Consider the following 72,089-nt stretch of genomic DNA (forward strand, 5'->3'; position numbering starts at 1 on the left):
CGCTGGTGTGTGCTGTTCTAGGTATGAAGCATTAAAAACTGTTGTTTACTATGGACTCAAACTGTGGCTCAAACTGTGGGTCCGTAGTAACTGAAGGCTTGTTAGTTAGCTGTAACTTCTGATCTTCCTTCTGAGTGTGATTTCATATGATAACTGCTACAAACAGGATGTTGCTGAAGTTTCAACATTCACCAGTCTACAATCACAGCTGTGTGTTGGAATTCTTACTTTGTTAATATTTCTATTTAAAAGAGGAGGAATGATGACACAATGTAGTTACACTAAGTTAAGATAGATGCATTCATATTGTGCAATTTCTTAATAGAGTTGTATGAGGTAAAAATCAATATTAGTTTAAGTGTACGCTATATTTGGAATATTTTCACAGCTTACCTTAGTATCAGAAAAACCTTTTTCCGACAGGGAACTTAAGACATTATATCGTTCTATTCTTTCTTCAAAGCCCCCAGAAGTGGCTTTTGCTCCACTAAAAGCACAGGTTCCCCCCGGAAACCTTTAGCCGCGTGATGTTAGCAACACGTGCATCTTTCTCACCATATTCACCCCTGATGAGTTTGCATGTCTGCCATTGACAAAAACTGTATCTGTACACCGTAGAACATGGCTTTTGCTAGTCTACCGCTGCCTCGATCAGTTAGTTAGTTTGTGTTTTTGTGTGACTTTTGTGTTTTTAAAGTTCTCACAATAAAGTCACACAGTAACACAAACAAACTCACCTATAGAGGCAGCAGATGACACAGCAGCTCGGGGTGTTCTGTGAGGTAAAATTACTGTTTTTTTATAAAGGCATCGGTTCCCAGTCTGAAAGGGCAGTCTGACAGTAAGATAGAGCGGTGAAAATATTCTAAACATAGCATACACTGATATTGATTTTATTTGGTGGGTCTTCTCTGCTGCCCTCGTTCACATCAGTACATTGCTTTACTCCTGAGCCCACACTCTTTTATTTTGAACTGACAATACATCCAACTATCCCTTTTAAGGGTTTGTGCCATGTAACCCTTCTGTTTGTGTCTTTCTCACAGTGTTTTTGTCTCTGTCTTTGTCTGTACCCGTTTGTTTAGATCTGATGGTGGAGTTCATAGTCACTCATATGATGAAGGATTTCCCCATGGATTTATACTTGTGAGGACACATACACATCACACACACATTTTTCTGGCCAAGTCCACCATCCTGCTTGGTCACCACAGTTGTATGTGTTTCCTGTGCAGGCGCTGTGTGCAGATCATCCACAAACTCCTGTGCTACCAGAAGAAGTGCAGAATCCGGTTACACTACACCTGGAGAGAGCTCTGGTCAGGTAAAGATACCTCACCTTCCCTCTTGATTTGTTTTTCTGAGTATAACTCGGTAGGTAGAAACTTTTCCCAGGACACTAGGAAGCTTTAGAGGAACTCATTGTGTTTCGACTGCAGAGACCAGAGTCTGTCTTGATTAAGTTCGGGGGACATTTTCTGGGGATATTTTGACCTCGTCCCAAACAGGACCTGCTCCAGAGGTAATACTTTCTGAAAATACAGGAACTTTCGAGCTGGTGTTTGCAGGGATGACCGTCGCTGATTGGTCAAACATGCACAGCACCGTTTCCCATGTTCCACTTCATTTATAAAACAAGGAATTGCTCCAGTATCGTTTAAGGGCCATTTAGGACTAGGAGAGAAGTTAGGCTTTGCTGTCACTTTCCCAGCTCATTTTAGAAAAGACAGCATCATTTTTTGAGCGAGCTGAGAGGGCAAGAAAAAAATAAGTAAAATTTTATATGTTTTCATTGCGGCTACGTTTCTAAAGCAGAAAAAAAGAACCATCAAACACTTAACAGATGATTTACTGTGGACACAGACGCTTGCAGTTTTATTTTCTTCCTCTGCATTTTATTCAATAAATCCAACATGCACCTTTTAACACTACACAGAAGTAAATGTTTGTTTCATTATTTTTGTTTTAATGTTTTTTAGATGAAACTTGCAGGCACACTGAACTGCAGGCTGCACAGTGTGTTTACCCTGCGATTATCAGCAGCCCTCGTACCGTGTCATTTTGCCTTTTCATACGTCAGCAGATCTTAGACCGCTATGGAAACACAGACAACAATGGGCTGAAGGAACCTTTTAGTTCTACAAAAAGTAGTTCCGGGATTTAAATTACCAGGAACTTCTTGGTGGAAACGCAGCTTAAGACACTTTTTGTATTCGTTTGTTGTTCTGAGTTAACCAGGAGAGTTTCATGCTGATCCAAGCTGAAGTGCCACAACTGGGAATTACGTCACATCGTCTATGTGAACACTCGCACTGTATTAACTCTCTTAAACTCTGTTTGACTCAAAGAGTTGGTAGCATGTCTGTAGACTCTTAGTCTTGGTAATATGATGAACATTTTTAGGAAAAGGTGTTCCTATTCTAGAGTTTGTTTCATTGCGGCGTTTGATTTATTTATTACTACTTTGTTGAGCAACATTAATGGCCACATTGGTTTTATAATGATATATGTTGATACTCCGTACAGCAAGATATACTTTACATGGTTGTTGTAACTGTACCTCTCAGCTGAAAACGGATAATTCAAACTGATTGATGTGTTACATAAATTGTGTTTTGGAAGTTTTGTGACAGGACATGTTTATCATTAAATGTTTCAAATAAAGTTTTAGGACACCAAATATGTATAATTTAAATCTGAAACATTTTTGTTTTGCTTCGCATCACGTTAAGAGTTGGGTAGATAGTTAAGTGCTTTTGCAAAACAAAGCCAATTTCCCTCTGAAGACTTTGGGCCTGTTCTTTCGTAAATGTATTGCATCATTGAGATCGGATAATGAGTCTCTAAAGAAAGCACAATCCATCCTGTCGGCCTTGTTTTCATCCCGGTCAACACCCAATCGGATAACATTTCAGCTTGTAATGGCCCCATCGCACTGTGTCTCATTGGAATACAGATTCTTCTAATCGGACCAATAATCAGCTTAATTCCCTGAGTAACACTGACCCTTTTCTCCTGCCGGTGATAATAGCATAGCATGAAATAAGACAGGAGAGAAAAAATTTGCTGAATTAAAGCAATAAATGTGTTTTATCTTCTATCGGTGTGTTGTTTTACCAGCTTGTTTTGCAGCTTGTTAAAAGCTCACATTTTGGTTCTTCTTATGGGTTTTCTTTTCCTCTATTAAAGCTTGTGGAAGGACTTGATTTGATTTTGAAAGGTTTCCCCCCTCCTGTGTTTCCATTATCTACCTTAATAAAGAAGCTCACTGAGGAAAGCAGACTGCTGCCATGTGCCTCTTGCTGGTAGACGACTATCAACACTCCAGATTATTTCATTTATGTGTGCATGTCTGCCTCTGCACAGCTCTCATCAACCTGCTGAAGTTCCTGCTGTCAAACGAGACAACACTGCTGGCCAAGCACAACATCTTTCACCTGGCCTTACTGGTGAGCAACACACACACACGAACACACACACACAATCACGTCAACAGGACCTCACTCCACAATGGAAATTGGTTTCACAGGGATTTGTTTATGATCTTGTATTAAGAGGAGAGCCAGATGTTGTATCGTTGGCACTGCTTGTAGCCCAGCTGTGCGTACAGAATGGCTGAAATTGCACACAAGAGTCTGAACTATTTTTATTAGTTTGTAAGAGGAGACAAAAGAAGCCTAACAGGCTGTGTATGCACAAACCGATGCAGTATAAATATGACTTAGAAAACATATTTTTGGTTTGGTTTTTTTTTGTTTGAGAGAGAATGTATAAGTTAACCCGTGTTTGTCTCTCGATCCAGGTAGTGAACCTGTTCAACATGTTCATAACATACGGCGACACGTTCCTGCCCACCTCCAACAGCTACGACGAGCTCTACTATGAAATAGTACGAATGCACCAGGTCTTCGACAACCTCTACTGTATGGGTATGTTAGCAGAAACTGCAGTGTTGAACCTGACTTCTTGTCAGTTCTAATCCCTAAAACTGTTATTCAAATAATCTCAAATAATACTAGCCATCATAAACAATTAGTTACTAGTTTTATTCACCAATGAATTCCAGTGTTTTTATTACTCAGCAGTTAAAAAACAAACCAAAGCTTCTGGCAAATGTTAAACATTTAAGTGTTCTAGCCTTTCTTTTATTGCCCTAAACCAGTCAGATGAAATAGATGTGTTATACTGCGGCTGTATATGTGCACCTCACTCTGTTTCCATCCGTCATTCTCTGCCTTCCAGTTCTGAGAGTATCAACCAACACGGGCCAGTGGAAGGAGCCAGCCAGCAAAGTCACGCATGCCCTTGTCAATGTTAGGTAAAAGAGCACAACACACACACAAACAAACAAACAAACAAACAAACACGCTCGCAACACACAAATACTGTATTTTAAGAGGTAGAAAAGAGTCACATTGGATTGAAGGGAATTTTCACACAGAAATGTAATGAAGGAAGGTCAAAACAAAGGGAATGAAGTTAAGCCTCTGGATCTGTGATGTAGGTCGTCCATCCTCAGCCTTTTCCTTCTCCCTTCCATCCACTTCCTCCCTCAGGCCCCTCTATTCAATACTTTTTAAACCTTAATCCACCCCAACCCCTTCTCCAGTCCACACACATTCTCTACTTGGTCTCTCCTCCACCATTCTACCCTGCAATCTCTCTCTCTCCTCCTCCGTCTTCTCTGAGGAGTTGATCTTGGGAGGCCCCCTGAGGCGGCGCCCGTATACTCTCCAAGGATTCACCCACTCAACTGGGCTCCCGATGGAGCACTCCACTGCTTTTGTAGGCAGTCACGAGGGTTAGAGGGAACGCAGGGAGAAGGAAGATTGAAAGTGTAATATTTGAAGGAATAGAAGAATGAATAGAAGAGGAATAAAGAACCCACTGAGACTGTGTTGAAATCATCAAGGGACCAATTCCATTTTTCTCCCATCACTTTACTCCTCCGTACGCTGGCTTCCCACACGTAAATGACAACTGAATTACCACTACGGAGAATTCTCTGCATTTTGGTCAATTTATTTGATATATGACGTCCTCCTAAGCCAGTGTAAAGTAAGCCATTTCATCTCACAGCTGTGCTTATTGGATCAACTTAAATTTGAGCCATAAAGCAGTTTATTTCATGGAAATTAATGCTAATGCTGGAAGAGATTGCCTCTGAATTTACATCTGAAATTCCCTGGTGTGCTCACACCATATGAAGGAGGCATTGAGGTGGAGTTAAATAGGAATGAATAGAAGTTAGCTTTGGTGTTTAACAAACAGTATTTAACTCAGAACTTTGCTGGTCAAATATCTTGTTAAAATTGCTAACTGCAAACCTTCACATATTGAATATTATAATGTAATTAGTTTGCACCTAAACAAGAAGTAACCACATCTAACACATTTAAGACCCCTGTCAACACAAACCGTTGTGTACTTTGCTCTGAGGCTGTTTTTCATGGTTTCGAGTCGAACCCTTCGTTCCAATTCAAGAAAAACTAAATGCTACAGCACAGAATGATATTTTAGACTGCTACAAACTAACTCCTCTAATTCTCATTTACAGATTTTTATGTTTCTGTTGTTGGACAAAGTAACAAATATGAAATAAGGATTTGATTGCGGCTCATATATTCTGCCGGGTTGAACAGGAACACAGACTGTGAGGCCTTTTTCGCCAAACATGGCCAACGTCACTAATGCTTTCTTGGCTGAAACTGAGTTAATTCTGCCAAAATCTGGTTTTAAGTCTTCCCGAGAGAAGATTAATGCTCGTGGGTTTGGGAATGAAATGTGTAACAATCACACATCTCTGCGATTTTAGGGTGTAGTGTTGGTAATAAACTTTACATCCTTGCACATAAATGATAATGTCCACTCTGCTTTATCTCAAAACGTTTGTTGTTTTGTTGTTTGTGTTTTTGTCTTTAAGGGCCATCGTCAACCATTTTAATCCCAAGATTGAGTCGTATGCTGCTGTGAACCACATCTCCCAGCTGTCCGAAGAACAGGTAAGCACAAGGCCCTTCTCCCTTTTACACTCTGACTAAAGGTTGCATGTAAATAAAAACAAACAGCAACATCTTGGGGCCATTTTGACTGTAACTCCACTGAAACTCCACTCTTGTCCTCCTTTTTGACAACACCATATTTTGGAAAACACTCTCTACTTGAGAAGGGGTTTACTGCATTTTATTTTGAAAGATTGCCTATTCATGAGAGGTTGTGTCAGTCATGTGGCAGAGATGGATGACTCAGAAATGGGTTATTTTGATGAGACACCTAGAGGAGCAGTTGTTATATCCACACACCACTGAGCTTAAATCACATTGTGGCTGATTCATTGCACACAGTTCAGGCAGGTACGAGGACTCTGTTTAAAACAAATATGAAGTGTTTTACACTTTACACCACAGATGGTGACACACACATTTTAGCTGCTGTCACTTCTGGGAACATCGAAATGCCAACAACTTCCATAGCGTTCTCCTGAGCATATATAGTTTTTACCGTCTACTGGACTTTTAAAGGAAACATCACCTTCATCATTGAATTATTCTTATGTTAGATTTTTGTGTGTAAATTTAAAGTAGAGTAAATGTTGCAGATTCTGTAGCCCGGTGTTTTTGCCAACACATAAACACAGAGTGAGAATTGAATCATTAAGAAACTGGACTGCCTCTGAAACGCTGAGTTATTCCCTCATCATTAGTGAAAACTTGAGTCCGTAAGGAGGCTGAACCTCACTGATACGAGCGTTTTGCATTCCTCTTAAGACTTTATCATTTATGTCAAATCGGTGAAGATAGGAAAACAGCCGGTGGAGGTTTTTTTTTTTTACAAGCTGATAACAGAGTGATGGATTTGGTCATTATACTCCTCAATTACCTCTCTGCTTTTATCTGCCAGATTTATTCACAACAGAGAGGGAAGGCAGAAGTTAGCTTGCTGTCTATGAGCGGCCTGTGGTTCATATGATTTTCCATTAGTTGTCTTCATGGATCATTGTCAGCTAATTGTATGCTAATACAAAGGTTGTGTGCTTGTATTAAGAAATTTGGTTTGACCAATGCATTATATAAAGCTCATATTGCATGTGAATCTTCTTGTTGTGCATAACTGGCGAGCTATTCGCCGCCGCTCTGCACCGCTCTGCACCACCGCTCTCACCGCTCTGCACCGCTCTGCACCGCTCTCATACAGCGGTCACAGCTGATAACACCCTCACGACACTGTTATCTCTGTCAGCACTGTTAGCAACGTTAACTGCTAGACGCCGGCTCAGCTGATGCCATGTTGAGAGCTGTGTGCAGAGCTGTTAAATCAGATAAAAAGACTATTCAAAGCGTGGTCTATTGACAATCCTTTGTTCTTCACACATTGGGCAAGTGGACCAATCCGTATTGTTTTTGACTAACTTCTGTGCGTTGTGAGTGATTAAACCACAGAGCAGCACTGTAAAGGAGAATATCCACACAGAGAGAGTGCTTCAATGAGAGGCTTTCTTCATCCTGTTCAAACCATCTGACTCAACCTTTTCCCCGCTGACGCTCGTCTCAACAAAGATTATACAAACCCCTGTTGAGCAATTAATTAAAGATGAACTCAATGAACAGCTGTGATGGACATATTTTTAAATGCTATTTGTTCCATGTCTTCACTCCTAGTAACAGTACTTCATTGAAGTTGTTTATTTTGTTCTGCTCTCATGCCAGCAATGTTTTTTTTATCATTTATAAATGATAAATACTGTCCTTTTGGGAGACTTGATGGCTCATTAACTAAAACGTCCACTGTTAGTTTGTGTCCGACTGCTCTCTCCCCTCAACTCCCATCATCTCCCTAACGAATGAACAAAGCCAAAAAAGTACCTTTTTAAAAAACTGTCCTTTTGAAGCACTGTACTTTGCCAGTCTCAGTAATCATAAAATGTAGGTCGGATTTAAAAAAAAAAAAAAAAAAAAAAAAAAGGCAGGAGAGAATTGAGTGAACCACATCGAGGGCTTTCAGTTGAACAAAAGCTAAATATTTTTTCACCCTTGAGGCTGAACAAAATAATGCTCACAGCAAATGGACACAAAAGGAAAATAAATCCCCCCCCCCCCAAAACAAAACAAAACAAACAACTACAACAAAAACACTTCTTGCATCTCATGATGAACTTTAATGTAACCAAAGTAGCTCTCCAGTAGCTGGTGCACAGCTGTGGACTCAAACCTGAATGATGGGGCAGAACGGAGGCTGAGATGTTTTGAACTTTGGTCCATTGAGGGACTCGTTCAGACAAAGATTTTTGTTTTATTTGCCTCTGTACCTCTTTCCTGGTTTTTAAATGAACATTGAACCTTTGCATTTATTTTGACATACAGTGCTTGACACTCACACACACACACACAAACACACACACACAGTATCCACCTGCACTCCATCTGCCCGCAGCGTCTTCATTCCCCACAGTGACACTAGAAGATGGATGGCCTCCTGAAACACACAGCATTTAAACGAGCTGCTGTACTCCCCGCCTGTCTGTCTCTCTCATACGATACAATATTGGAGTTAAGACACACTTCAGCACACACAATGCTGCTTCTGTTCCCGCTCTTCAAGATAAATACGATGACAACTGCGTGCACACAACCATATCTGCTTAGTGAAGCAAAAAGTTGCTTAGCGGAGTCGAATGTGTGCAGCAAAAACGCTTATCATCCCCGTCTTTGATATAACAGCTTGTGGAAAACGTTACATTGTCTCTTGACTATTCCTTAATTCTCCATTAACTTTTCATCTTTTCCGTCCTTTCCTTTCGCAACCAGTGAGGGAGGATAAACCTAAAACAAACATAAGCTGAGGTTACTATTCAAACCCACCTCCTCAGAGAGAGGAGGGTGATGGAGAGCAGTGAGGGAGAAGGAGGAAGAGGGGGAGAGAGATATGGGTATGAATTTTTCATCAGCGTACCATCAAAGGTTTAAATACAAACAACAGCGGGTTTTTTTTACCTCAGCAGAGCTGTAGATTTATTAGAAGATTTAAGAATGATGATTCAGCTGTACAGCAGATATACTGACGGAGCTAAAGGAGAATATGTTCGTGCTGCGTGTGCACCAATGGAAACGTATAGTCTGACATCTGTATGTTTATCTGGATAAAAGCCGGACTTGTTTGAGAGGAGTGTGTGTTTATAGAGCTTCTCTGGGAAGGACGACAAAGTGCGGCTCATGCCTCTCATTGTGAATGTTTCATGCTGTGTGGAGCGTCGCAGGGACATTAATAAAATAATGAAAAGGGGCTGTTTCACGGCTGGATGGGGGGGAGGCCAGGGGATGAGAGTGTGGAGAATCTCTGAATAATTACATCTGATGTCACCGTCTCATATCAGCTGGACTTAACTCTCGGCATGTGTGTGTCCTGTGCACTTAATAACCACAGTACACACACTCACTCATGATGATCACTTATGAATTAATATGTTGTAATAAAGTATTAAACACGGTTCAGTGACTATTCAGGTTAAGTGTTCTTTTCATTTCTCCTCTTCTGTCGTCCTGTTAGGTGCTGGAGGTGGTTCGGTCCAACTATGACACACTAACGCTCAAACTGCAGGATGGTTTGGACCAGTTTGAGAGATACTCGGAGCAGCCCAAAGAGGCTGCTTTCTTCAAGGAGCTGGTAAGAGATACGGAGCAGTGCATTGTGGGTGTTGAGGGTTTAGAGCGGTCTACATGGGGACATGTTTTTGGGTTGTCTGTCCGTCCATCCTTCATGCCCGTCTGTACGGTCCATTCTGAACGTAAGACTCCAGGCTGAAATTATTAGAATATGGTGGTCAAAGGTCACTGTGACTGCAAAACAAGTTTTGTGCTCAATAATTCCAATTATGATTATGACAATTTAACACAAATGTCTAATAGGATAAAGTTATGAAGTGACAATATTTGAACAGACAAACAAAACTGAAACAACGCAAGGCGGTAATTCTGATTTAATGGAGCAAATTGGGTTGTTTTTTTTAACCAAGATTTTATGTCCCTAGTTTCCTAAAAGTGGTTGTTTCCTGCTGCAGCCTGACACTGATTTACTGTTTACAATAAGCAATGTCTTGTGCAAAGTTTACAGTTGAGTAAATGCCTTCTGTAATATAAGGTGATCAGAAATTAACACCACCAGAGAAAAAAGAACTGCAAATGTTATTTTTAAACTCAATAGTGTCTGCCTGCCCTCCCTGCCTTGTAAATTGAGTTATGGACAAAGTACAATTTGCACAGTTTGGTATCTCTCTGACCTTGGAATAAATGTCCCTGTGTCTCCGTCTCCAGGTGCGCTCCATCAGTTTGAATGTGAGGAAGAACGTCTCTCTGAACACGCTGAGTCAGGACGTCCTGCTTAAAGAGTTTTCCACCATCTCCTGAGACACACACACACACACACACACACACACACACACACACACACACACACACACACACACACACACACACACACACACACACACACACACTCTTCCAGCCTCCTCCTCCTTTCAGATGGACACACACAGTACATTTGTGTACGTGTGGACATAAACACATACTTACACACACACACACACACACACCAACAAGGACAGTCTTTGATTGTTCTCTTCGTGGTTCGTCTTGACTCGCCCTCCTTTGAACTGAACGATGGAGACCGAGGCGGACACATTGACAGGCTGGATGCAAAGAAAGACCTGGAAAACTCTCCGGACCTGCTCCCTCTGTGGTTGTTGTTTAATGTGTGTGGGATTAATGTGTGGTTATTTAAGGAAATGCCCGTATTGCACCGGATCCTGGTGTGCAATCTGCAGTATTGACTGGACCGTTAACTAACACATGAACGTTTGGATTTCATGAACTCAAGTATTTTTAATCCAGATGTTCATCTACGACTTTTCAGCCACTGATGATGTTTTAAGTAGTTTCTGCTCCCTTGATTTATGATTCATCTCCAGCATTATTTCAGAAGATTTAGACTTGGAGTGAAACATAACCTTCCTAACTACATCTGTAACGGAGACCTTTAGCCTTTTTGAGTTTGAATCTTACTGTAAATTCTCTTTGACATGAGCATTAACTCTTTCTTTGCGGCTGAGTGCCAGTCGTGCGAATGTTAACTTAATTCTTATGTTCAAAACAAATTTAAAAGTATTTTGTATTTACATGTTTGCTAAGGGGTAGAACATTTAGAGCTGTTATTAAGTTGAGAATGCTCTACAATGATAAAAAACCTTATTGTTGCAAACCTTTTTGCTTTTGAACAAAGCCATGACTAACATTCACTACTGCACGTCACACAAGTCATTGTCCCTGTCAATGCTCATTCAGAACAATTTAAATGCTTTTTGTTTTGACTGGAAGCAGATCTTAATTATGCAATTTCTTCAATTGAAGGGTCTTATTTCTCTCATCTCTAACTCCTGTAGGTATATTTATGTTTCTTTTTTAAATAAAGGTTGGTTTCCTATTACTCTACTAGTGCTTCCTCTTTCTTCATGACTATTTAGGCAAGAAACATCAAGAAAAACTTGCTTTTATGTCGACATTATAAAATCAAAACAAACTTTCTTTAACTTTCTATGATTATAGGCTTTGGAACAACCGACCTCATCAGCTCGACCTCCACACAAACACACACTGTCCTCTGCTGACACTGCCGACCGACTCTGAGTCTGATCTATTGGCTGTCAGTGGGAGGCTTGATTTCTTACCCCAAACAAACCCGCAAGTGAAATATGACTTTTCATTCCATGAATATGGTCTTTGATAACAAATGCTTTTTTCTTGGATGATTTCTTTAATTGTCCGATGTTGAGCATTTATGAACTGTTGAGTTACTAAAAATGAATCAAGCATCTTACACACCCCGTAGATTCAATGAGACCTTTGTTGCATGTCATACTCCTCCTTTTCCACCATATTTTTGCACTTACCTCTGTCTAATAGTGGTGAAAATGCCCCCCTCCCCCTCTTATTCACACATCCAGCAACAACATAATGACGAAAGTCCAATATACACCTTTTAGCTCCACCAACTCCTGAAACACCTGCATGTGTGTTGTCACTTAATCTGATTACAGCTCTACTCATGACTGTACTGACTGCTTGATTGACATCTCCCTCACAGCTTTTTTTTCTGGGTGAAACCTTTGAGGGAGAGATAATGTGAGAAATACAACAATTTGTACAGCTAAATATCATAATCAAATGTATCCATACGTAGTTGCAAAATCTTAATCAGTCTATACACACAAATACATCATGTGGTTGTGTGTTTAACAAAGCCCTGATCTACTAAGCTGTGTGAACAAGACTTTTAGTGTGAAAATGAGACACACACTGTCCGTTTACTCGATATGTTTGTGAGCAGCGGCAGCAGTACAGATCAATCTGCAAGTACACCGTGACTAAATATTTGAATGAATCAGTTCCACATTTATCTGAGAAGTTAATGAATGGAAGAGTAAGGTCGTGGTTGCTGAAACCGCTGATATCGCTCTGAGAAAACAGGAACTGTTCTGATCCTCTCCTCTTTGTCCTCCATCTATCAGCCTGCCCTCCTCCTCTAGTGAGACTAATTAGACGATATCTCTGATAAACTTTGGCCTTGAGCTACTTCTTAATGATGTCTGCTTCCTCAGGCTCACACAAACAAAACCCACTGAATCTTTCATTTGTCTGAAGTTACTCAAAGTAACAAGCAGAGGTCAGAATGGACTACAGGGGTGTGGACATGTGATAGATACACATTTAATATGTAAATATCTCCCATATTTCTGAAAGCTAATTTCACATTACAAGACAAGGAGCAAAGTTAATCCTGAAACGTTTCACAGATGTTTGATGGAGTGGGAGATTTCTGATTGGTTTTCTTTTTCCCAATGAAGAAAGTCACTGGGTTGTAGTGGTATATAAATGCGTCATCAGCATATTGGTAGCATAAAAGAGTTTACTGTTGTCAGTCACCGACAGTCTTTAAAGTTAAACTGTTAATGACGCAGGCAGCAACCTCCAGGTCAGAAAACTGAAGCCAATTCCTTCAAGTACCTTTAATTTGCATTCTTAAATAGCCGTCAGAGGACGATTTTTGGGTTGCAAGAATAATTGTATGGACTTTTACGAGAAAATGACTCTACTTCTCGCTTGATTTATTATCTCAGTAAACATTGTAAACATGAGTTTCTGGTCTCAATCACTAGTTTCAAGTCTTCTTTAATACAGAATGATGTCTATTAGTAAATTATGCTCCCATTTAGAGTAAAATAGACCATAAAGCAGGGTAAGCTTAGGCCGTGGCTACCTTGTGATTGACAGGTTGCTACCACAGTGTTGTCTGGTCTGGGAGTTGTCTGTGTTTATGTTTTACAACTTTAACCCTTTGACAGTGGGATTTCAGTTCATGAAACTTAATTGTACCATTTTGGTCACTTAAAAAGGTCTTATTCAGTGTTCGGTTGTGCTTAGAGCCACCCTCTCGTATCCCTTCTAGTTGCAAAAAAACAAGATGGCGATGGCCAAATTGCTGAACTCCAAGCTTTAAAATCGTAGCCCACAACCAAGGGAAGACGTCATGGCGACTGCGTCCACTTCCCAAGACAGTCTTTGATATGACACCATATATGGTATTGTTTCAGTTGATGTTGTGCTTTAGTGGTGATTGTTCCCCAAAACAAAATTGGGTTCAACTGAATCTCCACAAACAGTCTGACACACAATGAATAAGAAATATTTAAAGTGGTGCTATACTGCTACAGGTCACTTTAAGAAGTCAGAATGCATCACTGCTCCAAATTTCATAAATAAATTACTGATAAATTAGAACATCTTACGGCTTTGTGAAATGTAGGTGGAGACACAAGGGATCTAAATTGTTTTTTTTTCTTCTATAAGTTTGTTGAACAAGAAAAAGGTAACAAACTAGTTTAGTTTTAGAAATGATGATCAATAAAGAAATGATTTAGAAATGCAGAGAGAGAGAAAAACGGATAAAGAAGACGATAACGCTGCTTATCATTCGAGCCTAAAATGAACATAGCAGAGACTACTTGCCTTTCATTATAACACAAAAACATTTGAGAGAGGTAAAGTTTCCACTTGAGACGATAGAAAGAAAATTCAAATGTTCACCTTTGTGTGCCCCCCACTTTCCCAGTCTGACAAGCAGAGATTTGGTCCATCGGGTGTTTGTACAGAGAGATGACAGATGTGTATAAAAAGACCAGACCACTAGGCAGACATTGTTTTTGTCTTTCGGGTATAAGTAATACGTTTAGCCTCCATTTGGTTTGGTTCCAACTGAGTAAAAGTATCTTGCAGTAAGATTTCACTGTTCAGCAGTCAACACTTAAGCACTTGAAAGCACCTACAAGGAACCATTTTCAAAGTAGCCTCTCCTGATGATTGCAGTACAATAAATTTAACAAAAAAAAAAGCACACGCCCATTAATTTGTAGTTGAAGGGTTACGACATTCAGAGCCTTTAATGCAGCAGCAGTGGGACCATAAACATTAATGATTACAACCTCACTCTTTTCCCACTTTGCCCTCTTTTTCTCTGCCTCTGCTTTTGTATTTCTGTATCTCTAACGAGCCTTATTAAAATCGTGGCGCCGAATGCAGAAGAAGATTACACTGATAAGCCTCTAATGGACATGCAAGCATCATGTTAGTACAAAGATACATTTCCAGAGATGATAATGTGCTACTGGGAATAACACTATGGCATCGAAAGTGGACGCTGAGAGTGTGTATTTGCTAGAGATCACATGGTGAAATGTATTTTTAATGTGGTGGATCTCAATCCCCCGTCTATTCCAAATCCTCTAATTTTGTTGGCTATATTGTAGATTGGGCCGTATTTCAACTCCCTGATATAATCTGTGCAGTGTGTGTGTGTGTGTGTGTGTGTGTGTGTGTGTGTGTGTGTGTGTGTGTGTGTGTGTGTGTGTGTGCTGATGACAGCTTGGACGCTCAGTCTGAGCAAACCCTCTTCCTCTTCCTGTGACAACCCATTAATGCTGCCGTGTTTTTATAACGTTTCATTTAAGCATATCAGCCTTCTCATCAAATATTCATTTAAGGGAGAGATTGCCCGTTTTGTCTCGCCCTCCCCTCCTTCCCTCCGTTATCCCCTCACCCTATTCACTTTTTTATGTGTTCTCACTTGTGTTGAATCAACTCAAACTGCCTCTTTCCAGAGGGACACGTAAGCAGAACCACATGTGGCATCTTTTTTTATGTCTAATGCTGAATATTATCTTCTGTTTAGCTCTGAACAGCCAGTGTCAGCTCACCTGTGCTTCTATTGCATCAGTGTGTGTGTGTGTGTGTGTGTGTGTGTGTGTGTGTGTGTGTGTGTGTGTGTGTGTGTGTGTGTGTGTGTGTGTGTGTGTGTGTGTGTGTGTGTGTGTGTGTGTCATCAGTCAGAGCTCATTACTGATTATCTGTCAGCTGCACTTTCCAGCCTGCAGCAATGCTAAACTTCTCTGTGAAATCCCGTGGGAGATAAACACCATCAATACTGTGAGATTTAACCGTCCCAAGGCACGCAATATATTCAAATACATCTCCACTCTTTTCTCTCTGTCTTCTTCTGTTTCCCTTCTTACCAGCTTACCGAGGATGAACCGATGGACACAGACCAGAGCAGCACGTTTCTTAGCTCCATCCAGTCTGAGATCGCCAAGTACCAGCTCCTTATTGAAGAGGAAAATCAGAAACTTAAAAAGTTTCTTTGCTTTTCAGATGCAGCACCATCGCTCTCTTTGATTCTTCTTACTTCACAAAGGGCCTCTTTTGGTGTCTTTGCTTGCCTTTTTTCTTTCCCTAAGCAGCTGGTATACGTATTTTCTCTCCTCTTCATCAGTTTTCTGAAAGACGAAATAATATTCCCTCACTTGCTGCCTGTCTTAAATGAAGCTTCAGCACACTGTTTGTCCCCCAACAAGCACTGTTTAGCTTTTCTTGGCAGAAGGAGTTTCCAATTACATTTGATGGTTAATGGCACACACAATATCACTGACTATTGTTGGTTTTATGGTTAATCTGTCCTGGGTTGTGGGGTAAAAATTGGAAAAAATCTTCTACAGTTATTCAACAGTACTTTGTTCTTCAAATAGATGGGCTATAAAAAAAGATTAGATTGGATTTTGAAGTGGGATTAAAGGGGCACTAGACTGATTTTACATGTCAAAGTCAATTTACTAAGCATGGGGAGCATTACTCCGCCTGTGAAAGAAATTAAAAAATATCTCCTGTGGCTTTGGTGGAGATTCGACTGGCCTGATTTATATGACTTCACTTGAGAAATCTCATGTTTGGCTTGGAGAGGTTTGAACAGAAAGTCTCTGTACTGGTTTTTATCCATGCTAGCACCGTGGCTCTATGGATGGCAAATTGGTCCACCACTATCAGATGGATTGTAATGAAATTTCTTACAGATATTCATGGTCCCCAGAGAATGAATCCTGACTTTGGTGATCTCACAGCCTTTCCTCTAACTCTACTAGCAGGTCAAAGTTTTCAGTTATATCTCAACATCTACTAAATGGATTGGCCTAACATTTTACACACACATTCGTGGTCCCAAGATGATTCATTCTTATGACTTTGGTGATCATCTGACTTTTCTCTAGCGCCACCGTGAGGTTGGCTTTTGTGGTTTTGAGCTAAATATCAAAATCTACTCAAGGATTCACCATGATATTTGGTTCAGGCATTCATGTTAATCTCAGAATGAATTATTATCACTATGAGGATCCCTAAACTCATTTAGTGCCATCATTAGGTCACATTTCTCATTTGTCCAATACTTTGTTTTTTGACAAAATACTTGGAAAACTAATGGCATCCACACCAGCCTCAGCTGTACTTTGTGTTTAGTGCTAATTAGCAAATGTTAGCTTGCTAACCCAACACTATATCCGTTAAACATTAACATGTCTTCATTGTCACTGTGAGCATGTTAGCATGCAGACATTAGCATTAAGCTCAAAGCACCGCTGTGCGTTGTAGCATGGATATAGACTGGCAATCTGTCTCTCACAATCAGTCCCTTCACTTACTGGACGAGATATACTAAATAGCTTAAGTGCTTCCAGTATTCAAGTTATTCCAGCGTATGGTTATCTTGAGTTTCCCATTTCACTAAAACATTTTTTTCTTTTATTGAATTTATGAAGAAAGGGAATCTTGATCAAGACTAAGGAATGCTCAGTATTTGGGGCCAATCTGGCATCCTGACTGAGTATTTCACCATGAAACCAAACAACGAACCAACCAAGACACCAACCAGTCCGTATCAATTTAGTAATCTTTTCTCTGTATCGTGAGACATTATAAGCTAAACAAATATGATAAAACTTTAATGGAATACCTAAAAGAATTTGACATTTTGCAAAAAGTTGGAGGGAAGGTATGCAATACAGATCTTAAAATATACTCAAATAAAAAAAAAAACTATTATACATGAAAAGTTATGACTCAGTTACAACCTTGCTTTAAACCTTGATGATGCCCCAGACAGGCTCAAAGTATCACATGTTACAGGGTTTAAACAGAAGTTTGTGAAGGAAAAAGAAGCTGTGGAAATCTTGAAATGTATCCCATTAATCAGCTCGTGGCCTCCTTTGTGTCCATCCAGCTTATATTGTGTATTTATGGATTTAATATTCAAATGATTTTTCCTGGAATCTTGACCTTGCAGCTGACAGCGTATTGATCCGCAGGTATTACTGCTCCACACCCGGGCCAAGGTGAGAGCATCCATCAGCGGGGCATGGATGAGCAGATATACACCCCACATCCGCCTGCCTGTCTGTCTGCCTGTCTGTCTGTCTGTCTGTCTGTCTGCCTGTCTGTCTGTCTGTCTGCCTGTCTGTCTGTCTGTCTGTCTGCCTGCCTGTCTGCCTGTCTGTCTGTCTGTCTGTCTGCCTGTCTGTCTGTCTGCCTGCCTGTCTGTCTGTCTGTCTGCCTGCCTGTCTGTCTGTCTGTCTGCCTGTCTGCCTGCCTGTCTGTCTGTCTGTCTGCCTGTCTGTCTGTCTGTCTGCCTGTCTGTCTGCCTGTCTGTCTGTCTGTCTGTCTGCCTGTCTGTCTGTCTGCTTGCCTGTCTGTCTGTCTGTCTGCTTGCCTGTCTGTCTGTCTGTCTGTCTGTCTGTCTGCTGCCTGCCTGCCTGTCTGTCTGCCTGCCTGCCTGTCTGTCTGTCTGCCTGTCTGTCTGTCTGTCTGTCCTGTCTGCCTGTCTGTCTGTCTGCCTGTCTGTCTGTCTGCCTGTCTGTCTGTAGCACGCCTCCTCCTTCTTCATCACTCCTCTTCCTCTCAGCTGTGATGTGTCTCCTCTCTCTTCCCTTCTTCTCGGACAGATGCTCCAGCTGACAGGAGACCTCTTTCTTTGGATGTTTGGACAAACTGCTGATGTGTGAGCGCACTGATGCCCTTCACGGACTTTTATTGCTTTTTGTCGTCTCTCTTTCTGCGACCAGTCTGCAGCACACACACACACACACACACACACACACACACACACAAACACACTGATGCAAACAGGCAGGAAGTCGTAGATGAGCTGCTGCTCCGACGCACGCACAGATCCTCCAGGTTGGTCTTGGTGTTCTGGTAAGAACTGAGAAACAACCATGAAGTCCAGGAGTCAGGACCAGAGTCTGTCTGACTCCAGAGAGCTGGACCGATCCTACGACCCGCTGACAGGTATCAGGCTTTCACATCTTTTTCTTTCACATATGGGACACTGAACTTGATTTGCTGAGCTTTCCAGTTCACTGTGCGCTCATGAAAGTTTACTTAGTTTTTTCTTAAGAGTAAACCGACATATACAATAGAAAATCATTTTAAATTAAAATAGTACCAGGACTTAAAAAAAAAAAGACAAACAAACAAACTCATGTTTCATCATCTGTCTGGTAGAGTCTTAAAAATAAATGTATGAAAATAACTCACACAAACAGCTGCACACTGCCTTTCCTGCAAATCAGCTGGTCAGTGTGTGTGTGTGTGTGTGTGTGTGTGTGTGTGTGTGTGTGTGTGTGTGTGTGTGAGTGTGACAATCAAGCAGCCTCATTTTTATTTCTCAGTGAATTAAGATGAATTTCTGTGTTTAAATGCAATCATTTGGACAAGAATTCCCTTAAACCCATCCTGGTCGTTGTTTCTGCATCATGCAGGTCAGGTCATCAGGGAAATATATAAATAAAATATGACGGCTGGTTCCTTGTGAAATATGTTACAAATACTTGTAAATATGAGTTTATAAAGCCCACATCTCCACATGGCTGTATCAGAGTCAGAGGGATGGAAAATGGCATTCGGGCTATTCTTTTAAATGTGTGTGGAAATATATTTTGCATAACTTGTTCTCCGTATTGATGTTTGATAATAATGCTGACATGAATAGTTGACCAATCCATTTTGACATTTTGGAAGTTGATTAAGTGTTGAAGGTATTTTTCAAGAAATACAAAGCCAAACAATTGCCTGTTTGAGCTTATTCAATCTTTAATCACTTTAATTTGAATACATTTTGGTTCTAGGAAAATTGTGAAGGACATTTTTCATTGTTTTCTGACTAAATTGATTGATAGATTGAAAAAAAAAGATTTGGCACATTGATTGATAAAGAGTAATAATCATTAGTCACAGACCTACATAATCAACCCATATTCATGTTGATCATATTAAATCGACATGTTTGTCTTCATGTAATGCTCTAAAAATGCAGCACAACTGGTGATTGTTGACATTGCAGTGGTTAATGCTCTCTCTCAAATTAAAGAGAAAACAAAGTTAAAAGCTTAATGTGATTTACAAAAAATGTGAGATCAACTTCATAATTTCACCAAAAGTCACAAAGATGAGCATCAATAGTACCCTGTGGTGGTGAAACCATGGACATGTATCAGATAAACACACTGATGAGGCCTGAAGTAGAGCGGAGAGAGAACAGAAACAATGTAAGAAAAAAAGGCTGTTTCTTGTCGTCTAAAATTATACTTGTGAGTGTGTTTGTTGTTTAATTAGATCAGTGATGCTCTTCTGTTTGTCAGTCTTTTATTTTCCTCATGAGTGCTGGCAAAGACACGTCTCTTTAGAGATCAGTAAGCACTGTTCGTTCTCTCACACTCACACTTGGTGCTCTCGTTCTTGTGACAACTTCCCAAAAATAGTATTTTCCTTTAAAAATAAATGTATGAAAATAACTCACACAAACAGCTGCACACTGCCTTTCCTATAAGTTTGCAGGATATTTCTAAACGGACAGATGGAATAAAGATGAAGCTTTATCTAATGGCTGATGGTTGTAGCTGGCACAATAGCCAGTGTGATATCCACTCAGCAGCAGGTAAACCAAACAGTGAACAGGTGCATGAACACAGAGGCTCTAAGGTGCGTTCAGGACACACAAACAAACCTTTTTATTAAAGAGTGAAGCGTAGCATGAGGCACACAACTGTGTCACTGCAGCTTTTACTGTTCAACTCTATTGTATCTGTCAAATAAGCACCAAGCAGTAATGTTAAACATATTTATGGAACAAAAAATGCATTTAAAGGATTTATCGGCTATTTCAAAGACTGGTGTTTATGTGCAGCTACTCTGCTGGGAGACAACCTCCCGGTGTTTACTTCTGACTGTGTTCATACATTATAGATACTGGATCTTTTTCATGTCATCCCTTTCTACACCACACTACATGTTACAGTGACCCTGAACCATGATGTCATACTGTTATTTTAAAGAGATAGCTTGAGATTTTGAAATACGCCTTTGTTTTCATTCTTGAAGAGGCTTAGATGTCGTATCTGCACAGTAAATACGAAGCTAGCGAGAGCAGCAAGTTAGCTTAGCTTAGCATTGCAGACTAGGAACAGGGAAACAGCAATCTGTCTCTGTCCAACAGTAACAACATTCACCAGCCAGCACCTCTAAAGCTCACTTATTAATGATTTACATCTTGTTTGTTTGATTTGTTCAAATCCCAAAGTTTAAAAATGATTAGCTGCCATAATGCAACATGTTGTTCTTACAGCAAGGCTTTTGTACGGGTCGAACAAACACAATATAATATAAGCTTTAGAGGGGCTGGTGGGTTGATTTTGTTACTGTTGGACAGAGAGAGGCTAGCTGTTTCCCCCTCTTTACAGTATTTATGCTAAGCTAAGCTAACCAGCCGCTGGTTGTAGCTTCATATAGACTGTACAGACATGGGAGTTGTATCAATCTTTTCATCCAACTCTCGACAAGAAAGCAAAATGTAAGTGTACTTACAAGTGTACTGAAAAACTATACCTTTCAGATCAATGCACTAATTTGGGGTTTTAGTATTGAATCTCTTGGCTCGGTTAATGGGATTTACAAAATAATATTTCCTTCTGTGATTTGACAGCTCCCACATATTGTTAATCATGTCACTTGCATTTATTACTAAAGAAGCCTGCTTTTTCCGTGTTTGTGTGTGTGTGTTTGTCTGTGTGCGCGGGTGTGTGCATGAGACAGGTGATTACACATTCATAGAGTTTCCTTCATGACAAATTTGTAGAGTGCACAAGGAGTTTTTTTCCCTACTCTGCCAACTATGATAATACAAATATTACATTTATATAACGTAGTTACATCGCAGATTTCAAAATGGCTGGACTGGACTGATGAAGAGTGTTAACATCAATGTTGTGTAACTAAAAAAATCAAAGCTGATGCTACGTAACCGATGGTCTGTGAGGACACATGAGGGCAGATGAAGGATAAAACCCTCTTTGACATCACTGGGGAAATCAAGATGTCAGTGGAAGAGAAAGACTGTGTCAATGTGATTGTGTGTGTATTCATGGTTTGTATGAGATGGATGTTTATAAGCTGAACCTTGTCCTTTCTAAGGATTATAGTAAGCGCAGAGGCTGTTTCCCCGGGCAACATTATGTTACAAATTGTCGTTGCGCGCTGCATGACCCTACTGAAGCTGACATGACCTCCCAAGTAAACTCAAAAACCAACTGGTGAACGAGGACTTTAAGTGTCTTTATAAGCATTTATACGTTCTTTTTTACAATTTTTTTTTATTACTATTGCGTTTCCTTCTTCACTTATTCTTTGCTCACAGATGTTTTCCTGAAGAAAAAAAAAGAGTTTGGCCCTTTGAAAGGCCATGTAGACGATGAGGTGTAGTTTATCTGTATATTTGGGAGGTTTTGAAAGACCTGTTTCTGAAAATAATGAACTAATGAGTGCATAGTTTTTTAAATCCTTCCACTGTGATTAAACTGAACTGTTATAAACTTGCCTGATTGAAACACATTGATTACTCCCACATCCAAAGTCTGAGGTTTGGGGATGTCAGCAAATAGTCTGAGTGATTATTTCTGACCTCAACGTGAACTGAAATTCAGCGATTTACGCTTTGGTCACCTAAAGTTATTCTGCTCAAGGACTTTACAAAGTTCTCAACAAACAACTTTAAATGTCTTTATTAGTATAACTTGTTGTAAAGATGTATCAAAATAGGAAAAGACTCTTCAAAGCCTAACAGCCCTCCTTTTCATCAATTGCTTCATTTCCCTCAGTGTCACTTACTTTTCTCCATTCACAGTTGCAGCTGAAATTGTTTGCACCAGTGGATAAAAGGTGTGGGTAAAAGAGTCTTTAAATGTCTTAATAGCAGCCAGAAGGCTTTATTTGTTGAAATCGATCCACAGAATTAAAGTCAGAACTGAGGAAAGGCTGCTGGAAGATCTCAGCACCTGCTGAAGTAACTGAGTCAGGGTTATTCATCGGTCCAACCAACGATCTGTTGAAAGGTTACTTACTGCTACAGGCTGCCACACAGAGTTTGAATAAACAAGTCATTTTTCATTTGTTCATATTATAACACAATGAACAGTATCAACAAAATCATTTGTATTGGCTAACAGTGATGAGCATGCATTTTTACACAACAGCTGGAATAATGCTTCAGCTGAGGCTGCATCGCCTCTCTAAGAAAAACCTCCCTGATATGCCCTTGAGCCAATCACTGAATCCCTGTGTTGCTCCAGATGTTTCTCAGGTGTGAATGAGCGAGGTTCACTGTGTGTTTCAAACTGCGCTGCTGTACATACGACTATAATTGAATCATTGTGTATCTGTTTACTTAGTGTTGAAGTTGTCACTTTGTGATGATGCAGAAGTCCGTACATATTTATGCTCACATTCGAGACTTTAGAGACAACTTCACGTGCACCTGTCTCCCCTTTTTACCTGTGTGACATTTCAGAGCAAGCAACTTATTTAACTTGAATGAAAATCTTCCATGTTGTATACATTCTTCAAGCACCGTTCAGTCACTTGTATCTGTTTTTCCATAACAGTTTTGTTTCATTGATTCATGGGCTGCCATTAGAAAATCAAGTCCACAGGTTTTCTCTCTGGATAGCAGTGGGATTATAATTGTGTCATCATTTCTACTTTAAAACATTCAACCCTTGTTCCACCTGTAGTCTCCTTCAGTTCTCATAGTTTGTTGTTTATCCTCTCTCTGACTTTCAGGCCTTAAACAGTTGAGTGTAATCTGACTGTAGTTCAACACTGCCCTCTAGTAGCAGGAAGGACACATGTAGGTCTGGAGCACAGAATGGATATAAGAAGGAGGTGCAAAATCAACATTGTTTTTGTGTGCACTTCTTTCAGCATAGTAACTCTACAGTATCTCTTCGTCCTCGTGTCAATATAAAGCCTTGGTGACTGACTTAGTATGAGAGAGACTACAAGATGCCTTCACCATTTAAAAGCACAATAGACCTTTAAACAGAACACAAAGAATTTAAGACAAAGCTTCAGAACAGACGCTTGGATTAATACGATGCTTGTGTCCAACTGTGGCAGATGTGTCAACCCTCTGGTGCTCATACCGGAGGAAAAGAGGAGGGGAGCTGCAAATGTTTTGCTCAATGATCAGTTTAATGAAGATATTTGTAATCCATTAGATAAGGATAATTGATTGATTCACATGAAGCTTTAGAGCAGGTTATCAGATGGGTACATTTATAGAGAAGTACTCGGGTTTAAGAAGTTAGAAGACAGCAAAGTCTAGAGCTCAAAGTCATCGTGGGTGTGAACATGTTGAAGGTTCTCTATACAACATTCAAACATCAATATAGCAGTGAACAACTATTTGTCATGTAAACATTTAGTGGAGTAATGAATACCTGAGCAAAGAATGAAGTCACACTCCCTCTGTGTGTGTTGTAATCTGACCTTCACTGTGCTTTGTTGACATAGTCGGGCTAGCCTTGCATGCCTTTCAGTTCATGTGTGTGCATGTGAGCGTGCCAAACTTGCTAGCTAATGGTCAGCTAATAGCCTTTGCCCTGCACTGCTCTCATATGGCGGTTACAGCTGATAACACCGGGTAAAGCCCACCCTTAGGTTCCCCCTCAGGTAAACACTGTTAGCTCTGTCAGCACTGTTAGCGCTGTCAGCACTGTTAGCGCTGTCAGCACTGTTGCCCGTGTTAGCACTGTTAGCTTTGAGACACCCCTCAGCCATCGCCATGTTGAGAGCCCTGTAGAGGCACTAGGTATAGCGTTAGTACCAATAAAGAGCTGAAAAGAGTTGATTAAGATTATTTCTTTGCGGAATTAGTTGATATTTATAATTTATGAAGTTATGGAGAAAACTGTGTACCGGACAGCCAGGCTAACACACTAAACTATGAACGTGATGAACATTATACCTGCTTTCATCGGCGTTTAAGCTTTGTCGTTGTACGGATGTTAGCTTGCTTACATTAGGATTGAGCTAAATGAAATGGAGATACGATGTCACTGTCTCTGGGTTAATTAAAGGATTAAAAATAGTTTAACTGAAAACAAAGAATAATGTTGGACATTTAGATCACACTCTCTATGACCTCTGTATCTCAGTTCTCAGACTCCAGTCATGTGTTATTTCACTCAGCCCTCACATGCTGGATGCTCTCCAAACAGCTTTGATCCGACGGGTCACACTGGTTCAAAGCCAGGTCAGCAAACTAATTTGTGTGCTGCCGACTTGCATGGAAAAGTGATTCAAAGTATTTGAGTGTAGTTTGGCCAGTGGTTTATCCATTTAACATGGTGTTCCCAATGCTGACCTCTATATCTGCCTCTAATCTCTGCTGTGATTGGTTGTTTCCAGGTAATCCTCCATCCAAACCCAATAAGAAGACCATAAAGCAGCGGTTCCTCAAACTGCTCCCCTGCTGTCGCTCCGACTCCAGCTCTTCAGTCGCTCAAAGCAAGTGTCACAGAACACACAGTTCGAAAATGAAACACTGTTATATTAGGGGGTAACTTTTTAATTTTTCTCTGCATCCGTACATGCAGGTAGTATAACTGATGATGCTGAACTGTCGGCGGTGCGTTACCGACCGGAGGGGCTCGACCTCCTCGTACAGAAGACCAACTTCAGCAAGAAAGAGCTGCAGGTCCTCTACCGGGGATTCAAAAACGTCAGTCAGAGTCCTCTGGATGTTTGATTTGTGCACTCTTATTTTTATGTTTTGAATGACCATCTATTTGAACATGGATTGTGGAGTGAAGTTTTTGTTTTATAATTTCCAAAGGAGTGTCCCAGTGGTGTGGTGAACGAAGAGACTTTTAAAACCATCTACTCGCAGTTCTTCCCTCATGGAGGTCAGTCAGATCCTCCTCATTTATCTAATAGTAAAATATCAAGAGTCCAAATAGAAACCAGTAAGAGCCTTGAAAAGGAAAGATCGTGTCTTCCATTTTTATTGTGTGGATAGTTTGCAGGTCTTTAAACCACTTTATATCCCTTTTTCAGTTCATACTCCCTACTGTAAGCTTAAACTGACAATCTACGGGGACAACAAAGGGTCAATACGATTTTGAGTGTAAAATTATGTTCAGAAAGCATTTCAAAGCCTGTGTATAATATATTACTCTTTGTCATCCTGTGAAAGAACTTAACAAATTCGAGATTTTGTGAATGTGTAGAAAATGTATGCAGTTGTAGGAAACTTTTCACACTTAAACATTGTGCCCGCTTTTACAGCCAAGAACAGGGCCAACATGTACACCTGCTAATCAAATGTGTTTTAATACTTTAAATGTCTTCAAATGTTTAAGTATCTATTTTCTCAGTTGTTGTGTGTAACTGTTGAACTACAATCCGTTCTTAAACATTTAAAACATTCATTTGTCATGTAAAGTGATTTCAAGGATTTGAATGGTCACTTTATTTTCTCTTTCCTCCAGATTCAAGTATGTACGCACATTTCCTCTTTGAAGCATTTGACACCCGCAGCAATGGCTCGGTCAGCTTTGAGGTGACTTTTCCATCCCTTCACTCTATGCATTTTATTCCTTCTTGCTCCGTTTTGGAAAAGACACAAAGACGCAAATAAATGATATATACATTGACTCAGTACTAGTTAACCTCTGATTGTTCCTGTTCTTTCTTTTAAGTCCCCGTTCCTTTTACTTTCATCTCCCTCCTCCTGACATCACTATCACTTTCCAGATCTTAGTCATGGCTCTGTTTTCTTCTTCTTCTTCTTGCTGCAGGATTTTGTTGTTAGTCTGTCCATCATCTTAAGAGGCTCCATCACTGATAAACTCAACTGGGCCTTTAATCTGTACGATCTCAACAAAGACGGCTGCATCACCAGAGAGGTACTTGAATCTGTCTTGTGTCATGTTGGCAGCTCGTGATTTGCCCTTAATTCTTCTCATCCCTTCCGTCTGTCCAGGAGATGACGGACATCATGCACTCCATCTACGACATGATGGGGAAGTATACCTACCCCTGCATGCTGGACAATGCTCCCAAGGAGCATGTGGACAACTTCTTCCAGGTAAAACACTCAAATAATCAAACCAATAAACTCCACTTCCAACAACACTGAACTCAACGTGAGTCAAAGAAAAGTTCCAATCAACAATTGGTCCCTGGAGGTATGATTGACTTTAAATTGTGTTTGTACTGTTTTATATCTCATCAGAACTACTTTGCTAAATTCTTTCACATTGATTTCATAATGTACTTGTACAAAATGTTTTGTGTGCAATTTTTTATGCAAGACAATGGGCAGTATTGCTCATTTAGAGGACAGGACATGAGCTGTAGATAGAAAACAAAGATCTAAAAACTACATTATTATTTTTTTGTTTTTGTTTTTTTTAACCACAAGTAGCGCTATGGAGCAACATTTTTATGAGCAGGCCCCAATTTCTTTTAAGTTTATCTTGCACATGCATGCGCACGAGTGTGTGGCGATGCAATACACCGTTCCTGCCGCTCCACTGATCTACAGACGTTGATGTTAACCCGCCAAGAAAACTCAACAGGGTTCCTTTAAGTTCCCCCTTTGAAACATCAGTGCTTGTGTGTTGCATTTTTCCAGAAAATGGACAAGAACAATGACGGAGTGGTCACCATCGAGGAGTTCCTGGAGACATGCCAAAAGGTCTTCTGCAACCATTTCAAAAGCACATTTAATGATAAGCAAAATTTTCCAACATTTTCCATCTGCAGCCTCCTCAGTAACTTGCCTTTGTGTCTCCATCCAGGATGAAAGCATCATGCAGTCCATGCACATGTTTGACAGTGTGATCTAAAGCTTAGTGGACACGGACATTAAATGTTTCCCTCCCGCCTGGAGTCTGCAGTCAGAGTGGACGATGACTCTGCGCCCAAACAAGAGAGGAGTAGGGTGCAAACGGCAATGTCCTGAGGATATCTACCCCAAAACCACCTCTTCTTGTGAAATGTTTTTCTTTTATTAAGATTGTATAGGAAGACATCAAAAGGTGGAATCTGGTGTTTTAAGATCTTGAGCCTCTGCAGGCCAATTTGAACAATCTACTTAATGCTCTGATGAACAGCAGAAGACGACTGTCGTGACCTCAACTTATCGTGCTTTCTCTGTTGCATGAATGAATGTGCAGACACATGGAACCAACTGAACGATGCTCAGAATGTTGTAGAGCCTCACCCACTGTTTATACTCACTGTTATACCTTGATAAAGGATGGCTCTAATGACGGGATGAAGTTTGAACCCAAGCAATAATCTTGATTGAAACATGCTATTAATTCTGTCCTCACGGTGCCCCACACTCACATATACTATAATGCTGTATATTGTGTCTGCATGATGTGTCTGCTTTGACAGGCCATTGAAATGATTAATTTAAGTGTTGATATATTTTCTATATGGACGTGGTGACAATGGCGATGATGGAGTTGAATAAAACAACACAGTTGCTATGCAAAAGTGGTAATATTACATCCATTAATTGACAATCCTTGACTTCTTTGTGTTTCAGGTTAGAATTTTTTTTTTTTTCTTTCGCAAAACGCAAAGAGTGGAGCCGGGGAGTATTAACTTCTATTAAATAAAAAAAAAGAAGCAGCGATTTTGACTTTTAGACAAAGTAGAATCACTGCAGGTGAACTAAACTCCCTCACAGCTTCTGCTTTTTTAAAATATTTATATAACATTCCACTTGGCTTCAAAAATATAATAGCACAGGATAAACTACATGTTCACCAAACTGGGGTTCAGTATAACAGCTATCAAACAAAATCATCAAACACTTTGCATTCACATGGTTTTATGTGTGAATATGTTCCGTTTGATTCATCAGATAATAAAAAGGAAGCAGTTCCAGCTGCTTCAGAGACTAAATGTGACCCTGATCAGCACATCAAGGAGCCATTCCTGTTTAGTGTATGAAGGACACAAATGGTCCAGTAGGTGTCGCCCTTGTGCTTTGAGTCATTTTATATGTCGGGTAGGAAATGTCCATCAGGTGACAGGTGTTGCTGGTCGGAATGTTTTAGTTAATTGACCGCCACGTCTGGGTTGTGTTGTTGTTACAGTGAAAAAGTTTGACAGTATGGAGATTTATGGACTGCGTGTTGAAAGAGTAATAAATATTAAAGAAGCAGGAGGTTTTTTTTTGTTTTTTTTTACGAGACAGCTGCAGCCAATGAATGAGCCTTCCTGTGCAGCCCCTCAGTGTGTGGTGCACTTATATACAATCTATCACTCAACAAGCCTGAACTATTCTTTGGAAGATGAATTTCAACAAGAGAAATGGCTAAATGTTTTCTTTAGGTATACAAAATGTACTTCAAAGACAATGTGTTATACACTATTAAGACTTGAAAGACAGGAGACTGACACATGATAACTAATGCTGGTTGGTTAGAAGACCAAAAGGAGTCTTGAAGGGCAGCAGATCAGATCCAAAACACCCAACATATGAAAAAAGGGCATTTTCATTAAGCGTGTAATTATAGCTTCCAAAAACAGGTAAATCATTTCAAACATGGACACCGTGTTGCGTTTAATATATCCTTTATTTTTATTAAACAAAATTTCAGTAAAAACTCTTATTACGTAGAAAGACAAATTTCCCTGTCAGTAGTTTGCTCCAGCTGTAGTGCCACCCCCAACAATATCATCACACCTGTTGACTTAATGATCCGTTAAAAACATCTGCAAAACCACTGTATCCATGTTGTTCTTCTTCTTCTCCTCCTGGAATTGATTACAAATACAATGTTTTCTCTAAATTCTATTCATAACAAAAGACTTCTTTGTTGATGTTCCGGTTGTGAATAACGTATAAAAGATGACCACATTCCTGAAAACAAACAACCGTGGGGGGTGTGGGGGGGGGCAGCCTTACACTGCTCCCTCAGGGGTCTGTCAAAGACCTCCATCTCCTAGTTTGCTCACTCCTACTGAATTAGTGCTGCGAAACTAACTCTTCACCGACTCCACAGTTGGGTCGCAGCGGGAGAAAGTCGACAGTATATAGTGTCAGAACTACATGGTAGACAGCAGTGACTGTTACTAAGGCGTTAAGAAAGAAACAGAGCAGTGAGCACGTGCACTGTGCACGTTTTGAGCCTCCTCTGGCAGTGTTTTCAACTATTACTCTCGTTGTTTTTTCCTCTTTTCTTTACAAAAAAAAGAAAGAAAAGAAAAGGAGGAAGCTACACGATTATCATCACAAAATAAAATCTCTTTGGCATAGAATACCCACCCAAAAGCGTAAACACACGCAGACACGCAGACACACTCGCACACATACTCACATACTCACATGCACACACACACACACACACACACGCACTCTTAAAAAGGTTCTCTAATAGAAACCTACAAGCATCGTCAAAGTTATAATCAGCAAAATTATGCTTTAAAACATAGTTGAGCCCTGTTAAGATTATGAGTCCCGTACTCAGTGATAATTGCATATATTACATCAGGCTGAGAGCAGAGGGAATAATCTCTACTGACGCTTTTATTCTCTTCTTTGTCCCAGTATGTTCCATGTCAGCTCCTCCGCTTCCTTTTCCACATCTTTGTCTCCTCAGGGTCTGTATGAAGAGGACAAAGGAAAATCTGATTTCACTATATCAACTTTCTTCTCCAAGCTCAGCTGTTCAACAGACATGGCGAATGGCTCAAACACAAACAACATATTCAGCCAACGTTCAAACTGATTTTTGATTGTGATTTCTGTATTTATGTGTTTTTTTTCCCACCCACTTCAAACCAAGATCACAGTCTCTTATGTTTTGGCAGAAGAAGATTTGCATTTCTGTATTGTTTTGAAAGGTATCAACATAAATGATAAGACTAAATGAAATACTCCTAGTGGTAAATTCTACTGAAACTCATAAGACAAAGTAATAGACTGGAAAAGATCTTGGTTTCCTATTAAGGTCAAAGAAGTTCAATTAAATTTAGTGGATGTAAATAACTTTGGTCTGACTCAAATTCTTATGTTTTTAATACCACTAATGTTGTCTACCACTTATCCTCAATCATTTGTTACTATGACAATATGAGCAACATTTTGTAATATTGCTAATTTTACAGACTTTTTTCTGGTTCTTCATTTCTTAGTTGAGTTCTTTTCTTAATGTTGCTGCAAATATATCAAAAGCAACAAATTCTAAAAAACAAAGTGATATTTTGATTAATTAATATACATGGATTTTATCTCATTTATTTTAGTTCAATCTACACTTAAAAATGTTCTTCCAAATATTTGCGCTTTTAAATTACCCGCTTTTAAAATAGGCAGGATCAACAGTATCTTGTACTTGAGTGTTAAACTGTTCATAAAGAATGCCTAAGGATATTTTGGGTTTTTTTTTGTCTTCAATATTTAATGTTAATGAGAAAATGTACAATTTTAATTTAAGACTACTGATCCTGATTGTCTGAGGTAACGTTTGCATGTACTGACCTTTAATATTCATTGTACCCTTGTCTTTCGTAGGCCATGCTGCTAGGGTAATCGTCCTGCATCATTCCTCCTTCCATGCCGTCTATGGGCATGTCACCTGCATACCCGTATCCTTGGAAACCATTATCTATCTCTGCAAGAGATCACAAGGTTTGTGGTTGGTTTTTTCCTTGTTACACACTGGACTAACAGATCTCACGACATTTAGTTTAGCCTTAGCCTAACTTAGTTATTGCTGCTGTCATGATAGTGGCATCAGCAGCACAGATGATTGTACAAGCTAGTGGAAAATCAATTAACATTTTCTTCAAGTTTTTGGCAATTTTTTTGAGTTGCAGTGACAATACAGAGAGGAGAAGTTAAGTCACTCTGAGAGGAGACAGAAGATACTAAGGCCAAACTAGGAGCAACATCAAGAAAGGAAACAAAAGGAAATTAAGAGAAATATGCAAACACAGATAAGGACACACTAGACTTTTCAATGAGGTACAGCTAATGATGTATTAATAACACAAAGAAAAAGTGAAACTATTTATTTTGCTACCAAATGACAATATTAAATGGAATCTGCATGCTGCAGTTGGGAGGCAACCTGTTAGCAGATTACAGTATTTGAACGTTGCGGTTGCTGCCTGTGGTGGACTGACCCAGTGCTGAGGAATGTGCTGCATGTGCACATTTCAGACTTAGTTACTCACCATCTTGATAGGGTCCTTCTATGGGGACGCTGTTGTGGGCCTAAAAGAGGTCACGAGAGGACAACGGTAAAGTAAAGTCAACACTTAAATATAGACAGTTTATTTATTAGTCTTTGAAATATTATTAAAGATGATATAATACGGGCCATAGAGGGCGACAGACACTCACCAGCTCCCAGGACTGGGGGTCGTGTTTGAACAGAGAGTGCGTCAGCTCCACAGACACCCGCTTCTTGTAGTCGGAGTTCTTATCCTCGGAGATGCGGAAGAGCACAGCTGCAGCGTAAGTAGCTGAGGGGGAAAGAATCGGGACACATTCAGCGACGTACAAAAACCTTCCTCTCTTTTTAACAATAATATATTACAGTGTGGGCGTACTGAAAAAGAAACAGATCCAAGTTTACAATTTAGACTAATGCACCAGAGGTCAACGGTTTAAAACTAATTTACAGCGAAATTATGATTTAAGTGCTCATCTCGATTACTGCATAAATTACGCCTTGATGCACTATGGATGAAGTGCATGAACAGAATCAGTTATAAAGCTTTGACAGCATAATGTAGCATTAACATACATCTGTGTGTGTGTGAGCCTTGTCTAATTCAGCCATGGTAATTCCACCTGTAAATGCCATATAAGACACACTCTTAAGTAGCTTAGACTGATGATTAGAACAAGTACTGACAACATTTGCTAAAAAGCCATTTTGAACATTTTTTCAAAATGACTAACAAATGGTCATGAGGAAAAATAACCAAATTTACTTTACTTAAAAGAGGAATTTGATATCAGGGGAAATAAGCTCCCTAACTTTCTTGCTGCGAGTTAGATATGAAGATCGACACCACGCTTCATCACTCATCTCCAGCCAGGCTTATGAACGGCTTTATTTCTTAAGGAAACTTAAGAAGGCAAAATTCCCGTAACAAGTTATTTTCAAACTTTCGTTTTTTGTCCAAATTAAGCTAAGCTAACCAGCTGCTGGCGTTAGCTTCATATTTATCGTACTAAAGAGAGCGGTAACGCTCCTGTCATCTAACTCCTGGCACGAAACTAACAATACCACAAAAGACAAATGTATCAGTCAGATAAAATAAGTTAAAAAAGTACATCATAATAAATAACTTATTAAAATTGTACTTAAAACTAATTATGCACATCTTAAGCATCTTTCAGTTATTCTGATACAAGCGTACCGGCTGTACATCATATCTTAGAAGTTTTATTAAAGTATTTTAATATTTCATGCAGTCAAACTTCCCACGTAGGTTTATATTCTAACACCTATAACCTATTTAATGAGTGGATTGCATTATTTTAAAATAGGCTTTTACTGTATGAGAGTACTATCTGAAATGCAGTGGAGTAAAAGTACACTGTCTCACAAAATGGACATGGTTATGCAGAGGGAAGTACCTGGAAACTGCACTTACAGTAAGTACAGCACTCGAGTAAATTGACTTTGTTCCTTTCCACCTATGACTAAATGCTTCATTACGGTAAGCTAACTGCGGTGCATTATCTGGGTGTCCTACCAATGCCCTCGTTGTTGGAGTGCAGCAGGTCCATCAGCGGAGCCGACGCTCCCTCGCTGTCGATGAGCTCTGCTGAAGGTTTGTCCAGGGCCAGCTCGCACAGGACGCCCGCGGCAACGCGCTTCACGTTGTCCACTGGAGAGTAGAGGAGCTGGAGGGAGGGAGGGAAGAAATGATTAAAAGAAACAAACAAACAAAAGGAAACAATGTGAGAGAGCTTCAGTTTCCTCTGCTACCTGAACAAACAGAGGGATGGTCTGCAGGTTGGCGATCTCTGCTCTGTTGATGGGATCTCTTGCCAGGATGTGCAGAGCTCCTGTGGAGCCCTCCACAATCTCCTCCATCCTCACGCCATCCTGAAGAGCACGACGAAGAGAAGAAATGTTACGCAGGGATACAGAAATTCATAAATAATTCACAACTACTAATTTCCACACCCCTTAAACCCACACGTAGTTAATCAGCAACCACAAGCACGTACCTGGTACGTCTGCTGGGAGGATGAGCCATGTTTCTGGGCGTCCTGGTGGGCTTTGAGCAGCAGGTTGACCAGACGGGGGATCGCTCCAGCGTCCCTCAGAGGGGCCTGGTTCTCTGGGCACAGGGCCAGGTTGCGGATCAGACCAACCACAGCCTTAAGGCAGGGAAGAGAGGAAAAAGATAATGTCATGATACTGTTCACCATTAATGGTCACCAAGTAAAACAAGAATGACTAGCAACTTAAACTATGAAAAAACTATGAATTGATCATTTTCCTCCCCCATGAAGCCTGGTCTTGTACAACATCCTGTTCCTGCTGTCATTACATTTCACGCTCTTTCAGGTTGATTGAGACTCTGGCTTTCTGCAGGACCTGCCACCCCCTCGGTCCATCTGTCTCACCATTTACCACAGTCCTTATCTTATGTTCCCTTAAAAACCACCTGCTTCGGTCAACCCCTCTCACTGAGCAATTTGACGTTGAAAATATGTTTAATTGATGCACATCATTTTAATTTGTCTCGGTTATTCAAAGTTGAAAAGTGAAAGTTTAGTAGACGCCTAGTCTTCGTCACATTATGTCTAAACAGAACCTGTGTATATATGACATTCTGTAAATGCAGGGGTTTGCAGTACTTAGGTTTTTATATTTACAGGTGTTTATGCATTTATCAAATATGTTGGCTGTTTTATATATGGTCTAAAACCGGGCTATACGTAGCCAATAAGTCCTGGTCTATTTCAGAGCTCAAGCATATAGGCAATGTTGAAATTACATCTTTTGCTCAGTGGGCTTCTTTCCTTCCTGGAGTCCTTTTCACCGTCTTTCGTAAACCCCATCTTAGTCGTAAAACACTCACTTACACTTTCTAGACTAACCTATGGGCTCACACAAGGGTCAGTCAGATTTTTGAGCTAATGAAAATGATGTTGAAGTAAAATTTCAAACACTGTGTTGCATATCACTCTTTGCAAACCAGTGAAAAACAACTGCATTAAAGTTAAGTTAATCATCGAATTCATTCTAAACTTTAAAACCGTATTGACCCACATTTGAGCCCATTCTATCCCCTCCATCCTTCCCTTCCCTCTACCTTGATGACGGGCCAGTAGTAGGGCTGGTTGAGCAGCTTGACGATGGCGGGGATGCCGTAGTGTCTCCTCACAGCGTTCTGTGCCACCTCAGCCTGCTGGTGGCGTGATGTCAGGTGGCGCAGAGCGCAGACGGCAGGCTCAGTCACATCCTCCTTCTCACTGGCTCGCAATATGGCGTGGATCAGCGCCTCTACACCGTTGCCCTGGGTGACCAGAGTTTTGTTGTGGGCATTGTTGCACGTGAGATTCGACAGGATGCCGGTGGCGCAAGTGAGCATGTTGAGATCGTCTGAGCTAAGCAGGCCCACCAGAACCTGCAGAAGGCTGTCCATACCCTCCTGGAAAAGGAAGAGAAAGATTTTTAGAAAAGTTCCTCATGTTGAAATATGCGGAATGACCAGATTTTCAAGAAGAAAAGAGTGAGCGTGGTTGTGGACACAGACCTGCTTGGTAGCAGCATCAGACAGGTTCCTGAGTGTCCACAGACAGTTCTGCATCAGACGCTGGCTGGAGCCCGTGAGGTGTTGACCCAGAGCCTGCATCCCGCCTGCAGAGAGAAGTCAGATCACTCAGCTCAACATCTCAGTAATGGTGCTGTCATGCAACACTGTGGTTGACAAGAAGCCAACAGCCACATTTCAGGTTGACACACCTGTAGGACGGCTCTGAGCACACTAAGAGAGAACATGCAGTACATACCGGCCTCTACAATGGCGAGTTTGTTGCTGGGGCACACGGAGAGGACTTTGAGCACACGGCTCGTGGTCCACAGCAGCTTCTCATAGCTGTAGTTTCTCATGATGTGAACAAGACCCTCTGGACCCCCGTTGGAAAGGATGATCAGCTGTGAGAGAGACGGACTGTGTGAGTTTACAAAGTGCAGATGGTGTGAAAATAATTTTTAAACACCTTTGTAAAAGGAATTTGTCATCGGTTTACAATGCATAAATCTTACAAAGCTGCGACCTGTCCCGGCAGATCACCACCAGTTAATCCTCAATCATTTTACCAGTCAACAAATAACCACACCCATACCCTCACTGTGTCCGCACCTGAACAACTCTGTTCACATGCCACACCCAAAACAAAAACAGGTGTACACACAAGCACGAAAGTCTCAAATTACAATACAGTACCGGTACGAAGTGTCCCAGCATTTGTGTTACATGTACTGACAAAATGCAAACAAACCTTGCTCTCCTGGTTGCCATAAGACAGCAGCTGCAGACAGTCCGTGGTGATGGCCAAGAACTTGGGGTTGCTCTTCTTCAGAAGGGGAACCATCTTCTGCAGGCCGTCGGCCAGACGAACAGCCATCTTGGCTCCTTCCTGATGCAGCAGCAGGTTGTGGAGGGTGGTGATGGCGTAGAAGAGCACAGACTCCATGGGAGAGCTGTGGGAGAGAGGCAGGTTAAGAGTGGATCACAAACTAATGGCGCAAACAGCTGCCATACATGAATGGAAATTGTCCTTACTGTTAAGATTAAAATACACCGAGGGATTCTAATTATGTCCTGTTTTTAGTCTTTCTTCAAAAGTACTTAAAATGCAAATTACTTTGACTAAAGGGTGTTTTCTAAGTCAGTGTTTAAAAGGTATTTTTTCTCTTTCATACCTACATATAAGAAAGAGTCCATTTTCCCAATAAAGGAAAACAACAGCAAGGATCAAATTAATAACTGACTGAATTCAAATAACGTCTCCTCTCCTCTTTGTCTGTACCTGAGCATGCGAACCAAAGCCGGGATGCCTCCGGACTTGAAGATGGAGAGCAGGCCCTCCCTCTGGTGGGACAGGTTGTGGAGGATGCTGGCTGTGGCCCGCGCTGTCTCCATGTCGCTGGTATTCTGCATCGCCCGCACCACCGCCGCCACCATCTGAGGGGACTGCATCAGCGCACGCCGCGACGCCTCCTTTTTGGTAAGCTGGTTGACAATCTGTGCTGCCTTGCCGACCACAACCTGATGAGAGAAGAAGAGTTCAGTTTTACTGACGCAAAATTATATATACACATGAAGGCGACCCTACTTGGTTTCAATGCTACTTCTTTAACAGAGTGTGGTATTTAAGAAGTTCAAATTCAATATGGCGGCTTCAAACTTTCCCCACATATTCCATTTACAATGACATTAAACATCGATAAATGACTCAAACTTGTAATGGATTATTCAGATTTGAACGAATAGCTACACATATTATTTTATGTGCAGCAGTACTACATTTAGTTCAATCTTATATCTAATAAGACCCTTAGATTGACCAAAATATGGCACCAATTCCAGATTGCGTGTGTGTGTGTGTGTCTGTGTCCGCTGGCATGATTGTGCGTTCGTCACCTGGTCTTCATCGTTGAGCAGTTTGGTGAGCTCAGGCACGGCGCGTGTGGCCAGCTCTGCGTCGTCCTGGTAGTTGATCAGATGGATGATCGCGGTCTTGAGCATCTGGGAGGGCTCCGCCAGCCGCTGGACGTTGGTCATCTGGGACGGGTCCGTCTGAGTCGACAGGATGGTGGTGCTCGACTCCAGCGTCTCTGGGAACATTGCAGCACGCACCCTCTGGGCTCTGGTGTAGTGTGCGTCGATGTCTACAGAGAAATGATGATGATGATGATGATGATGATGATATCACAGGCCGCATGTTATAAAAGGCAGGAACTACATTGTTTGCTCATTGGCTGGTTTGACCCAGTGCTTGTTGTCTTACCAGGCTGTTCACTTGTGACAGTGGTGGTCATGGTGTAGTGCTTGGAGGTGGTGTACTCGCCGTCGTCATCTCTGACCGTGTTCGCTCCAGACTGGATGCCCGAGTCTATGCCGTACCTGGTCTCCTGCCACTCTGCCACCTTCACCATGCCGCTGTTGGGCTCGCCCACTGCCAAGCACAAAGAGAGGCATTATGGGACGGCACAAATGTTGGACCAAAGTTGACAAGCTGCCAGTTGACCAGTGTTTTGCTTCTACGCCACGTAAAAGGAACTCTTTTACAGAAGTAACCTTTAGTTCTCAAATGTATGGCAAGATAAATACATGAAAACAATTGTTGGAAGTAGGAAAGGTAACGGTCTACTTTAAAACTACTGCGGAATGGGATGATCAATACAAAAGTGAACTTGAAAATGCAGAAGCTAAAAAAATGAAATCAACACACACTGACTGAACTACAGATGAAAAATAGCCTTATGGCTAACTGTGGTGCATATACAGTGATGTCCCTACCAAATAAACCTAAACTAACATAAAATCACTATATTTTTTAAATGGTTTGTAGCAAAAGTAAATAGAATGATAGTAAAATACATAAAAATGTTTAAAAACAGAGCTGAATTAGGAATTACTTACTTTGCATTGCCATCCTTGCCTCCAGTTATCAAAACAACAAAGGAGCAAACCTAAAAAACACAAAAAAGGTCAAGATTTACAACATGTCTTCTGCGATGATAGTGATAACTTCACAACATGAATTAATATTCCAGGGAGGAGTCTGCTCCCTACCACAAGAGCGTCATACACTTATATATGCAACCAGAGTATCACAAAATGACATCCCCCCACCCCCCACCCCTCCCAGCCGTGCACCCTGGCCTGAAAATGACAACACAGAGCAGCAGCAGAGGCTCATGGGGGAGGGAGGGCAAAGAGACAGCTGTAAGTCCGGAATGCTAGTCAGCGCAAGTGACCTTTCACCCCGGGCCTCCGCCCATACTGCCGTGGGAGCAGCCTGCTGCTGACGCATGGCAATCAGCAACCTGTCCGTCTGGTTTCGACACCACTGGGGGGAGTACGTGTGTGCGTGTGCGTGTGCAGACAGTGAGCATACATACTTCTTATTTCACACTACACCTCTTAGAAAACACCTGCAACTTGACTTGATTTTTCTTATTTCCACTACTTCGACCTACTCGCCTTCCGGGTCCCAGTAAATATGCTTCTAGTAATCTGACATCTTGGGGCGTCTTGTGTTGTTTCATTTCTGTTTTTCAGAGCTCCAGATTGCGTAACTGACATGCTACTTGTTACAACTTGTGCAAGTTTGCTCTACACCTCCTAAATCATGAGAAAAATAAATCACCTTGCTACATCTACTGAGGTATTCTCAATCCACGCATAGACGTCTTACTGCATCTCATAGTAAAACAATCATTTTTGCATTGGTCTACTGGGCTTGAATATGAATGTACTTTACCATTACCTGCATACGTTAATTATGGGTTGTACATGTGAATCCTAGATATTTAAATAATTATTCATGAAGATAATGCAAACGTGTGTTTAAAAAAACATGTCTCAAATATTAAATTGAATATTAAATTAAATGTTGCTAACTGTAACTAAATGTGATGGGCAGGTTTTTTTCTGAACACCCTTATCTCATATTCTAATATGCAACCTTAAAATGAAGACTACAATATATCCTTCAATTTTGAAAAACAACCTCTCACTGTCAGACTATGCATGGATGTTTTCCATCTCTGCAGCTTATTACACCCAGACACCACAGTAACGCTCCTCATCACTGAAAAAATAAAATAGAATTTCAGCATATGAACGACATACGACCGACACAATGCGTTCACTGTGCTGTTCTCAAGTGTTTTCAGATGTTTGACTGTTACTGACAGGATTCTTTGCAGAGCTCATTGCATGAGTGCATTGTGCTTTTTGTGTGCGTGTACTGTACATGTACACGGGGGGGTCAACAGATAAAGGATTAAACGGAGGATAAAAGCTCAAAATATTGCCATTGACATCTGCTTATAGCTCTTAACACAAATCTGTGCAATAAGCACCTAAACTTATCTTCCGTCTTTACAACTAATAAAAGAAGTCAGGGCTTAAAGTCACAATGTCAAGCTGCTGTGTCGGGAACAAAATGAGCTGTAATAAACCCCTAAATGACCAACTTTTCCTCTGCTAACATTCAAATTCACACAACACATTCATACTTGCACAACTTAATAACCAGTTAGTACGGCGGAGTTGATTGATGGCTTTGAAGGAAAGGAATTTGTTCAAAGCTGATCTACTTTGTCTCTCTGCCTTCCACGCTGGAGCTCCGACCACTCCCTCATCGCTCTGCCCTCTGGCTTTGCATAAGGATGTGTCGTGTTATGTTTCAGTCCCTCAGCCGACCCAGCCCACTTTTTCTCCCCCAGGCAGCCTACTGTGTGCGTAGTTGTGTTTGTGTATCATTGTAACTTCTGTAGCAGGTTTTGTTTTTTCATTACAGTTTGTAAGATGAAGAGAAACTGTCAACAGTGTGTGTACGGCATGTTCTTCATTAGTCTGTCCTCAGGTTCATCTCTGTGGCACCTAAATGGGCTGGTAACTCACATGCAAGTCTCCACTTGTTTTTTTTGGGCCTGAATGTTTTAATCACCCGTAGATATGCATGTGCTCACAGTACATTTACCTGAACCTGATGTTCTTGTAAAAAAGGTCCCAACACGTCCCTCTATCTCACTCTCACCTTCACATGGGAGCAGCAGCTCAGCCAGTTTCAGCTGGAGTCAGTCTGGCATGAGTTCCTGCAGGACTGGGGCCCAGAGGACTGTCTGTGCTTGCAGCTACATGCTTCCCTACAGTTACTGCACTGACTCACAGGACAAAGACTATGATTACAAATACTGTGTATTCCTACAGTTCAAACGAAAGGTGTGGCCTCTTTTTAATAATGAGGGCTGGTACGTCAACATGGTAAGCAACTCCTGACTATCTATCCATTGATCAATAAGGCAGATTTAAGTTGGATGGATAGTTGGATGGATATAAGTTCTACCTTTTACCAAAGGTAGAACTTATATCCATCTAAATGCATATTATTGACCCACTGCTGGAGTTTACAGATACAACGGATATGAAACAAAGCCCGTTTGACTTTTTGTTTGAAGCAGAACTCTAGCTTGTACACCGCATCCACACAACTTTCCTGTTCTCTGTAAATCAGGGACAGTGTTTGTGTAGTCTTTGTTTTCCTGGGCGAGGCAGCGGGTTCAGCCAACTGTTGCAATGCTGCGACACGCCCCGCGTATCTCCTAGGTTACCAAAACCCTGCTCAGGCACTGTACAGTGGGGGTTTTATCCGCTGACCCATCTGATGTTTGAAGCTATGCTCGCTTGTTTGCTGATAAGTGCTGTTCCCCTCTTGGGTTTTCTCATTAATTCGCTTTTTTTCCCCCTTCCCCACATTAACCACGACTGTGGTCTGAGCCATGAAAATCTAAAAGGAACCCATTCAAAAGATTAGATTTAAAATAACATGTCGCAATGTAAAAATTACAGCCAAGCAAAAAAAATTAAACATTAAACTTTCCTTTTCTATATAATGGTGATTGTAAAACTTAGTCGAGGCTTATCTGCTGATCCCTCCCCCATTGTTCAGTGCTGACTAAAACGCTGTTGGTTGCATTGTGTACTTCTGTCTGGACTTTGCTCTCTTCTAGTTAATGAGTGACGCATCCTTTCACTCTCACTGTACCTTGCCCCATCATCGTCTTTACCACCGTCTATCCACCTGCCCACACAAATGCCCAGGAACATGGAGGCCACACTACCTTTTTCTCAGGAAAACCATGTCTCACAATTATCACTTTCCTGCTATCTTGTGAAGCAACAGCCTCTGTGGATGACTTAATTTAGGCCACTAAAAACCTCTGCTTGGTAAAAAAACAAAACCTAACAGGAATGCGTGTCAGTGAACTGGTTGCAACAGAACAGCAGAGACGGATACTGTTCAGCACCCGATGGTGAAACGCTGGTGTCACATTCCTCACTAGTGTAGTAAATTCAGTCCCGTGTTTTCTTGCAGAGAGTTCTGTGATTTCTAACAAGCTTGCTAATGTCATGTTTAGACGTGTTTAAATCTTGTGCTGAAAAGTGCACACATGTTTCACTCTTTAAAACTCTTCTAAACTTCTCGCTGACTCACTCATACGCAGCTGAAACTAATATAAAGGCTATGGCTGCTGAGACAATGGATGAGTAAACCCCCCCCCCACCACTCACACACACAGGCATGTCAGACAGGGAGTGTCTCCCCAGCAGTGACAGGCTCTGTAGAAGGGTGTGGCAGCAGAGTGTGTGGGTGAGTGAGTGAGTGAGTGAACCGGGTGAGGCTGAATACACCTTATTGCTGAAGGGGCTAAACTGTATATTCTGAAACTTAATTCTCAGCATTAAATCATCACGATAATTAAACCTGTTGTGTCACAATATCACAATTAAACCCCCCAAAAAAAAAAAAAAAAAAAAAAAAAAAAAACATTCCAGAGCTCCAGATTTTTTGACTTGGCTGGCCTAAGCTCCTCTTTGTATCACAGCAGGAATGAATCAGGTCAGGGAAGAGGCCCAGGGGGGCTGGAGATGTACTCCGGTCGTATTCCAGAGAGGCACCTAACATACATTACAGAGTTTGCAGTGATTTGTTGTTTAGCCTCATGTCTGTTTGGCAGGCAGGGGTGTAAATAACACATCACCAAGTTTGTGCTGTGAGCTCTGCTGGGATTTTACATGCCTGCCTGAGAGGATGAAGCTTGCCAAATGAGTGTAAAGTCAGAGTTCGTAATTATGGGAAACACGCCTATTCGCATTCTTGCCAAGAGTTTAGATGACAAGATTGATACCACCCTAGTGTCTGTCAGTTAAGTATGAAACTAGAGCGAGAAGCCAGTTAGCTTAGCTTAGCATAAAGACTTGAAACAGGAGGCATAGCTATAGCTCATTTGGTTACTCAGTACGGAAACAACAGGAAGTAGTCCCAAACACATAACCTTCTGTACAACTGCAAGCAGTCCTTTTTTACAACAAACTAAGCTAAGCTAACTTCATGTTTATCGTAAAGACGTGATATTGACTTCTATCAGTTAACTCTCGGCAAGAACATTTTCAATCTATCAAAAAACAAACAGGTAACACATTTATCTTTAGTTAATGTTAATTGTAAAGTCTCATGGTTGTCAGAACTTCATCAGAACCTCGTCTGGTGCCCTGTGATTTCTAACAAGCTTGCTAATGCCATGTTTAGGCTGACATGCAAATAAAGCAGATTATGTTTCCACACATCTGTAAAGCTTTCTGCACCATCTGCACAGATCAACTATTTGACATGTCGGCTGCACATGCACATGAGCACAGCCTTTCACATGCATGTCCCCTGACATGCGACACACACTCCCCTTACTACACACCGTTTCCCAGATGACTTTAACACACCACCCTGCACTCACACAGCCCAAACCTCCTGACACAGTAAAATGGCCAGCAGAGCCAGCTGAGCCTCCGGCAGCAGTTGAAGTCGTGCTCCCTCCATCCCTTCTCCGAAGAGTCTGGGTTCAGTTGTCCCAATGGGATACAGCTTAACACCCCCACTAACCTTCCTGGTCCCCAAACCACACATCCCCTCCCCCCCACTCGTCCAACAACAGCCGCTATGGCACTGTAATGGAGGCAGCTGGGGCTAACTGGATAGTTGTTTGTTATAAATCAATAAGAGAGGATGTGAAGTGGTGCACAGCTAATGGATTTATTGTGGTGGGTGACAGGAAGTGGTGGTCAACATTATCTGACTCACCAACTGCTGGGCTGTTTGGTCAGAGAGGGGAGGTTGATGAACTTTCACAACTGTTTTCTTCACACTGTGGACGGAAAACCATGCTGACAGTCTACTGCAGGCCGTTATCACGTCATGCACCAAGTTCAGGGAGAATGCAGCTTCAAGTTCACATTGTGAGCCAGAGCATTTTGTCAATTGACTGTGACAGGCAGATGATAAAATCCAGACCTTAGCAACGCCAGCGTGCCAAGAGCCCACAGAGAAAGAACAGACAATGAGATACTGCTGGTGAGCACTTGAGCAACACACAAACTGACTCCGTCTAAATGTGGCGGATGCAGCACAGTGCACTCCCCTTCTTCGCCTCAACTGGAAACATTCCCAACAACCGAGGCAACTACAGTCAGCATGCCAATGTATAGAGTAAGCAGCAGAATGTATAATGGCCCTAGATCTAGATCTGTCAGGGGATTCACTGCAACTACTTTAACGAGTTGAATGAAACCGGTAGATGCAGTACGGTGGCTGTAAACTGGTTGTTTACTCCCTGTGGGTCCTCGCTGTGAATCAAAGGAAATGTGAGCCGTCTCGGAGGAGGTGCCTGAGCGCAGAGCGGGATCGGGTTACACAAAGCTGATAAAGAAGGAGGGAATGAGTAAAAAAAGGGGGTGTACCACTGTGTGACAATAAACCCTCATTTGAAAGGCATGCAGAGTTAACCACACTGTGTCGCATCACATTCACAAGTATGTCCAAACATTGTCTTCCATATGAGAGGAACGATAAATACCACATAATCTCCAAGATATGCATGGATTTAATTTCTTTTATTAGAAAATGTAATCCTGCATTTGAACATCTGAAACCCAGTTCCTTGAAGAAAGTGCCTTTAGCGCCTTGATTGTGTCTTTGGACAACAGTAAGACGGATGTGTCCCTCTCTGTGTTGTTTAGTTGGCGGTAGGAAGGAAGAGGATGAACTAAGTCTCTGATGCAGCACAGAGAGCCTCTGTGCTACTTTGTTTGGGGTAGGGAGGACAAGAGTAGCCGCATTGTCCCACTGACTGCTGTCATAGTGAAAAGGAAACCGGGTTTCAAGTGTCCCCGCTGGATGCGACCAAAAAGGCTGAAGCACATCAAGATGGCTCTGTGTGTTCACCGGCCAACTTTGGTGGCTGCATCCAAAACCCTGTTTAAAAGGCCTGACAGGGAGTCTTTTTTTTCTTTTTCTTTTTTCTTGAACTGCCACGCATCGGTGTGCGGCTGAGCACTGAGGCGATGTGACAGATGATTAATTTTTCAGGGAGATTAGAGGCACGAGGGAGAGGGAGGGGGATGCTTCGGAGAGAGCAGGGCAAAAGTCTGAAGGGACCTTAAAGAATACAACGCTCCGCTGGAACCGGTTCAAGTTCAGTTTGTTCTCCTTTAAGAAAACAAAACAAAAACATTAAATCTGAATATTTGACGAGTGAAAAATAGCATGATAAAAAATGCAGTGACTCATTCTGAAAATGGTCATGTCATTTGTTTTATTAACATCCGAAACGGCAACTTTTAAAAAGGAACAAAGAGGACATGAAAAAAGGAAGAGGAACAGCCCTGATTGTCTGAAACCCCCATGCATTTTTTCAGTTTATCCAGTGTTTTGTAAAATATGCACAGGCCTCAGGGTTGCACAACTTTCTCAACCCCAAGAGAGCTTAAAATCCTTTCAAAAGAAAACAACCAAAAACCGAGTTATGAGATATTCACGCAACAGCGAGTGACCATACGCACAAAAAAAATTGATGATCTTCATGTTGCACATCTAACAACTCTCTGTTTCAACCACACCCTCGCTGTCATCACGTTCCTCAAGCTCTCACAGCAGTGTAATTAAGGGACAGGGAGGAGGAGAAAAAACAGACCACAGGACTCATCAGAGTCACTATGCTGAGAAGTACAACTCAGCCAAGTCATCCAACTGTGAAAACTTTGTCTTTTGAGTCAGTGCTGGAATCTAGTTCCTCCTCCCTGCTTGCATACGCAGTCAGTAATGAAAAAGAAATGATGAAAGGTAATGTATTCATGAAGAAAACAGTGAGAGTTCAGCTATTTCCAGCATGCTGTTGGACTGATGCATGTGTGTCTCTGACAGGCATTCACTTGAAACCTGGCAGACATTCATACAGCTCCTAAGTGCGTGGGATGGGAGGAAACAGACCATTAGGTCTTTGACATTTTAAGTAAGGGACATTTCTCTTGTCCTGGTTTTATCCAACCAAGAGAACTGTGGAAGGTAAATAATTCATTTCAGTGACGGTCATGGGTAGCGTCCAGCTGGGCAGTGCCAGCCGTACTTGCTCAGCATTAAACCATTGTGCTCCGCTAGAAGCTTCTGGTTTTAGTTTATCAGTGACAGCATCGTGAATGGATGTTTTCGGACGATCCTGCCAATTATTTAATTACCGTATTCATCCTAAACAAAGAGACTCAAAAATGTTTGGCTTGCTTTAACCCCACTCTCTGGAAGTCTAGTGTTCCTGTGGCACCTGCCTGCTTTAGCTGCATAGGTTAAAGTGAAGCCACATTCTCTGGTCAGAGATAATGATCACAGTGAAGCGCTGGGTGTCCGCATCGTTTGACGACAGCATTGTATAATGAAGCTTTCCCCTTAAAGCCTGTGGAAGTTAACCCCGTGGAGGTTTTTCGATCCTGTCCTACCACAAAGACCCCTATCGTAGCTGATGGGAAACTTGATCTCCCTGCGTCCCCCTTCTCCATGGGAACAGTGAAACACAGAGGCAGGGTGCTGGTGCAAAACCCAGAGCGGGTCACACGACTGAGTGGCTGTAACTGAGCCCCTAGAAAGTACTCAGCCAGGCACTGCTGAACAGACACAGAGACGAGGCAAGAAAGGGGAATCCATAGCTAAAGAAATCCTTCTTGCTAAACAAAGAGGTTATGATACACGACATATACAGTAATCCCCGCTTTGCAAAGTGTGGACCTATTTATATTCTGAAGGATCTCCTGGCCTCTTGCTCTGCTAATGTAGGACAGTATCAGGGAATTAAGCAGGAGGGGGGATTATCACCGTGCCACCACAGCTGTAGATGCGAAATCTACAGTAAGTCGCCCCCCTCCACCCATCCACCCTCTTCCCCGAGGGCAGACAGGCACAGCTTTCCAACCAGGGTGCTGTCTGCTGCTCGGTGGAGGCAAAAAGCATCGCCATGCTGTCCTTTTCAACCTGACACACATGCAACAGCCTCAGCTGGAGGCGTTGGTCCAGGAACAAGTAGGATGCAAAAAGTTGTTTAGCTCTTTGTGATGGTGTTACTTGCTGATAATTCAAACAAGAAAACAACAGTGTGGTTTGGCGTTTAATGGTCCAAGAGAGAGGTAAGATGTTTCACTTGTAATTCCAATATGACCCCATGTTAAATTTGACTTAAACAGATAGTAAAGTTGGCGGCAAAGGGAGGACAGCGCAAATGACTTAATCTCATAAGAAGAAAGCGGATAAGACAAAAGTAATTCAAAATGGGTGCTGATTACAGTGGATTTACTCACTCACTTCAGTGGAAATGTAATAATGGGAACGTGTGCTCCTGCGGCTACTAAGCAGGATTGAAAACTTGCTGTCCTGTCAAGTCTGGAGCATGTGCTAACTAAGGTTATGACATCATGGAAGATTTGGCAACACCTGGAGACATCACTGCTGGCATGAGCAGCAGAGTGGGAGGGGATGGGCGCTATAGGAACAGCACAACACAGTTTAGGGATATGATTCATTATTCAATGGTACACATTACAGATGTGTGTTACAAGGAACTTACTCACCAAAGAATAATTAGCTCATTTTATCATTAACTGTTGTTTGAGCGCAAACATTTAAAGTTAGGGCCACAACTAACAATGTTATTTTTTTAATTGTCAATGAATCTGCGTGTCAACTTCTTAATTAACGGTTGGTTGATGAGGTTTTACAGAACTGTCTAGGTGACATCTTCAAATACTCACAAACCCAAATTGCCGATATTTTGCTCATACTCACCGGAGAAAACTTTATATCCAAGGGATTGGATCATTTTGGGCAGCTCTACTTAAAAATGACATAAATCATTAATAAATTATAAAAAAAATAAAAAAACAGCTGCTATTTAACTTTATGTGGATAATCCATAAATCACCTTGGCTCTTATTCAGTTTATATTTAGAAGTAAGCAGAACATATAATAATGCTTTGTCGTTTTCTTCCTAGTTGTCCTTAAAATGCTTTGTGGGATTATCACTGATACACATTCTATTACATTTAACTTTCTCGCTTTTTATAGAAAGATATTTTCAACAATAGCAATATGTTTGGTTGAAGCTCACCTGCCTCACACACACACACACACACACACACACACACACACACACACACACACACACACACACACACACACACACACACACACACACACACACACACACACACACACACACACACTATTGACAAGTGACGTCAAGTTGATTGGTCGATACTCGGGCCAGAAGCACCGCTGTGAATAGTCAGAAGGAGCCCTTTGTCACACTGAACAGTAGACAAATGTGTTTTAACGCAAGAAAGGAAACTTTTGGGGCCTGGAGAAACCAGCAGGCAGTGTGAGGCATGCGGAAATGACCTCCACATACAAGGCAGAGCAAACATGATCCCACATGAACATACACGCTAATATCCAAAGCAGGATACCGAACACAATGCGCAAAAATAATGGGAGGAAAAAAAAAAAAAAAAACCCACACACACCTCCGCCGGTGACAAAGACAATGTGAACGCGCACTCATCCAGTCTTACCTGTGGAGACACGGGGACGCGCGTTGGGTTATTCCAGATAAGGGCTGGTTTCGGCTGGTTTCACTTCACTTCACTTCACTTGACTTTCTCCGACGCTGCTGCTGCTGCTTCTGCTGCTGCTGCTGGCCGACAGTCCACTGAGCAAGAATGAGTAAAAGGAGCGTCACCTCACCCTGACCCCGCCCACCTCAGCCTGACCCCGCCCACCTCAGCCTGACCACGCCCATATCACACTGACCCCGCCCCCTCAGCCCGACCCCACCCTGCCACAGCCTGCTTTATTGTTGGATAGAGTATTAAGCCAGAGTGTTGTAGCTTTACTACACAGCTTTTTGAACTGTATAAGAATATTTTTAATATTTATATAAAGATCTGTATGATTCAGTATATATTATCAAAATCGGTGTCATGAAAATAACTTTTTGTTTTAACTCTTTATGTTTACTTCCATACACACAACATTATTGTAAATATAGTAAAGGAACGCTTTTTTGTAGAAAAGCTGGGAAAAGACGCTATGTGGACACAAGCCCATATGGTGCTGTGCTGGCAGATATTATATAAACTAGAGTTAAATAAAAAAGTACATACATTATACACTCAGTTGTCGATTCATTTGGCCTACATAGTTACATTACATTACATTACATTACATTACATTACAGTCATTTAGCAGACGCTTTTATCCAAAGCGACTTACAGGAAGTGTATTCAACATAGGTATTCAAGAGAACTACTAGTCACCAGAAGTCATAAGTGCATCTCCTTTCTTAAACAAGCATCTTAAAGCATAAACCAGAGCAAAAGTATAGTGCAGAGGCAAATTACTACGAAAACAATAATTGCAACAGACTAATACGAATATAATAAGTGCAACAAACTACTACGAATAGGATAAGTGCAGTAAACAAATACGAATTCAATAAGTGCAACAACTAATATGAATGCAATAAGTGCTACGAGGAAGGCTCAGGGTAGTACTTCTTGAAAAAAAAAGGGAATTAAAGTTTTCTTCTAAAAAAAATAGCCTTTGTCAGCATCGAGAATAGTGGCTTAATGTTGTAGTAAATAATAATAAAAGATAGTAACCATACTTAAAGGTTATTATATTACTACAAGAGGGACATATCATTTAAAACTTTGTCATACATGTCTTCTTTTGTTTAGTTTTTTACATGTGTAGGCTACATTTACATGCTTGTTTACAATGTAGGTTAGGAAAGGTCTATAAGAGCAAAATACAAAGTTGAGTGCAGACCTTTGACTAACAAGACCAATCGGGGAAATGTGCAGGATTACAACAGCAGAGAGGATAGTGCAAACAAGAGACATAGTAAAAAAAACAAGATCAAAACAAGTGTTATAAATAAGCAAAAAAATAATCACACAGTAAAGAATAGTTAAACAGTTAAAAAGAAGAAGAAGACCTGTATGACAAATAATAGAGAACACAGCCCAGTTCAAGGGTAAAGCAGGCTATTATGACACATTTTGAGCGGCTCATGCAGCTCATGTTACTTTTATTATGTTCTTGCTTTCATTCGTTTTGTTTTGTTCTCACTTTCTTAGAGACTACAACGACTCCGTGTATTAGCAACAGCTTCGCTCACCTGTATGACGACCTGACCACACCTTGATTACAACACGAAACCAGACGACCAGGTGAGTCACTGCCAACGGTGAACTGAAACGCTGCGCCGTCAGAGGGCGTTTGGTTTTACAGAGATACATACAAATGGAGTTTGTGTGATTCAGTCATATGTTTTACACAATCTTTTTATTTTTCTTCCGTGTCTTACGATATTTTCTTTGGAGGGTGAGAAAGGGAGACATAATAGGAGATTCTCACATGAGTAATCAGTAGATAGATGGATCCTCCTTTTTTTTTGTGCATTTTAAGCCTTTGTGTTACATGCAATAATTATTGTAAATACATTTAATAATTTAACAGTTGCTTCTGTAAAATCAGTAAAATCCCCAAATTAAAAGTGACTAGGTCTACAAGATTCTACACAGATTATTTTTGACAAATCAGACAGTTGTCCGGTCTATATAGAAAAATGCCCATTGCAATTTAATCATGAATTAAATAATTTAATCATTGACTTTTAAAAAAAATGCTTGTTTTGTCCAATCAGCAGTCAAAAAGCTCGAAATATTTAGTTTACTGTTATGGAAGAGCAAATATCAACATTTGACACTCTGGAGTCGCTGAACTGTTGCTTAAAAAATGCTGCATAAATTGTTATTAAAATGATTCAATTTAAACGTCTGTAGATATGATACTAATACTCAATTTATCAACTAATCTTTATCATCTCAAAAACCTTTCCATTTAACACGTGACTGCCGGGTTTACTTCTTTTAAAACCTTTGGTAAAAACATGCATGTGCAAGCCAGAGTACATTCATATTATAAAGCCGTGTAAGGAAACCAAAATATGCATATTGAAAGTTCATAGAGGGCCCTAAATTGAGGATAAATTGTTTTTAAGAATCACTACATCTTGTCCATTTCATCTTTAGGGGGCTGACTGTGAATTCACCTGAGAACCACTGCGACCATGTCAGTGCACAGGGAAATAAAGACATTCATAATGATAGAGTGATTGAAAATCTCTACTCGCTGCAAAAGACCTGTTTCATTGCTGATTCATTTTAGACTAGTAAAGATGGGAAAACTGTGATTTCTCCACCTATAGATACTGTGTGGTGAAATGTGTCTATGTGACACACGCAGACTGGTCGATAGACACAGATAGGTCAGGCTTTATACTGTATCCTGCCACGGGGCATGTTGTCATAGCTCTCTCCTTTGTGGCCATTGTGACAGTCATCATCTGTGCTTCCTAGAATGAAAGAGACATGGACAGCGGAGGGACATGGCATGCTGGGTTCACCGCTGGTTATATAGGCCATTATATTTGTCAGAGTGAATGCGTGGACTGACAGCCTTCTCTTCAAAAATAGCCTCAGGCCCAACCGACATTCTTGTGTTATCTTGAGTTGCTTGAATGCCTTACTGTTTATTGGACTAGTCTATGAATTGGACAGTAGCTTCATAGCTTCATACTCTCAGAGCTGTGACTCGCCCTTCCATGTTGCCTGTCTTTGACTTGTTTTGGCTTTCTCAGTTATCCCTGGTTAGTGGGCAGCAGTGACATGAATGGAGCCATTGTTCTGAACACAGCAGCCTCTTTATTTTGAAAATTAGCCAGGAATTAAAAGAGTGGGATAGATGAGGGACTTCAGCTCATGCAGACTCTGCCAAAGACACCTGGCGTTTAGGTTTCCAGCACTAAATAAATATTTAACTTTTTTTACGTTATTGAATAAAACCGTCTTTTAAATGCAGAAACATTCTCTCTCACTGAGAATACGTAAGAGGCTGCTTGCTTACACTCGTGAGCTAATGTGTCGGAAGTTCTCCTGATGTTGTCATTCTGTCTCTGTAATATGTCAGATCATAGATATATTCACAATGTCAGACAGTTTTCTGAATATCCTGTGGGCAAGGGTAAAGAAAGACGTCTGCACTGGTGTCTAGCAGCCTTGGCTCTGGTCTTGCCCTGTAAACTTCCAGCAAACAGACCATGAATCTCACCAGACGGTTGAATCTGTCTTTTTCTCCAGGGGCAGAACATGCTGATATGATGTCCCTGCTTTACAATACTCGCCTGTTTCGCTCTCTGTGGTCCTCTGCGTCTCACCCCACAGGAAATGGCCCCATTGTCCTTGGTAGAGGAAGTGGCCTGGAGCAGACCACTAGCTCACTGGATTGATGGAGACTCTGGTAAATTATTAATCATCCCTTATGCAGATACTGTAGCGTTGGCTGACTACGGAGGAATGTTTCCTAACAATGGACAGTGGAGCTGCAGTTTACCACCTGTACCGGGAGAGTTACTCTGCTATTTTGGGTATAGACACATGCTTTAGTGGCTGTACTTACTTATTTTTGTGTAAAAATGAAGCAAGGACATAAAGTAGCTCAAACAACTCGAGTCTAGGAGTCGCAGGACTTGCCAAAACTAGAAAAAAACAGAGTTTAACAGCAAATTTTTGATCTTGGAAACAACAGTTGACTTTACTTATTTGCTTTTGAACTAATCCTACAGTCTTCAGGAATTTGCTCATCTCGTTTTTTTTAAGATCCAGAATTAGATATCCTTATTGAATGATTTAATGAAGATATCCACACAAAAAACACATAATTGAGCAAGACATCTTAGAACCAGATGTTAATGACTACAATCTTTCTGTTCATTTTGACGTTTTACCACTAGAGGTAGACAGAGACCCACACAATCAGTTAACACTCAAAATCCCAACCACAATCTCCACACACACAAACTCACAGACTTTGTGGGTTAAAGCTTTAGGGGGGACATTGGTATTGGGCGAAAGAGACCGGAGGCATTTGTTGGGGTCGGATCAGATGTGCGTCAGTTTCTGTGTGTGAAAGTTTGAGGGTGCTGCAGCATGTCTGTGAACATTCTCGGGCGTGCTTGGTGGTTGGCTCTCAGGGTTAAAATAGATCAGCCTTTGGTCTAGTCACATGTGGGCGTCCTACTAGTTTAGGAAGATAAAGTCAGAGAGGCAGCTGGAAATACCCAGAGATGTTCTTTTAATGGTACTCATAACAATCACACAGATGTTAAGCTTGGAGAGCTTCTTGTTGGGTGTGGTTGGTTGAGGATCTGCTTGAGATATGTGAGTTTATCAACACTTCTATCTATTACAGGTATTGCATCTTGTAAATGTTTGCTAATTTTTGTTTATTTATCAGCAGTGCAGCCCTTCATCTGCTTATAGTGTCAAGGCATTTCTCCAGTGGCTAACATCACTTGTCACACAGGCTCGGTCAGACAGGACACTCAAAAATATCAACAGGGTGGGATTTGAGTTCTCTGGCTTAAAATACTTTGCATGTCGCCGGTTGTTAATGAAGTACCTTGCTTAATTTCCACATTAGTCCATCTGCCTCTCATATGAAAAACAAATATAAGTAAGAGAGTCAAGAAATCTCTGCAGGTGTGACTGGAAACCTGAACACCATAGCCACCATTTATTTTTAATTTTGTGGACTTAATAGACAGTCTCAGTGGTTCAGTCTCAGTCTGTGGAGGACGAAAAATGACATAAGTATAAATAAATAAATGCATAAATAATTGTATAAATAAATACAGGAATGAATAAATAAATGTATAAATACAGAAATGAATAAATAAATGAATAAATGTAAGGATATGTATTTATTTATGTCCTGTTTGATTATTAACTTTTATTTATTTATCTATAGATTCATGTATTCATTTCTATATTTTATACTTTTATTTATTTATGCTTTTATTTATTTATATCAGTATTTATTTAAGCATTTATTTATTACTGTATTTATTTCAGCATTTAATTATTTATTTATGCTTTTATTTATTTATATCAGTATTTATTTAAGCATTTATTCATTTCTATATTTATTTCAGCATTTACTTATTTATTTATACTTTTATTTATTTATGCTTTTATTTATTTATATCAGTATTTATTTAAGCATTTATTTATTACTGTATTTATTTCAGCATTTAATTATTCTTTCACTTATTTATTTCTGTATTCAAACATTTATTTATGCATTTATTTATTTAAACTTATGTCATTTTTCGTCCTCCATACCAGTCCTAATGTTGTGGTTGGAAAAAAAAACCAACGTTTTCTTAGAAGAACTTCATGTCCCATGATGCCTCGCTTTCAAAATGACCAAATGGAACACAGAGCGGACAGGACGCTGTGACAGCTGGGTTCCTTGTTCGCTGAGGGGGAACTTAAACACCGACCACGACCTTGTTTAGACACGAATGAAACAAGCATGTAAGTTGAATCTGTTCCCTTCTCACCTCCTATTGTTGTGCTTTCATACACAGTTGCATTGTTCGCCTCTAGCTTTGGAGTATGTTTCAAAAACTGTCCAAACTTGGAAAAGGGGAATTTCCATAACGGTGCAGGAGGGTGGGAGTCTTGTTGCTCCAGTTCAAGTTGTCCTACTATCCTTTACACTTACACTTACTTCTTGAAGCTATATATCTCTATATATCTATGACTGTGTGTAAGAATCAGAGGTCAGCATTCAGCCCTTTGCATGATGAGTTTTAAATATACTTTGTATTACATTGCAGCACTCTGTTTAACACAGTTACATGCATTAGTAACCTTTTGCCTATTAGAGGAGAGACAACTTCTCTGTCATAACACTGCGGTGAAGAACCAGAAGTCAAAAGCAGTCATCCCCTCCTCGGTGATCCTGCAGGATGGGGATCCTGCACCAGCAATGGTTTGTGTAAACCTCCAGCTTTACTGCAGACTCACAGAAGGTGCAGCCTCTCTACATGCATACACAGGTGGGAAATGAATGGCACCTTTGTGTGTAAACCACACATTATTCACTGTGTGAATGGGAAACACCGGCAACACAAAATGTAGCACATGATTACTCTTCATGTAGTACAGGCCAGGGGAGGAATCATTCATCTGTTTCTGTCTCTCTCTCGTTCACTCGCTTTGGTTGAGTGTCGCTTAACCTTTGCACAACTTTTCACCTATAATAGAAAAAATATAAACAAAGATATATGTTTGAAAGAACCCTGTTAAAATTGATAGCATCAGAATGTGTAAAACATTTTTGACCTATTTTATTGTTATCAATAGGACTTGGTATTGAACAATAATTATGAAATACAAATACTTTGTCTGTAGCACAACTTATTCTTTGATCAGGCAAATTCTGCTTTCATCGCATACCTTTGCCAATATTAGACTGTATTATATCAAGGAAAGCAAGTTTGTTCTTTTATTAAGATGACAATGAAATTAAATGTTTTGTTTAAAAACTTGTTTATATTCCTTAAAGAATAACTAAGGTAAAAAAGGTAGAAAAACCATTAAGGTATTGGATCCAAAACACAGATAATTTGGCCACTAGTATTAAAAAAATCTTAACTGACACACAGGCCTAATTATTAGAGGGAACAGAGTCATTCTAAGCTTGTTTTTTATACTCTCTCTCCCTCACAGTTTATTTTTCCTGAAAAAAACAAACTAAAAAGGCAGCAAAGTCTTTTGGCATAACGTATAGGGAAAGCAAGTGTACTTTTATTTGACAACAGTTTAAGACTCTGACATAAACAATGCAAAGCAGAATGGAAATTTCCTTTCAGTTCTTGGCTTGTATACTTTGCCCCTATTTTTAGCAAGCAGTGTTTATTATTGTAATCTGTCTTTGTGTTCTTGATGGTGTTTTATTCAGCTTTAACTTCAGTTTAAATCTTAGCCTCAGTAACAATCTGGTGAACTACTGCAGAGTATCTCTTTCAGTTTTTATGGGGTGATCTTTCTTGCATTTTTGTGCTTTTACTAAGGGATCGAAAAGCAAAACAATTTCACGAGCTGATTACTTTAAACGAAGAGAAAATGGCATCTTATTTTCAGTCAGTAAACTTTTTTACTTAGTTTGTCTGGTGAAGAGGTTCTTTCTTAAAGAACAGAGATCAGCACAGTTGAGGGATTTAAGCTCTTTAGTTTTTGGACAACATCTTGTGTGATGTAATTGAATATTTTGGCTATTTCCCGTGATATCATGACCGTATCAGGTTACACGTTAGATAACACAGGAGGTTGCAGTCTTGTAGCTATTTTGGAACGAGTGGAAGATCCAAAAGAAACTACAATGCCCTTTTTTGGGAAACATGAAATCCTTAAATAAGACTCAACCAAATGCAAACAATCAGACCAGAATCTATCTACAAAGGTTTTAAATGTTTTGAAATCACTTGCCCTAAATTCAACATGTTATTGTTATGTTACTCAAAGCATATGAGAAAAAAGTACAATATAGTCTCTGTTTTTTTGAATATATCTTGACAGCATTCTTTGTTTTCTTTGTGTGGTTATTGTTATCTGAACCAGTGCAGTATGATGTTAAACCAGATTTTATAAACAGTCAGCCTATGTGAGCTTCATGTAAATATGTTCTCATTAGCCCATCAGGATGTAACCTAAACTTGTCATGAAGATAAATCCCAGATAAGGATAAACACATGCAAGATCACTCCAGGTCAAAATCCCGTCAAAGAAGACATTATGATGTATTTTGATGTTATAGTTAAACAGAAGAAACAAACATCCATGAAGATGATAAGACATCCAAAGGCCTTTGTAACAAAATAGCATAGTTTTTCAGTTTAACATAGCGAGTATTTAATCACTGTGTCCGGTCTGTAAACCATTGACCAGTAGTGCTGGGAAACAGACTTGGCATTGTCACTGTGATCAAGGCTGAACTATAGGCGCATATCTAATTAAGATAGTAAAGTAGAATCTGGAGCATTGAGCTTTGCAGTCTTTGGCTGATGTGAATGACTTTTAACCATGAGGTAGTGGGACATGCCGACCTGCTGCAGTGTTGCAATAACCTGGACAAGTGCTGGCTCACAGACCTCCTGCTCTCCTTCTAAGTTCAGCCTCTGTCTGCCAGCTGTTTCACAGGCACACACCATGAACCTTAAACCAGCACGCCTTTTCTCCGTATATCCCTCCTCCTCCTCTTCCTCCTCTCTCCTTCCCCCTTCAGCCCCACCTCCACACCCCGCCTCACCGTTGCTTTCTCTCCGTCTGACAGGACACACTCGGGACAGGACAGAAGCCGGCCAGTCCAGCAGCCCAGAGAGCATTTCATTTGATGGACACACGCTACAAGGAGACAGTACAGATCCATGACATCACATGCTGAGCTTAAGACTGCAGGATCACTGTAAGTCTGTTTCACTTCTTTAATCAATTCTATGGCTTGCTAACTTGTCCAGTGTTATTAGCATGTAGCTAATGTCTGTGTGTCTGTAGCTCAGCCTGTGTTGAAGAGCCTTGATCCAGCAGCGAAGCCTTTACCCGTTTTGTTTTCCTCCACTCATGGAACTTGTCATGTCAACATTTGTGTGCAAGAAAAGAGAGAGTTCATGAGTGATTCACTGCCATGTCCTGTTTTACATTTTGCTTCAGGCTTGTCTTTTCCTACTTTTGAACCAACCCTGCTGATTACATGCCCCCGAGGCAATTACACTTTCTGTTCTGATGTGTTGAACTGTCAGATGTGACGATGTTGCTGGTGTCTATTATGTTCAGCTGAATGCCAATAAATGAATCTGAGTGGTTAGGACTAATAAAATAAGACACTGGCCTACATGTTGACCTCATACTGTAACTTTACTGCTTTACTGCTTACAGCTGTTTGTTTAATTTGATCCATTACCAGAGGAGGCTAATATGTTAAGAATAGAGAAACACAGTGATGTGAAATGTGTAAATACGCATTTTCTCCCATTAGTAAGTTTGAGTTTATCATCTTGCAACCCTCCCTAAAATGACTTTTAAAGCATAGAGCAAATATATTAGAGCCTGTGTTGCATTTCAGAGTGTCTCAAAGACACTTGACTGCAATACAGTTGAGCAAGGGTTTAATCCAGTGTGTCCTTGAGGTAGTTAATGTTCTGTGTGGTTTGGCCGCCTTTTTTCAGTTACCTATTCTACTCTGGGTTTTGGTTTCTCATGGGTGAAGTGCTGCTGAACTGTGCTGCTGAAAATTCATGAGACAAACAGATTGTATTTAAATAAAATACATTTATTTGAGGAGGATTCAAAAAGTGCTCCAGATTATCTTAAATCTTCTGCCCCCGTCTGACCTAATCTGTTGTTTTAGCAACACAATAGCACTATTTCAAGTCAAAATCCTGCTCGCCGTCAGACTAAGGACACATACAGACTTTTTTTATTGTACTAATTGAAATCAGCAGAATGAAATCATTATATCTACCTTGCTTCTTGAACTGCTAATCACATGTCCGTTATAAAGGTCATGGCAGTCAGTAACTCAGCCGGCGGGCTCTCACTATCATAATCTTTAACTGTGAGTCAGACGAGTTGTTATCTCAAAGATCTACTATGTGAGTAAGTTAGAAAATGGGTCTAATTTTTTGAACCAAAGTTTTTTGTGTCCCTTACATCTCCTGGAGCAGATTTAAAGGGCCGCATGTTGAGTGGACAGAGCAGATTGCCCTTTAGAAAGTGAGTAATTGGTATTTGGGTTTTTGCGACCACTTTCATTTCATGTTGAAATGCTGTCCGGATATAGCTCTCCCAGTTGTCAGGGTTACATTCTTGTTAACATTAAGGTCCTCTGTACACCGGCCTGTTGTCTGTTTCCCATGCTCTTCTACTCCTGTTTGTCTGTTTTATCTCTTTGCCTGATACTGTCCAGCTGTTTAACTGTCTTTCCCGATTGTTTTCTGCCCACTTATCTGAACACTATACTCTTAGTACTAGTACTGTAATCAGTCCATCAATCATGTACGAATTGTATAATTGATTTATTGTCATTTAAAAATATGATAAACATTCACCGGTTTCAGCCTCTCAACTGTGTGGCTATTTTGCTTTATATATTATTGTAAACTGAATATACCTAAATAATTAATCAATGAATATTTAAACTTGATAAACAACAGTTAAATCAGGAAATAAAATAATCATTAGTTGCTACTCTTAATCTAAGCAGCCTGTCCATTTCCCAATATTTGTTTTGTATCAGGCATCATATCCTGTGTTTTGTCCTGAGGCTTTGTGTTTGCATTGTGCTGACCTGATACATATATAAAGCGGTTATTAATAATATAACAGATATCAGCACAGATAATTAACAACATATCTGTGTCGTTTGAAAGGGATCCATATTGGGAGATGACACAAGGCTGTACTGCTGTGTATTGGAGTATAAGATCCAATTGACGTTTTTACTCCTATTTCTCAGCTATTACCTCATTCAGCTTTATGAATGGTATCACAGGATGAATAATCAGCTTTTCCTTTTGTGAAAACTTGGCAAAGAACGTATGAGTTGTTAATGTTTAGCCAAACAGTTCTCGTAATTCAGCGCTATGCAGGAGTCTGCTGCTTCAGAACAACTGTCATTTACAATAACGAATGCATGATGTCATTCATGGGATTATAATAAAAACGGCAGTGTGTAGCTGATATGTGATATCATAGAAACATTTGTGGTTATGACTTTAACCTGCCAAATACAAGATTTTTGATTTAAAAGAAGGTTTCTGGGCAGGACATTTTACGGATGAAAAATAAACTTTCAATTTTGGTGGACAAACTTAAGAATGGTGACACGGTTTAGAAACTTTGGTGTTTCTCTATTTCAATTTTTTTGTAAATTAATGGCTGACATAAATGCTGATATGATCTATCTGCAATGAGCTAAGCTAAGGGTAAATTATTATTATATTATTATCATTATAAAGCCAGTTTAATGAAACACAAAGCTATTAATTCAATATAACTTGCCATCTCCATTTTTGCCTGCCTTGTGTGGATTAAAATAGAATAAAGGATCAATGTGATATCGCATTGGTTGGCAACACGGATAGAGATGCATTACTCATTAAACATCAGGTTGCCCCATAAATGTCTCGTGATGCAGTGTGTGTGTGTGTGTGTGTGTGTGTGTGTGTGTGTGTGTGTGTGTGTGTGTGTGTGTGTGTGTGTGTGTGTGTGTGTGTGTGTGTGTGTGTGTGTGTGTGTGTGTGTGTGTGTGTGTGTGTGTGTGTGACATCGTGAACTGATGCACGTCCGCTTCTCTCTGGACTGTAATATACTGATGCACTGTTGGGTCATCTTATCCTCTTTGCCGATAAGGGTCAAATAATTCATCCAGTTTGATGATTTGATCTCGGTGTTATCAGAAGATAAGTCAGGTGACATTGATAAAAAGCATCCAAAGAACGTTGTGCTAGCTTTGTGAAGTCACACAGCATTGTAAGATGGTTATGATATATCGTGACATGAGTTATTTCTCAAAAGTAGTTTATGCTAAATCAGTACCGTAGCACAGAATATCTAAAAGCATAGAAACTCTTAGCAAAGGCCCTAAAACTCTCTACGACATAATCATGAAACGACTGCATTTATCCAGACCATATGTGCATTACTCTAGTGTCCTGAAGTCCTGTGTAGTGGGGTGCATGCTGGAGTTAAGTGAGTTAATTTGCACTCTAAGGGATATAAAGAAACTAAGCGGTCCCTGGTTACTGTTACAGATCTGTTTGAAGTCAAAGGCTGTCTCATTTTCTAGTCTCTCCACTCTCCTGTTATATTAATAACCGTGGAGAACAGATGCAGACTGCCCCTGAAAGTTATGAATACAAACATCTACTGCCTTTAGAGACGAGACAAAACAGAATGCTTTTTTGCTTTCCTTCTTATTCCCTTTAAGCCATGTCTATTATTTTGCATCACGCAGAGGCTCTCCTGTCATAATTTGGTTCTTGTGAAAGGTAATTTGAGGCATAGGTCACATGAACAAGTAAGAACCAAGGGCATGCTGCCTACCAGATAATAGTTTTGTCAATCAAAGTTCAATAAAACGGCCTGCCTTTAAACTCATTGGTTTTTTATAGATCTCTACGTCTAGTTACAGAAGAGGTAAAAAGAAAAAGCTCCTCTTGGCTAGCGTGCAGAATGAGTCTTACTACCTGCTAGTGTGCCATTGAGAACCCATGTCTCAAATGCACTCCTCCTTCAGCCCCTTCAGTGTGGGTGTCCTCTCTCACTCCCCCCTCTCACTCCCGTCACTCTCTCTCCCTCCTGTGTGCCGCTGCTCACGTACACACCCTCCTGGAAGGGCATTGTTTGCTCAGAGTACCAACGTAGAGCTTTTCAAAACGTCCTTTACCTCTGTTGAGTTCAGCTTTGGCCCAGTCCAAGGTCAAAGTTTCAGTTCAGACTTAAAGCCAGTAACATAAAACAACAGCCTTCCCAACTTTGGTTTAATACGAACTGTAGTTAATTACTTTCTCTATTAATTAAGTGTTTATTTTTTTATTCTATGTTTTGGTGTGACATTGATTCTGGTTAAAGTTCACTTTCAAGAACCCCTGATTTATTCTGTTGCTGTTTCTGAACACAGAGGTCGGTGCACTCATCTTCCCTGCAGCTCCATTATGCTTTGTGTGAATGTTACTCAGCTGGCATCCTGCCCAGCACACTAAAAAGACGAGAACACAAAGGAGGGAGAGATGGCTAATAACCATGTCCACTAGTGTCACCCCCAAGTGGCCGACAGGGTCTCGCTTGGCTGCATGGTTAACAAACCAACAATGTGTTTCACTCCCTGCTAAATTAGAACTGACAGAGTGTTAATGCGAAAAGATTGGACAGGCCTGTTTTTTTTATTTTTTCATCAACATGAGTTCATAGCTTGTAAAATTAGGCTTATTTTACACCCACAGTTTATGTAAAATGAAAGTTATTTTGTTGTGGGTATTTGTACGTGAGGACATTCACTCTCCTCACACCACACATACTGTAGATTCACAGCCAGAAATAGCCCGTCTGATGTGGGTGAATGGCTGAAGTGTGTGCAGGTGGTGGGCCTCCTCTGACATCTAGAAGAGGAAGAGAGGATTGATGAGGAAGTGTTGGCCACAAACCAAAACACTCAGCTGATTGGATGAACAGCAGAATAGAGGAGAAGACCAACAAGGAGAGAGAGAATTAAAGGGCTCTCTGGTGATGGTGATGTAGTGATACTGCCGTTGGGGGAGTCAATTCAAATCAAGTGTAATAAGATGGGTGTGTTCGGATGTGTGCACAGCTGCAGTATTCAGCTGTGTGTGTCACGTGCACATGCTGGCCCTGTACTCAGGCTAGTAGCTGTTGCTTTAATTGGGCCTAACCTTCTGCCCTCCAGCCAGCATGTTTTATTGACTGCAATAACTGGGTCGAGGTATCAAGTGTCCTTTTGTTAGCAGCCTGGATAGAGTATTAAGCCATTAATTGAGTTGAAGAGTGTTGTAGCTTTACTACACAGCTTTTTGAACTGTATAAGAATATTTTTAATATTTATATAAAGATCTGTATGATTCAGTATATATTATCAAAATCGGTGTCATGAAAATTACTTTTTGTTTTAACTCTTTATGTTTACTTCCATACACACAACATTATTGTAAATATAGTAAAGGAACGCTTTTTTGTAGAAAAGCTGGGATGGAGCGCTATCCCATATGGTGCTGTGCTGGCAGATATTATATAAACTAGAGTTAAATAAAAAAGTACATACATTATACACTCAGTTGTCGATTCATTTGGCCTACATAGTTAATCCTAATGCCCTCAAATAAAATAGTCAAGCAATTAATACTCCCTTCATGCAGGTTTTGGTCATTTTTTGAGGATGTGGCTTGTGGTTGAACTGTATTGTGTTATACAGAGAGGTCTGTTTTGTTATTTCGCTGCCCTCATTGATATAAATTGGGTGCGTTAGATTGCAATATTTTCAGCTAGGTGTAACATGCCAACTGATTTTGCAAAGATTGTAAACCTTACAACATATAAGACTCTTGTTTTCCACATATATATGTCATTGGGCAATATTTAAACACTGTGTATGGTGCATCATGTCAGAGATAATACTAAACCAGTCTTGGGTCAGCGCATACTCTATTCAGTAAGACACACATCTTCTAGCTGTAGCTAGTGGCGTTAACGGTTCAGTTCTGCGTGTGATCCACAGAGCATGTACCACCTCATTCTGTGTGTGTTTATAAAAAGAGGTGTTTCAGTTATGAGGAACCTGATCTGAGTGTAGCTTCGGGCCGTGGTAACTCTATCTTTGTGACCCTAAGACGCAGACAGAAGGCCGGGCCCTGTTTTTGCTTCTAGTGAAAAGCTCTTTGATCGAACAAAAGGTTTGATGCTTGGAGAGATCAGATCTTTTGAAAAATAAATGACTCTCAATTACTTACGTGATTAGATGTATTGGATGCTCCCAAATTTGCTGTTTAAGTAATAATGAAAATATTTAATTATGATGCTTTCTTTGCTAGTTACTGTTTTATATTACAGATATAAAGTATGTAGTATAGCTGCACAAATAAAAGAAAGGTTTGAAGAATACAGTATACACCTCGATTTCCTAATCAGATGAGTGCAGTTACTTATTATGAATTTACTAGTATATTAATAACGTTAGTGTCCTGCTGCACTTTATTAAAGACATAAATGCACTTGGTTCCTTTAACCATCTAAAGTGGTTCTACTCTCTTTGACTCACTCTCTTCCTCTTTGTTTTCACTCTCTCTTTTCATTACCTTCTCAGCCAATGAGAGCCTGATGCCCTGGAAGCCTGCGTCCTCTCCCTGAGCCACCAGGGGGCCTGAGTCCCACAGTGGGACACCCAGCTCTGGGTTTGTTCACCCTGAACCCTCCGGCCCCAGTCAAGCTGTCCCACCCTGCCTCCTCTCCCTCCCCCTCTTCTCCTCCTGCTACTGTTTCTCCTCCCTCCTGGTCCCCACAGGCCCACCTGGCCTCCCATTCAGCTTTCTCCCTCCATGAGGGGTGGGGGGAGGCATCGGGGGGCGTGGATGTGGACCCCCAGCCTCTTCATCTTGATTCACCTGAAAAGCTAAGGGACCTGGGGAAACGATGCCATGATGTGTCAACTTTAACAGGTGAGTCACAAAGGAGGAATAACTTTTTAAAGTATAATAATTTCAAAAGATAAAATATTTATTGCCTAATAAAGATGAATACTTCACTCATCAAAACGCAAATTACTTAAATATGTTGATGATGCCAAGCCCCAAAGGATAATTTAATTATATTTTGAACAGTGCACTCCTAAGTTAACAATGTAGGTTCATAGATTCATCACTAGAGGGCAGTGTGCCATCGTAGGTGACATGTCAGTCAAAGTGTGGTTGTTAAAGTGCTGTTTCCTCTCTCTGTCTTTTTTTCTTTCCTCACACATAAACCCACACACTCACAAACCTTTATACAAATGCACACATGTACAAACAAACACTCCCCACACTCAGACCTTTGTTCAAACCTGCCAGAGTTGGAGATAGTGAGCCTCCTTTCAGAGGGTCAGCCCAGCTACACCCTTCGAGCGGACAGTGTGTTTGGATACGACAATGACGACTGGCTGCACACCCCTCTGCTGCCACCAACGGTCGTGTTGGGACTCACACACGAGCAGCTTGAAGAGACTCTCAAGTACTTCTGTGAGTGCTGTTTTATGTACACATAACATACATTACATTACATTACATTACAGTCATTTAGCAGACGCTTTTATCCAAAGCGACTTACAGGAAGTGTATTCAACATAGGTATTCAACATACCGTGTAGTGTGTAGTGATGATGTTACCAGTGGTCGGCTCCTCTTCATGTTACCCTGTGAAATATTTTAGGATTTGTTGTTGTTTTGTGTAGAAAGGGTAACATTCATATTTTTCCACCTGGACCCTATTTTCCCACTTTTTTATGTCCAAGTGACTAATGGGGACAACAAGAGGTTGTAAGCTGCAGACGGCGGCTGCTAAACCCTTCACCTTCAAGGCTCAGATAGTTATTATAGGTGTCTGACAACATTGTGGAAGGGACCCTACATAGAAATAAAAATGTGTTCTTTATCTTTAGCTTTATCCGGCATGTCTCATCCACATTGTCGAAATAAGCAACATTTTCAGCCGCAACTCTGAAAGTCTTTTAGATAACGCTAAGCTACGCTTTCTGTTCTCCAACACAACAAACTCTTACAACAATGGTGTTCCATGTCACTGATCTAATTAACTCTCAGTCACAGTTCCACCAAATGTCCTCTGGTAGGTCACATGACACAGTAACAAACAGAAAAATACCCAAGTTACCCTTTGAAGTTTTTTTACAAGGGAAATGAAAGGCTTGTTTACTGATGGTGAGCTGCAGAACTGTACTTTAGTTGTTTTAGAGCTTTAAAGGTGTACATGTCCGTGTGTGTGATCTTTATATGAATTATATTCATGTTAAAAGTGAACTTCATGTCTCCTTAAGAAATTGTGATGGACATTTTTCAATATTTTCTTGACATTTGTAGACTAAATGGTCAATTAATCAAGAAATTACTCTGCAGATTAATAGATAATGAAAATAGTCTTTAGTTGCTTGTTTACTTGTTTGCTTGATCACATAATGACATCTTTTTCTTTAATAATATTCTGCCAAGAAATGAGAATGAACTCAAGGTGTGTGTGTTTGTAACGACCTGAGTGTGTGATGCCTAATCTCCCCTCACCTCTCCTCCACACACGCTGCCACATTTGTGAGTAACAGATGTCAAAAGTCACCAAGCGGATTAACTGCCGTCACTTGGCTTGGCTAAGCGGTTTCCACATGCACGCCGCACAGACGGCATATCCCAGTGGCCTCTCCGACATCATGATGACATTGAAGGCAACTCTGTTTCTGCAGCAGCCCAGAAGAGGTTTATTATTAGATGTGTAAGTTGTCTAGACTGTGCGGTGTTGGGACGCTGTGTGCATCCACACCTCAACTACTTAAAGGCTTGTTTTTATACTACCGCTTTGGCCATTAGGGATCATTTTTCATAGTTTTTAGTGAATAATTGAAAACCCTGTGATCTGCTCTCAGATAGAGAGAGCCTGACTTCAGAACAGTTTGACATTCATAACACAATGCCAGTAAATCAGCGACACAACCACTCAACACAGGTGAATGTGCAAATATCTGCCGTATGTACTTTGCAATGATATCTGAAAAGATAAGGACACCTGCTCTTGCCCATGTTAATCTCCCCCAAATCTACAGTACATTTGATAACTTTACTTCCGCTACTGCTTTGGCATTTACAGTCTCGTTTTTTCAGTAAAAAATACGGGTAACTGTGCAGGCATACTTCAACGGTTTCCCAGGAAAGATCTGCTTATCTGACTGAACTTTATTCCAAGCTATCCCTTACTCCTGATGACTTTGCCTTTTATAGTGATAGGATTTCATGAGATTGTATGGCTGCGTCCTCATAATGCTAAACAGGCTGTGCCCAGCTGGTGCCAAGCCACATGTTTGTTTAGGACAAGGACGGACTAACCTGCTCCATGCAGATTGTGCCATGTTGGAGTGTTTGCCTCTTTTTGGAAGGTGGCATATGGTGTTGTTGGTTTTTAGTGTTCTACACTCTAGCTCACAGATTCCTTCTCTGCACCATCTGTTTGTGTTTTATTCCTGTCATGCACTGCGTTTGCGTTAACCCAGTGGAGCATTTAGCAGCAGAAAAGGCAGATATTTCCCTCAGAAGCAGATGGAGACGACTCCAAATGAATGCTAATGTTGATCTGTGGAAGCTAGATGTGTAAAAAGGCAACTGGTTGCTAAATAATGTGTCCTATCAACTTTACAAGATGATAATATAACAATGTTGTGTTTGAAGCTTGGAAAATGCAGGTTTCAGGTACATTTCTGGCAGAATTAAAAAATGTTTATGCTTTGCTGTCGCTTTTTTTTTTACGTCTTCACAACTTCTCAATTTCAGTCGTTGCACTCCAGCAGATTTGTTCATTAAAATGATCTCACATAGCATGTGAAACAACATTTTAAAACCTGAAATGATAATGGTTATGAAGGGAATTAACCGTAAGTCACAATTTCATTGGAAAACACAACCAGAATTATAAGGAAGAGTTTGAGGAATGTTTTAGTCACACCTAGAATAACATTAGTGACATGCAACAACTGATCCACATAAAGGAGTGCATGTACCCGTGAATTAACTGGGACGTGCGGTGCAGAAGAGGGAGGTAACTTGTCTGGTTAAATTATTAACCTGCAGCATGTTGTGTTGCTCTTCTAGTGGAAAGTTGGCAGACTGAGGGCAGAGCATTTATGATCTTAAATAAGTAATGATTGTTTATATATTACGAGCCCTACGTGATTGTTGTGCAGTGCTGTGTTTCGCTGTGGGTCAAAACAACCTGCCGAATGACCTTTAAGGGTGTTTCCTTGGACACATATTGACCAGTGATATCAGCGCTCAGTTTGCAGAGACTTGTTCTGGTGATATGGTTCTTTATTATAACCTCACATTGTGTTACAGCAGTGGGCTGAGCGGAGTTTATCAAGATTTTATGCTAACCGTTCTTCATTGCCTGTGCTGTGTAACAAACGGCCCCTCGTGAATATGTTATAGTTATAATTAAATAAGGTTCATCTCTCAATGATCCAGGGAATATGATGTCTGGAGAAGGTTGAATCAAAGCAGATTGTTCATTTTATTACTGGGAGGTGACTCAAAGACTTTGTCCCATCTTTGCTTGTTATTATGTACAAGGTACTTGAGACTTTACTTCCTTATAACCTATGTCTCCTTGGAGCATGTTTAGTTGTGTTGTTATAGCACTGGCCTTTTAACTGCGACTGGTTGAACCATTCCCATAGAGGGTGATATGAGTTCCACGGAAACCGTTCATTTAGATGTGCCGTCCTCAAAGATTTGACTCTGCAAAGACAGAGAGCAGGGATGGGAAATCACAGATGGTGAAAGCTGCGTCTCCATTGTCTCCTGCGTGCTGCATTTGACCTGGAAAGAGTCTGTTTGGGGTTAAAAAATGTATGAGTTGGTTAATATTTGATTGTAGGAAAACAGCTGTGTCTTGGGTAGCAGCTGCACGGGCATGGGACGGACAGAGACAGGACGGTGAACATGACTGTGGATCGTTGCAGCACAAGTTCACCGGAGAATTTATTTGAAATTCCTATTTGCTGCTCATAGAAAGCAACCCTCTAATGCTCTGTATGACATACAAAATGTTATTCATATAAGTATTAGCTTAATCTATAAGTATTACACATACCATTGTTTTATTATAGGGAGAAATATATATTAATTGATGGATAAGACAAATACATACATTTTTTGTTTTATAGCCCCTTTATAAAACCCATCAAATCTCAGACTCTATTCACTCTATTGCTCCCATCAGACCCCTGTAAAGTGGGTGTGGCTCTGTCTGCACCAGTATTACGCAGAGCCCTCTCTGTATCTGGTATTACGTATGTGTGCAGAACAAGATCAGCCATTGGCAAGGGCGGAACCTACCATCTCCCTCAACTCCAGAGGGGTGGGTGGTCTTAATGCCGCATCCTTTTAAACTGCACAAGCATCCCCATCCTGATCTATTTTTTTAATTATAGCTAATGATACTTATCTTTTTGTGCTTGGACAAGGTCAGTGTGAGCAATATCAGCTTTTGTGGCTTGGGGTTTAGATTTCTCTTCCTCCTTCATCCCTCCTCCTCTTCCTCCCCTCTTCTCTTACCCGGTAGTCCAACGTGGCCAGGTGAACGGAGGCACGCATGACGACAGATGGCTCTTACAGTCTGAGGGATTATGTATTAACAGCAAGCAGCCCAGATTCTCTTGCACACACAGGAACACAGGTGTACACACCCACTCACGTAGGCTAGTGGCTACTGTTATCTAAAAACACACAGGCCAGCAGAATGAAGCCAGAGACACATTTGGCGTCTGACAGCACAGCGTACACACAGTAGAACCAGAAGAAGAAGAAGGGGTTTAACCGATGGACGGAGAGACGGAAGGCAGTTTTTCTCCGGTCACCATGGAGGTATGGAGCTCCTCTGCATCTGAGGAGGAGGAAGAAGAGAAGAGCGACTCCAGTCTTGTGATGGATGAAGCAGTGAAGGAGGAGAAGAAATGCCTCAACAGCAATAACAATAACAATAATAACAACAACAACAAGGAAAGCCTTTGCCGGGAGGTAACACAAGGTGAGATAACCGTGAAGAGGCAGAAAAGTAAAGGCAGGTGGGATGCACAAGAGGCTGATCAGGGATCTGCAGAGTCAATGTTTAGAAGAGAGAGTTAAGAAAAATTAGATGTAAAGCATGAGGTATAAAATGTCGTGGTTAATGGTTAATCTGCACTGCAAATATTGCTGTGTGGCGTGTTTTGTTGGACATTGCTTCGTCAAGGTCTTAACTAACTGCTTGAATACTTTAGAGTGCACTTCATGTACTGCGAGGAGCAGTGATGTCATTGCATCACACAAATGATCGTTACATTCAACAAAATGCTGCTTGATTTTGTAGTTCCTGTCATGAGACTCCTTTAGTTCGACCTGAAAGAGCCCCGAGACGTGTAAAGTTTTGTAAATATCTTTAGTTTCCTCTTAGTGGTGTGAAGGTCACTGTGTGTGTGTGTGTGTGTGTGTGTGTGTGTGTGTGTGTGTGTGTGTGTGTGTGTGTGTGTGTGTGTGTGTGTGTGTGTGTGTGTGTGTGTGTGTGTGTGTGTGTGTGTGTGTGTGTGTGTGTGTGTGTGTGTGTGTGTCATGTGTCCATGCACGCTGCAGCAGTGTAATCAAGCCCTGTGTTCATGTCAGCAGTTGTTATTGGCAGCGTTGTGAGTTTGTGTTTTATTATATGGAGGTCAGAGCCATAGAGTTATGGAGGAAGAGCGCTTTTGGAAATAGAGAATTCAATTGGTCGATTTGAGATTGATGAAATTACCTGAATGCTCTTCCTAAGAAATGACTTTGAAACAAGATCCTTTGAGGGTGTTGCCTGGCTTATAGTGACTATCCTCCTCTGTATCAGGTGTTCTTTGTCTAAATGGGCATGTGGCTGGCATCGGCACGAATGCTGCGACACGGGCAGCCCTCCAAAAAAACAGGACACTCAAACAAATACCTTTCTAGCCCCTCTGTTATGAAATAGGATAAATAAATTGGATATATTTTAAGTGCACATATCCTTCAGTTGTTTTTTGCTGGACACATTGTTGCGTGTGCGTCACTGTATTGACATGTTTGTATTGCTAAAATCAAGTTTTAGTTTTTAACCCATTAGTGATGAATCTGATAATTATATTTATAATGTTATTTGTAATGTTTAATTGTGAGATTTATGTTACCATTGTAAAATAAGTAGGACCGTTCACTCTTCAAGGACGCAAAAGAAAAATGTCCAGACAGATCAACATTAGCTCCCGCCAGTCTAGTCAAGTCTGGACCTTCAGAACAAAAGAGATCAATAGAGGATCAAAGAGAATCTTATTTTTGGAGCTGATCCATGCCCGTCTGATCCCCACAAACAAAACAGACGTCATAAGTATAAGTCTAATAGGTTCATCCATTAGCTACAGTATTAACAAGCAAGCAGTTCAGGTTGGCTTCCTGGATTTAGTTCAACCCAAACCTTAAAACCTCCTGCTGGCATAACGGCATATCTTTCCTTGATCTGCTCTACGCCGTGGCCGTCAGGTCAAGATGAAATAGATCTGATATTACCGCTGGTGAGACATTGTGGGTGAACAGTTTAGGTGCTTGCAGTAAAAATGCATTCATTCAAGTGCAAATAAGCCCATTCAATACACTTTACTTTAACATAGAAGAAGTAGACTGATGTGAAGTAATGAAGGTACTGCTGATAGAATTTAAATGACTTTGTAGTGAACTGGGTCTTATTTTGTGTTTGTATGTACAGGACAGTATCTGAAACCCACTGACAGTCTGACTTTGCTTTTGGGTTGCAATCCATTCTAAGTACAGTAGGATTTGAGGATGTAGAACTATTATGGGATTAACCTTTGTTAATTCATAGAATTTATTTTGGCAATTACGCAATCAACCTAATTGTGCGTAGTTTCGGCTGCAGTTTATTAACACTGTTGTTTGGTATACCATCTGATTCAAAGTAATTTAGTGAGTGCTGTACTGACCAGCCAGCAACATCTTGTTATCAGACATAGACGTGTTGACACTGTTGTTGAAGATTAGGGTTTTAAAGTGGATGTGAGCACTGTACTTCTGTTACACCTTCTTATGAAGGTTTTGATTTAATTAATTAAGAGTCAAGCTTTGAAGTTCTTTCTAGACCTCTTGACAAACAGCCAAACCTTTCAGATCAAATCACAAATGTCCAAATTTGTCAAATGTCCACTATATATATATATATATATATATATATATATATATATATATATATATAAATAACTGGGGATGCAGGTCATATATATTGCCATTCCTAATTATGAAATTCTGATCTTAAATGGAAATATCTTGACCCAATAGCTGAATAGTTAGGGCGCATGGCACGTGGGTGCAAATACGCTGAGCAGTAGAGAGTCCCCAGTTATTTATTTATTTATATATATATACATATATATGTATATGTATATATGTATATATATGTACATATATATATATATATATATATATATATATATATATATATATATATATATATATATATATATATATATATATATATATATATATATATATATATATATATATATATATATATATATATATATATATATATATATATATATATATATATACATATATATATATATGTATATATATATATATATGTATACATATATGTATGTGTATATATACACTGCATTTAGAGGCAGGGTTGGTCAGTTGTGCAAGTTTTATTCGTCTATTAGAGATTCAGTGTTCAAGTACTTTTAAATTTATTTAAAAGAGTTTCCAATATGATTTTTTCAGTTTTGTCGTCTTGTTGTTTCAGAATCTACTTTTGCAGGAGCGGCTTTGACATTTATTTCTCTTTTGACATTTGTCTGGGAAAGCTTTGTGATTATTAGTGATGAGTAAAAATTCTTTCACTATCACACTTGTGAAACTCGTTTTTTCAAGAGTTGTTTTTGCAATACTATTCAAACTACTTAGTGAGGGTGGAAACATGAGCTCTACCTAACAGTA

General features: G+C 40.5%; 4 protein-coding genes across 4 annotated transcripts in view; 3 read left to right on the plus strand and 1 right to left on the minus strand.

The window, feature by feature from the left end:
- Nucleotides 1-11,472, plus strand: part of armh3 (armadillo like helical domain containing 3) — a 20,898-nt gene extending 9,426 nt beyond the window's left edge. Inside the window, exons 18-26 of the mRNA XM_054604112.1 lie at nt 1-21; nt 1,086-1,146; nt 1,236-1,324; nt 3,367-3,449; nt 3,803-3,929; nt 4,243-4,318; nt 5,924-6,002; nt 9,544-9,660; nt 10,308-11,472. The exon at nt 1-21 is cut by the window's left edge and continues 49 nt beyond it. Of these exons, the coding sequence (XP_054460087.1) occupies nt 1-21; nt 1,086-1,146; nt 1,236-1,324; nt 3,367-3,449; nt 3,803-3,929; nt 4,243-4,318; nt 5,924-6,002; nt 9,544-9,660; nt 10,308-10,400 (746 nt within the window). The 3' untranslated portion in view covers nt 10,401-11,472. The remainder of the gene's footprint in view (nt 22-1,085; nt 1,147-1,235; nt 1,325-3,366; nt 3,450-3,802; nt 3,930-4,242; nt 4,319-5,923; nt 6,003-9,543; nt 9,661-10,307) is intronic.
- A 7,035-nt stretch (nt 11,473-18,507) lies between these two features.
- On the plus strand, nt 18,508-28,245 carry LOC129095640 (Kv channel-interacting protein 2-like). The gene is made up of 9 exons (XM_054604160.1): nt 18,508-18,710; nt 25,164-25,301; nt 25,352-25,476; nt 25,591-25,660; nt 26,246-26,316; nt 26,555-26,662; nt 26,740-26,844; nt 27,394-27,456; nt 27,560-28,245. Exons 1-9 carry the CDS (start codon nt 18,638-18,640, stop codon nt 27,605-27,607), a joined length of 801 nt encoding a protein of 266 aa, XP_054460135.1. The 5' UTR covers nt 18,508-18,637; the 3' UTR covers nt 27,608-28,245.
- Nucleotides 28,246-29,337: 1,092 nt separating this feature from the next.
- jupa (junction plakoglobin a) lies at nt 29,338-48,569 on the minus strand. Its single transcript, XM_054604382.1, has 16 exons — nt 48,445-48,569; nt 38,412-38,461; nt 37,777-37,944; nt 37,410-37,657; nt 36,796-37,034; nt 36,265-36,466; nt 35,773-35,917; nt 35,517-35,620; nt 35,073-35,411; nt 33,979-34,131; nt 33,734-33,853; nt 33,498-33,648; nt 32,131-32,252; nt 31,962-32,001; nt 31,264-31,396; nt 29,338-30,385 (listed from the first exon to the last, which is right to left on the minus strand). The coding sequence occupies exons 2-15, from the start codon at nt 38,422-38,424 to the stop codon at nt 31,266-31,268; spliced, it is 2,175 nt and encodes a 724-aa protein (XP_054460357.1). The 5' UTR covers nt 38,425-38,461; nt 48,445-48,569; the 3' UTR covers nt 29,338-30,385; nt 31,264-31,265.
- Nucleotides 48,570-63,676: 15,107 nt separating this feature from the next.
- The window catches only part of hap1 (huntingtin associated protein 1), a gene marked incomplete at its 5' end in the record, with an annotated part of 21,003 nt that continues 12,590 nt past the window's right edge, over nt 63,677-72,089 (plus strand). The window contains 2 exons of the mRNA XM_054604328.1: nt 63,677-64,010; nt 64,377-64,565. Of these exons, the coding sequence (XP_054460303.1) occupies nt 63,677-64,010; nt 64,377-64,565 (523 nt within the window). The remainder of the gene's footprint in view (nt 64,011-64,376; nt 64,566-72,089) is intronic.

This window comes from Anoplopoma fimbria, chromosome 9 (genome assembly GCF_027596085.1).
Source record: "Anoplopoma fimbria isolate UVic2021 breed Golden Eagle Sablefish chromosome 9, Afim_UVic_2022, whole genome shotgun sequence".
NCBI lineage: Eukaryota > Metazoa > Chordata > Actinopteri > Perciformes > Anoplopomatidae > Anoplopoma > Anoplopoma fimbria.

Excerpts from the sequence above, each read along its gene's own strand:
- LOC129095640 (XM_054604160.1), top strand. The coding sequence starts at position 18,638 with ATGAAGTCCAGGAGTCAGGACCAGAGTCTGTCTGACTCCAGAGAGCTG. Across the intron at positions 26,317-26,554 it reads ATGGCTCGGTCAGCTTTGAG|GATTTTGTTGTTAGTCTGTC; the intron begins GTGACTTTTCCA and ends TTCTTGCTGCAG. Across the intron at positions 27,457-27,559 it reads TCCTGGAGACATGCCAAAAG|GATGAAAGCATCATGCAGTC; the intron begins GTCTTCTGCAAC and ends GTCTCCATCCAG.
- jupa (XM_054604382.1), bottom strand. Across the intron at positions 35,621-35,772 it reads ACTCGCCATTGTAGAGGCCG|GCGGGATGCAGGCTCTGGGT; the intron begins GTATGTACTGCA and ends TTCTCTCTGCAG. Across the intron at positions 32,253-33,497 it reads CTCCAACAACGAGGGCATTG|CTACTTACGCTGCAGCTGTG; the intron begins GTAGGACACCCA and ends TTTCCCCCTCAG.